The 72,089-nt window shown below is 44.6% G+C and overlaps 2 gene segments (V, D, J or C); both read left to right on the top strand.

Moving 5' to 3' along the window:
• Positions 1–4,810: 4,810 nt before the first annotated feature.
• LOC121165099 lies at positions 4,811–5,481 on the top strand. The segment is given in 2 exon segments: positions 4,811–4,865; positions 4,991–5,481. Coding segments are annotated over 2 exon segments (372 nt in total).
• A 9,126-nt stretch (positions 5,482–14,607) lies between these two features.
• Positions 14,608–63,913, top strand: LOC121165095. The segment is given in 5 exon segments: positions 14,608–14,680; positions 14,806–14,858; positions 31,988–32,127; positions 50,330–50,433; positions 63,480–63,913. Coding segments are annotated over 5 exon segments (387 nt in total).
• Positions 63,914–72,089: the final 8,176 nt, after the last annotated feature.

Genomic DNA, 72,089 nt, shown 5'->3' with positions numbered 1-72,089 from the left:
AGTCTCTCACATCCCTGACCCCTTCCTTATCTGCTCTGTCCCTTCTCATCCCTCAGATAGGCTGTCTTCTTACATTATCTGTAATCTTATTTTCTCCTTCTAATATGGAACCAGAATAGCAAACCAATCAGAACTTCTTCCTCCAATTACTCTGATAGCTGAGACCTAGGCTCTCACACACCTGATTGACAAGAGGTTACCATCATAATCCACAGAAGAGATTTTCCCTCTAAGAGGAATTTGTGTTCCCACCTTATCAGTTATTGTCTAATTCTGCCAAGCTGACACCAAATGAGAACAAAGTGACATGTGATGATCTCAAAGTTAGTCAGATACAGAGGTTGGAGGGAAGAAGAAATTATCTGTATTTGTATTAGCTAAAAAACATTATTTATACATTTCTGTATTGTTGACGATGTCGTAGTGTTACATGCTGTGCTGTCATCCCAGTTGGGGAGGTCAGAGGCCTCCCTGGCCCCATGAGTCCTGCTCTGTGGTTCCTCCCCTCACTCCAACAACCTTCTCTACTGTCACACCTCTTCTCTGACCTAGGCCAACTTTTCTGTTATAAGAAGGATACTCTCACAAAGAGTGTTATATTATAATATATGATATTACTCTCAGCCAAATAATTCATGATTATCTCCACACTGTAATTAAGCTCTTCTGCCAAAATCTTTCTCACATTTAAAGTAACATTTCCAGGACGCAGAGCTGTGTTTCCAGTTAAGAAACAAAAGTCATCAGGTGAAAAATGGAATGTCAGATTGTTTCAGGCAATTCAACGAAAACAGAGCAACCACCTCTTTTCTTTCTTTTTTTTTTTGAGCTTGTGATTAATATTCATTTTTAAATTTTTTTATTGTTTCACTTTATGATACAGTTTCATAGGCTCTGGGAGTCCCCCAACCTCTCCCCAAACATTCCCCCATATTGAATTCCTCTATATTGTTACAGTAGTACAGTTAATAACCAGTCATGATTTCCATATTGCAGGTATGGATCATGTGGAGAGTCCAGCATCTTATTGTCCAGATAAATTCCAACAGTTTCATTGGGAGACTATCCTTGGTCTGAAAGTAGAGCTGGCAGAATATCATCCTCTCCAATGAGCTGTTACTACACAACTTCAACAACAGGAAGAAACATGGAAGTTAGCAACATCATGAACTTAATTAACATGGTATGGAGTGGCCAATATGTTAGAAAATGCAAATTCTTAACTACAGCCTGTAACTACTTCCTTGACATCTCAATCTTAGTGTATACACAACCAGCTGCTATAAACCTAAAAATGGTTGTAGGGTGCTGTTCAGCTGTCTCGTGTCTATTTTCATTATTATATTTAGCAGCTTATAGAATTCAAGCATGATTTTTACTGAACTTTGTGATTTTAGGATAGTCCAAACAGGCTAATAACTCTAACAAGTCATGTTAACTATTGAGGAGCAGAACAGTTTTAGGAGGGGTGTGCAGAGGAATCTTTAATATCTTAGTGAAGAGTATCTGATCTTTGTGTCCTACCTAGTAAGGTATATGGTAGTCCAAGCTGACTTTTTTTGTATGTTCAAAGCTTTCCTTCTTGCTCTCTATCTGTCTATCTGATCTAATTTGGGGGGCTCCAGAGTGATCCTGATGGTCATTGCAAGAGAGGGTAGAGAACCAATGTTGAAACTAAGTAAGTACCAAAGAAAGCTCCTCTCCTGAGTCCTGGAGGAAGCTTACTGTTCTTCTGATTCTGAGGACTGTTCAGGGCTCCTAGCTGTTGTTCCAATGACATTAGAGCCTGTGAGGAAGGATGTGGGCTTCTTCCATCCTGTTTGGGAGATCCAATATGGAATGGTTGACCTCAGAGTTCTTGGCCTACAAGGGCACTCCAATTCCCTGTGATCTTCTTGACAGTTGGGATATATTCCTAGGTGCCCCTAATGATGGTCCTTGATGAGGTACTGGGAGTCTCTGGGGTTAGGATACAAGCCTCCCCCATCCTCTTGTTTCACTCTGGGATCCCCTCCTGCTCTGTGCATATGACCTCCTGTTAAGAGGCTGTCAGGATTGCTCTTGGATCCCACTGTATGTCTTTATAGTTTTTGCTGATGTCTAATGCAGATTTGAGTCTGCTGTCTGTAAGTTACCTGTTACAATCTTGATAGATTATACTTAACGTCTTCCTCACTCACTCTAAGAAGGTGGAAGATATCTCTGCTCTCCCGACACGTTGCGAAATAACATAAGGTATTAAAGACATACCAGGTTTTTCAATTCTTTGATGTAATTCATAAGCAGTCTGTCTCATTGGTTATTGGTTCATTGATTACATCACAATATCTTATTGCATGTGATACAGGCTGTTTGAGAGTGTAATAGTGTTACAATTTGCAAGTACTATTTTTAGTATTGACATCATTTCATCTCAAATTAAGGCAAACATGTGGTATCTAACCTTTTGGGATTGGCTCATTTCCCTTCGCATAATGGTTTCCAATTGGGCCCATTTGGCCACGAAAAAATGCATTTCTTTTTTTTAATAGCTGAGTAGCGTTCCATGGAGTAGATGAACCATAGCTTTCTTATCCAGTCTTCTGTTAATGGGCATTTTGGTTGCTTCCAAGTTTTTGCAATTATTGATTGTGCTGCTATGAACATAGGGGTGCATGTTAGTTTCTCATGTAACAGGTGTTTTGGATGTATTCCTAGAAGTGCTATTGCTGGATCATATAGTTTGCAGATTTTCAGTTGTTTGAGCATTCTCCATATTGATTTCCATAGAGGCTGCACTAACCTGCATTCCTACCAGCAGTGGAATAGGGTTCCCTTCTCGCTATATGCTCACGAGCAAGTGTTGTTGGTTGGTTTTTGTATGTGAGCCATTTTTTACTGGCGTTAGGTGGTACCTCAGTGATGTCTTAATTTGGATTTCCCTTATTGCCAAAGGGCTTGAGCATTTGTTCGTATGTTTGTTTGCCATTTGTATTTGTTCCTTTATAAAGTGTCTGTCCATTTCCTGTGCCCATTTCTTGAATGGTTTGTTTTGTTGTTTTGGTTGTTCTAGAGATCTTTGTATATTCTGGAGATTAGTCCCTTATCTCCTGTGTAGTGTGCAAAGATCTCCCATTTTGTGGTTGGACATCTAAACAACAACCTCTTTTCTCACAGAAAAGGAGAATTTTATGTGGACAACTCTAGTCTACAAAGCAAGATTTATTTAAGAAAGAGGGAGAAGTCTCCTGTCATAGCAACAAGAGGGGCCTCCAAGAGAGGAAAGATGAGTATAACACCCGAGGTAATGGAGGAAATTGTGTCGTTTATGTACCATCTCAGGCAGGGGGTTCACATGAGTCACCCCAAAGGCAGAAAGAAGAGCTTATTTGCAAGGGGCAGTAGTGTCTACCACTTCACTCAAAATAAAAGTGTGAGACTCAGTGCTTTATTCTCCCATTCTGAAGATAAGCTGAAAGCTAAAGTGCCATTCCTTTGACAGTGACCCAGAGTTGAATGTGGGCCATGTCTCCTTGCTTTTGATGTGACATCAGCTCTAAGAGATGGAGATTGATTTTGATTCTGTCCCTTTATGGAAATAGGGGAAAGTCCCATTTTTAATTTTAAAGGATAATTTTACCAGGGAATAGGAGACCCTAACTGCCTACTATTCCTTCTGATTTCTCACACTCCCATCCACCATCTCTTTTCCTTTTGTAATTTTCCTCTCTAAATTTATAATGACATACTTTTATTTACTTTGTATTCCCAGGGTTATCCATCCTTTAAATAAAAATTCAAGTGTAAAGTAGAAAATCAGCCATTTCTCAGGAGGGTAGACCAGGACTGTTGAGTCTCAAGTCCTCCCTAATCCCCCATTCATACTAAATCTAAGGGGTAATGGCTTCCCCTGGAGGTCATAGGGACAGTCATGTCAACCTTCCCTTTGGTAGAGCAGGTCTGTTTGCAAACCAATAAAATGTTCTCACAGAATTGCAGTATTATTGCTCGCTAACAAAGAAATGGCAGGTCTTGTGGGTCTTGTGGATTCTAAATCAGGTACTTACAGATGACCATAAACACTGATGATAGTTCATTCATGACATTTCACATCAGGAATCAGAGCTTCATCCTGCTCAAGTTCAAGAAAAGACAGCAAATGGCAGAAAATTGTATTGCAAAAGCCCTTATGTCAGGAAAGAAGTGCTCCATTTATCCTCTGGTCATAAGAGTCCTCTCCAATATTATGGTGCATCTATGTGCAGTACATTGCTTCTCATTATTCTAATGGTGTCTGAGTGTCATTAAACATTGGCCCTTGAGTATATGTAAATCTTTCTTCTCTTTCTAAATAGACTAAATGAAATGATTTCACTCTTCAGAAATATGTACGTAATAAGTGAAGTATGGGAAGAATTTGAGGGCAGGAATGTATAAAATTATACAATAACATAGTACTGCACATTCTCTAAAAATAACTTGTTCTCTTATACAATGAAACAAAGCCATGAAATACAAGTAGATGACACCATCTTGTGCATCGGTTCATTTAGGATTAGTCAACAGCCCCTCAAATGCCTTATGTCACATAATGTGTCCAGAGAGGATCGTGTTATCTACAGGTAAATGAGTGCAGCAGGGGGGATGACCTGGGTGCCTGCAGACACTCCCCCTGTGCTCAGAGATGAGATGAGCTGGGCTCTTCTGCTTTGCACAAGGATATCACTTCCCTGCTATATTACATGTACCCAGGACACAGCCCACTGACATGCACACTTAAGAGCAGGCTTCTCTCAACCTGTGCAAGGATCAGTGCCAGTCAGGTCACAGCATGGACATGAGGGCACCTACTCAGCTTCAGGACCTCCTGCTGCTCTGGCTCCCAGGTGAGGAAGGACAACACCAGGAACTGAATTCAGCCAGTGTGGTCAGTGCTGACTGAAACTTCCTGTCTCTGCTGTATGAACATGATGATGAGAGTGGATGTTTGTGTTTGTGTTTCTCTTCTCAGGTGCCAGATGTGCCTTTGAGGTGACCCAGACTCCAACCACGATGTCTGCAAAGGTGGGAGGCACAGTCACCATTGATTGCAAGACGGATCAGAGTGTTAGCAGTAGTTTAGCCTGGTTTCAGCAGAAACCAGGGCAACCTCCAAAGCTCCTGATCTATGGTGCATCGTATTTAGCCGATGGGGTCCCTGACAGGTTCAAGGGCAGTGGATCTGGGACATCATTCACTCTCACCATCAGCCCTGTGCAGGCTGCGGATGCCGGAATCTACTACTGTCAAGGGTATTATAGTGCTAGTAGTACTACTGCGGTGATATAAGTCTGAACAAAAACCAACCATGAAAGCAGAAGTGTGAGTCTGCACTGCCCAGTTCCCCATTCTAGATTCTCTATCTGCTAAGAGTCATTGTCAGATGTAGTCAGTCTTGATGGTCCCTGAGATGTAATAAGACATCGCTGAGACTCTTTTGCAGCCTCCCTCATTTCTTCCAACTTGGCACCTGAGGCAGTCATATGTTCATGTTTGAAAAGGTTCACTGTAAAGGTGACTGTATGCCTGGAACCTGGCCCCTCTTAAGACTTGCCTGTATTCTGTTATGAGAACACTCTGCTTCCTGAAATGCCATGAAGCAAATGGAAGCTAGGCAGTTCTTGGGAGTGTTAGATTTACAGGACAATTGCCTTTGAAGCATTCTGTTCACTATTGTTTGCATTGAAGTGGTAAGGTTTAAAGAGCTGGTGATTCAGCCAAGGAATACTCATCAAATATCATTACAGAGTCTTCCTGGTCTGGCCCCTTGTGTGAAGGATCCAGGACAGGCTGTTGCACTCAGTCTTCCCTGAGTACTAGTGCATACTCCATAGTGAAGCAGGAGACGAGGCATGTGTAGAACAGAGCAGGGAGAAGCGGAGCAGGACAGGAAGGAATCAGCTGGGACAGCAGGAGCTAACACCCCTGTGTCCTGGGGAGGAGTTTGTGTTGGAGGCTGAATCCCTGAGAGGACTGCTCTCATGCTTCCCACAGGAGTAACCTCCTACATCCTTGGCCTGGAGGCTGCCGCTGATGAGAGTGAAACCTGCCTTATCCATTTCTGCTCAGTCTATCGGGGACAATGGACACTAGACTGGCTGACTAGTTGATAAATAGTTTAGGCACTTGTCCTGATTTCAGTTGGTACCAGACTAGGTATTTGTGTGGGTAGAGCTGGTTAAAAGACTCAGCTGAATTGCAGTTGATGATGACCTTCTCTTCTGCAGACACAGTCAGGGAGTTTGGAGACACGGACATCATGTTGTCTCCACAGGCACCTGCCATGAGGAATGGACAGCAACCACATGATGTATCACTAAATCTTAGAGAATATGTAACTGTGAAATGTAAGATTTCTTATTCTTTAGAATATATCAGACTGCTCATGTGAAATACCAAAGGTTTTGTGATGCAGTATAACGTGATTGGGATGCTGTTGACTCCTTGGATGCTCTCACCTGAGGCCAAGAGGCCCAGGGGGTTGAGGAGCTGGGCTGTGGCCTCATCCTCTGCTGAATCTCTTTGGGATGCACTCAGGCCCAGGCCCTGGGAGAGCCCATTCCTAGAGCTCTGAGCAGGCAGCCTTGGGTCTGTGGAGCCTCTGGAAATCACCAGGAGAATGAAAGCCCACAGTGCACTTGCAGGGACTCACAGAGACCAACAACGGAAGGAGCAGACAGAGATGTCATCATTCCAGGAAATGTGATAGTATGCCTTCTAAAGGACCAGGGCCCAATCCAAAGATGTAATTTACAGTTCCAGCAAGGTCTCTCTCTTTTTAAAATTTTTTTCTAATTTTATTTATTTTTGATATTTTACATAGCTAATAATGGTAAAAAGGTTCAAGGGCTACAGGAAATTGGATAAGACTGTTATTTCCATATTGTTTTTTTTCATTTATCTGGTGTAAAGGGGGATATTAAGGGAGAAGCCTCGCCCAGTCTCCCACGTACCCCAGGTCCCAGATGTGGGGCATGCTCCGAGATTCTTGCTCAACTGGTTTTGATAGTTTACCAGTTATGAATCCCTGCCAATCTTGCCACTCCAAGCACTAAAAGGTCGTGAAGAATCCGCTGATTGACATAGTCCATCATAGCTGAGGTAGTTGATTGACTTGTTCTGTCTTCTTTCTTTTCATGGTTAGGGTTCTGAGTCCGGCAGTTCGATTGGGGAGATCCCCAAAGAGACTTTGTTGAGGTATTCCAAGAGCAGATTCTTGTACTAGCAAGTACAGGGCCCAGCACAGTCCATTGCCCCGATCAGCTGGTGGTTGCAATTGCTTGGTTGGTTCTGTTTTTAGCCCAGACTTCCACTGGTACCAATGGGTGTTGCAGTCCAGCCTGGTTCTGCTGAGCACGTACTCGGCCCTCACATAAACCAGTGGGAGCTGCAGCCTAGTCAGGGCAATTCCCAATAACCCCCACCAGGACTGCCCCGTACCCTGGTTTGCCAGCATGTGTAGCAGACTAGTCCAGTCTGTCCCACATTCCATTCGGCTCTCATACATATCAAAGGTTATTAAAGCCTAGTTCCATCTAACCAGCTCAACTATCCAGCCCTCATGGATGTTGTCGGGTGCCTCTCTGTCTACCCACCCCATCCCCTGTCCTAGTTTTCCTGCCCTCCCGTGGGAGTGGTAACCCAAGAGGGAGGAGCCCACTATTTCCCTCCCAGGCCTCTCCCACACCCAGATTATGCACTGTCCAGGTAGTTCTGTGGTTTGACTTAAGAGAATTAGCTCGCAGTGTCAGCAACTGCCAGCTGATGCTGCGGCTAAGCCCAAATAACCCTCACCTACTCTAATTTTGTTTGCACCAGTAGCAATAATCGGCCCAGCCTGGCTTTTCCTTGATCTAATCTACATGAAGCGTACAGGTGTTGTAGCCCTGATTAGTTGGGTTTGCCCCCATTCCAGCTCATGCTCTCTAGTTGGAGTAACTGTCCAGCAGGGGAGCCACCCCTCTTATTTCCCCGGCCGGCTCTGCCCCCTCCCTTCCTGGTTCTCATGTGTGCTGTCGGGTGCTGTGGTCACATCCAGTACAGGCAACCTCAACTGCGTATTCTGTATTGTGCACTAGCTTTTGTCGAGACTGAACCTGGCTTGACCCACACTTTGTTCTGATGCTCGGATTCGCCAGTGGATGACGTGAACTGATTCAGCCCGGTCTGCCCCAGACCCATGCCAAATGTATGCCAGTGGGAAACCTTCCATGGCCTGTTCTGGGGTGTTTCCTCTCATGTTTCTTGCGCTTACCTGCTGGGTCCATGTCCTGCCAGAGGAGTTGCCTGGGCTACTCCATCAGAATCTCTCCCCAGTGCCAGCTTTCGTGCATACCAGGGAGTCCATAAGCCAGCCCTACTCTGTCCACCTCCTGTCCTAGCAGGAACAGTGGATTTTACCTGACTGGCCTTTAACCCAAAATGGTTCTCACTGTTGGATGTTTCAGCCCAGCCACGGCTCGTCCATGCCCACATCTGGCTCACACATGGCTCAGTAGGGGTTGAGACCTAACCTAGTCTAGTCCCACATCTACCCTGGTCCTGCAGAACACTAGATGGTGTTGAAGTCTGGCCCAGCTCTGTGCGTCCAGTCACAGTCCACACTTGTGCCAAGGGAGACTACAACTGTACCCTGATCAGAACGCAGCCACCATTCCAGTCCATGTGTCCCTTGCTGGGAACCTCAACCCAGCTAGGGTGTCGCCTTAGCTCCCCAACCGGGCCTATTCCTGGCCATAGATCAGGCGCATGCCAGTGGTTGCTCTGACTCAGAACTAGATTTCAATGCCCTATGATATGTAGGAGAGCTGAATGGGATGTGGGACAGACTTGACTAGTCTGTTGTACATACTGGCAAGCATGGGAACATGGCAGGGGAAGGCCTTATGGGGGTTACTTGGGAATTGCACTGACTAGGTGGCAGCTTCCACTTGTTTGTGTGAGGATAGAGTGTGAGGTGGGCAGCATTTTAATAAACTGATTGGGACGACAGACTGTATCAAACCTTGTGTTGCCATGTGCACAAAACCAGGCCTCGAATCACCTCAGACAAAGTTTCTTTGGGCATCCCTCTAAATGAACTGATGATCTCAGAATCCCAACCATGAAGAGAAGTGCAGGTCCCATGGTCTGACCATGGGTGCAAGTGTCAAAGCTGAGTCTCCTCAGAGGCTTAGACTGAACAGTGGACAGCAAATCCAAGTGCACATGGTCTATTGGAACCTGCAGAGGACACTTGGTACCACAATAAGACAGAGGATGAAAGAATCAACCATCTGTCCTAGCCATTTGTTGGCATTGAGAATCTGGGCAAACGGAGGCTCTAAAGTAGACTGTGTCAACCAGTGGATGCTAGAGAGATTTCATCATTTTGGAATGGCAAGATTGACAGCAATTCAGAACTGCTGAACCATTAAAACCACTTGAGCAGAGCCCTTAGAGCTTGCCCCACTTCAGGAACCCTGGGAGGGGTGGGAGGCTGGGTGTAGCTTCTCCATTTATCTCTTCCCTTTACCCCAGATCTAGAAAAAAAAAATAATGTGGAAACAATGGTCTCACCCACTTTCCTGTAGCTCTTGACCCCTTTCTGCGTTAATCAATTATGTTAAGATGACCCAAATAAAGTAACAAATAACAAAAATATATGCAATGTTTGTCCTTGTGAGATGGCTTTTGCAACTGATGTGAGTTTGGGAGTTAATGTTATTGATAATGTTTTGGTGAATGGGGCATTTAACAACATATGCTAATTAATGCACACAGAAGCATAATGAAGCCCATGTCATATCTGGACACCATATTGTGTGCCTAAATATTGCCCTGGAACCTAGCCCAGACATGTAGCACGCCTTCTGGGAAAGGGCTTAATAAATATCCAAAAGATTCATGTAAGTGATGGGAATGTGGGTGAAACTGCTATAGTGATACATATAGTTATTGTAATCTTTTTGAAATGATTTCTTATTATTGCCAAGTCAGATATTCAGAAAGGAGGAGAGACAGAGAGGAAGATCTTCCATCCAATGATTCACTCTCCAAGTGATCACAACGGTCAGTGCTGTGCTGATCTGAAGGCAGGAGCCAGGAACATTCTCCAGGTCTACCATGCAGATGCAGGGACCCAAGGCTTTGGGCCATCCTCAACTGCCTTCCCAGGTCACAAGCAGGGAGCTAGATGGGAAGCAGGGTTCTCAGGATTAGAACCGGTGTCCTTATGGTATCCCTGCATGTTTAAGGCGAGGACTTTAGTTGCTAGGCTACTATGCTGGGCCCAGGTTGTTGTAATCTTAAGGACTAACCTGTATTGGCAATTTCTTGGAAGTATATAAAATATTTTCATTTTAGATGCTTTTATAACTTTTTAACTAGAGAAATTAATGATGCGTATATTAATATTGCAGAAATTTGCCTTTCCTTATCATTTGATTGTTTATGGAATTATAAAGCCTGTATTTGTAGAGGGAATTAATGTTTAAAACTTCTGCTTTGGATTGTTCTGTTTTTCCCTTAGGGTATATTTCTTTTGTTAAGCGATAGATAAGCTGTAAAAATAGAAATGCAATAGGAATGTGTTACGTATTATTAGGTAACTGCATATACATTGGCTGTGGAGTCCTTTCCAATGCCTACTACAGAAGTATGGAATAATGTTTACAGCATCTTACAGAATTGTCTTTAAGAGCACCTGCTTAATCATGAAGTAACAAATAGAACAATCAAACATCTGTGCATGTGGTGTGGTGGCTATATATGCTGCAGCCTACTACTGCCTTCAGGACTAAAGTGCCCTTTAGACTTTGATACAAGTCTTAACATCAACCCCCCAGGAAAGCAGAAGTCCCCAGCTGGGTCTCCTGGGTCCTCCATCAGCTGAGAGAGATTGTTAGTTGCAGTTAGGTTGTGAAGCTCCTGAAAAGTCTGGAGGATGAGCAGCGACAGCTCCAGTGAAGCTTCTCGTGTTTTCTTCTTAGCACCTGCCACACTGGGTGAAAGTAACGTGTTTGCATTCAACGAGGAAAAAGCGTAAACATTGGCATATTTTCCAAGCTGAAACAGTTTCATACAGTTTATTAGAACCAGACTAAAGCCTTTAATATGACAGTTAGGGGCTGGAAATGGTGATTGTAGAAATTTGGGACCCCTTGCTCTTCAACAAGGCAATGTCCCTTCCCTACGGAAGGAACTGTATGCCAAGTCCTGTGTTCCTCACGCTGAAGCTGATGTCATCAGTTGCCCGCGGCACTAACAGGTGCTTCTCCAGGCCTCATCCTCCTCCCTGGATCTGCCTGCAGGTGCTGATGGATGGTATGAGTTTCTCCTGATGTTCACATCTCTGTGCATAGCGATTGTTAGCCAGACTCATGGTGAGCAATTGTGATTGGGGTTTGAAAGCAGGCCTGTATATCCTTAAGGATCTTCCATCCACACACCCATGCTCATTCCATATTCAGGCTGTAGTCTACAGGAAAGACAGCAGGCAAAACCTGGGTGATGAGAAACCCGGGGTTGTTGCTGCTCCTGTTTCACTCTGTGTTGACCTCGATCTAGTTCTTTAATTTAGACCTCTCTGACTGCAAATTTTCCTGGCACATTCAGGAATTTCAGATTAGCAGGCAGGTGGCACATCTCACATTCTTGATCCTTTCATTATTTTCTCTGTCCCTTTTCATCTCTGGTTTCAGCTTGTACTCTCACATTCTCATCAATCTATTTTTTCCTCCTAATATGGAAGCAGATAAGCAAACAAAATTTTTTACAAGATTTATTTATTTAATGGAAAGTCAGATATACAGAGAGGAGGAGAGACAGAGAGGAAGATCTTCTGTCCGATGGTTCACTCCCCAAGTGACTGCAACCGCTGATGCCATGCCGATCCGAAGCCAGGATCCAGGAACTTCTTCTGGGTATCCCATATGGGTGCAGGGTCCCAAAGCTTTAGGTGGTTCTTGACTGCTTCCCCAGGCTACAAGCAGGGAGCTGGATAGGAAGTGGGGCTGCTGGGATTAGAACCAGCATCCATATGGGATCCTGGGGCGCATTGAAGGTGAGGACTTTAGCCGCTAGGCCACATTGCCGTGCCCCTAGAAGCAAACAAATTAAATCTTCTTCCTCCACTCACAGTCCTTGATAGGTGAGCACCAGGCTCTATCATCTCTTGGTTGTCAAGAGCTCACTAAGATATATCAACCATGAGACTCTCCATTTGAGCGGGATTTGTGCTCTCACATTGCAATCAATTGTTGTCTGTCTCCTGTTAAAACTGACACTAAATGAGAACACAGTGACAGTGTGAAGATCTCAGAGGACAGTGAGTGAATCAGAGTTGTGATAGTAACTTCACATCTATTAACTTAATATTGACCTTATAAATGGGCTATTAGGTTGATTTTAGAAATATTTAATTTCATTGCAAAAGCAGATATACAAAGAGAATGAGAGACTGACAGATAAAGTTCTTCATGTGCTGGTTCACTTTCCAAGTGGCTTCAACACCTGGAGGTAGGGCAATGAGATGCCAGGGGTCCCGAGCTCCTTCTGGATCTTGCATGTGGTTGCTTTGTACTGAGGATTTTTGCCATTTTCTACTGCTTTCCCCGTCCATACCTAGGGAGGTGGAACAGAAGTGGAGTAGCCACTGTAATAGGCTTCCAGTGATTGCAGACACAGTATCAGGCAGTGAGAAATTATTCCAGCACCTTATCATATTGTTCAGGCCTCAGCTCACACAAATATGCTATCATCCCAGTTCAGGAGGTCAGGTCTAGCTGGGATGAAACCGAGGAGGCAGCAGGGCTGTGCTCCTTCTGGCAGCTCTAAAGGGGAGGATCCAAGTCTCTGTTCTTGCAGCTTCAGGATGCCCCATGTGTCCTGATTTGTGGGCCTCCCTCCCCTCACTCTTAACTACCTTTTCCTCTGTCACAGCTGGTCTCCACGCTTGGCTTCCTCCCTCTCTCTGGAGAAATAGAACATTGGTAGCTAATCAATCTGGCATTTACTTTCTGACATTTAGTGTGAAATTCTGATGATCCAGAATTTAGTACTTGGTTATATGCTGGCTTGGAGTAATATTTTTCCCACACCTTTATAACATTGTCTTCCCAGCTACTGTCTTTTTCTACATCAGAATTCAAAACCACAGGGAAGATCTCTGGTGCACAGAGCTGCAGGAAATTTCAGATCCAGTCTCCGACTCTGAGGCTGAAGCTGGGAGAGTTGCATTTGCTGCTTCTAATGAAGTCATCTGTCTCCACTATCAGGCAAGAACCACTTTGGAGTTGTGATGAAGATGGTTTTGTGATAATGATGGAATTCCTGTTTCAGCACACTAACAGATGGGTAAAAAAAAATTCCAGTCATCGCATTCTAGAGTTACAGACTGGATGGCTGGTGCAAATATCGATATGTGAGATACAGTTGTGCAAATAGACTGGTAATCCAAGTGTATTGTAATCCAAGATATTACTATGTAATTGGCACTAGTTTGACAAAGTGCGGACTCCTGTGTATGGAACAGGGGAGTGCTTGCATGCCCAGCTTGATCCTAAAAGATCAGCAGAGGAATGAGGAATGTGCAGTGCATGACCTGACCCTGGACCAAGCAGCAGGTATCCTCTAAGTCAGGTGGGTAATAAATGCACTTTTTCAATGGGCTAACTCCTCACCCGTCTTCCAAGTCCTAGACTGCAGATGTAGTTCACCTGAGTCCCGAGTGCTAGCTACTGCAGCTCACAGAAACTAACCAGGAGACTGTACTTGGGGTTTGTTTGGAATTTGCAGAGAAGGGTACTAGGGTGTGTTCTCCTTTAATGTGTCTTATGTATCCTAACTGAGATACTACCGATAAATGCAAGTGTTGATGGTAGTTGCATCGATCCCATTTCATAACTCAGAGCTTTGTGCTGGTGAAGATCAGGAAATAGCAGCAAATGGCTCAATATTTAATTACCGATGCTCTCATGTCAACAATTTTACAGCCTATATAGTCCCTGGACATATGAACCCTCCCCCGTATGTCATGGTGCATCTATTGGCTGCAAATTGCTTCTCAGTCAGATTCTAATAATATCTGTGTGCCATTGTATCCTGGCTGCTAAATATATATGAATCCCTATTGTCCTTTTTCTCTAAATAATGTAAATGAGATAAGTTTAGGCTGTCAGAAATCTGTGAATAATAAGTAAAGCATGGGAAGAATTTGAGGGCAGGCTGAGGAATTGATAGATTTTACCCTGTCAGAAAGTGTTGCACAATCTCTGAAAATAATTTGTTCTCCTGTAAATTGAGACACTGACATTAAATACAAGTAGATTACACTGACCTGTCTGGAGGGTACGTTAGAGTGCTTCTCAAATGCTTTATGTCTACATAATGTGTGTCAGAGGATCATGTTCTCTGTAGGTAAATTAGTGCAGCCCAAGGGGTGACCTGGGTGCCTGGAGACACTTCCCCTCTGCTCAGTTATGAGATGAGCTGGGCTCTTCAGCATGGCACAAGAATATCACTTCTCTTACTGATTTGCATGTCCCCAGGGAACAGCCTACTGACCTGCACACTTAAGAACAGGCTGCTCATGGCCTGTGCAGGAGTCAGTATCAGTCAGGACACAGCATGGACATGAGAGCCACTGCTCAGCTCCTAGGGCTCCTGCTGCTCTGCCTCCCAGGTGAGGAAGGACAACAGCTGGAACTGAATTTTTGCCTTGTGGTCAGTGCTGACTGAAACTTCCTGTCTCTGCTGTATGAACATGTTGATGAGAGTGGATGTTTGTGTTTGTGTTTCCCTTCTCAGGTGCCACACGTGCCTTGGAGGTGACCCAGACTCCAACCACGGTGTCTGCAAAGGTGGGAGGCACAGTCACCATCGATTGCAAGACGAGTCAGAATGTTTACAGTGTTTTATCCTGGTATCAGCAGAAACCAGGGCAACGTCTAAAGCTCCTGATCTATGGTGCATCCGATTTAGCCCCTGAGGTCGATCCGAGGTTCAAGGGCAGTGGATCTGGGACATCATACACTCTCACCATCAACCCTGTGAAGGCTGAGGATGCTGGAATCTACTACTGTTATGGTGTTTATAGTTATCCTGATGGTACACAGTGATACAAGCCTGAACAAAAACCACCCATGAAAGCAGAAGTGTGAGATCGGGTTGCCCAGCTTTCTGACCTTGAGCCTCTATCTGTTGAAAGTCATTCTTGGATGCAGTCATTCTTTCATGTCTTCAAAGGGTAAGGTCTGCATGTAAACTTTCCTTTGTCTTTGAACATGAAATAAAATTCTTTCACAGTAAAGAAAAGTTAAAAGAATATGCCTCTTTCAAACCTGCCCTACAAATGATACTCAATGATGTTCTTTAGAAAAAGAAGAGGAATAGCACCCAACAAAACTAAAGGCAAATGTGAAGAACATCCCAGTAAATAACAACAGAAAACTAAATCGAAGAACAAGTCATTGCTAAATGACAGGACCAAATTACTTCCTATTCTCACTAACCTTGAATGTAAATGGCTTAAACTAATCCATCAAATGTCATAGATTAGTAGACTGGTGAAGAATCTCAACATTCTTTTTATTTATTTATATCATTTTTGATACAGTTCCAGAAGCTCCTGGGATTTCTCTTATGCCCCTCCCCCACCTAGTTCCTCTATATCATTGCTAAAGCATAGTTCTTCATACACAGTCATATGTCCATCATCGTGGGCATGGACAATGGCAGAGAGTCCAGCATCCTATTGTGAAGACATAGTAAACAGTTTCATTGTAAGTCCATCTTTGTCTGAAAGTAGAGATGTACAATGCCTTGTGTCCTCACATCTGGATATGATAGTCTCCATTTTATAGTTACTGTACATCCCCTTAATTGAAAAGTCACAATATAAAATCAACAGCAGGAAGAAAAATAGAAGTTTAGAATGCCATGAAGTTAAATGACATGTTACTAGATATGACAGTCTCCATTACACAGCTACTACACATCCCCTTAAATGAGAAGCCACAGAACAAAATCAACAACAGGAAGAAAGAAGAAATTAACACCACCATGAAGTTAACTAACATGCTACTGAATGACGAATGTGTTGCTGAAGAAATGAGAAAGAAAATCAAGAATCTTCTTGAGGATGATGCTACTGCATGATCTATGAGTCACTGAAGAATTTAATCGGAATAAAGTGTTTTGAAGAGATGAAACTAACAAAACAAAAACATCAAAATCCATGAGATAGACATTCCGCTGACTTTTGCTGGTGAAATGTGTGTCTTCTAGACAACAAATAGATGGGTTTGTGTTTTAATCCAGTCATCTAATCTATGACATTTGAGTGAGCTTAAGCCATTTATATTCAGGGTTCATAAGTATGGGTAGAAATTTGGTCCTGTCATTTTAGGAATGGGTTGTTCATTGATTTATTCTTCTGTCGTCATTTTACTGGGATGTTTTTCACATTTGCCTTTGGTTTTGTTGGGTGTTATTCCTCTTCTCTGTCAAGAGACCATCTTGAAGTATCATTTGTAGGGCAGGTTTGGAAGAGGCAAACTCTTAACTTTTTTTTTTTTTTTTACTGTGGAAAATTTTTGTTTCATTTTCAAAGACAAAAGAAAGCTTTGCTGGATATGTTTTCTTTTAGAATCTGGAATATGTCACTCCATTCTCTTCTTGCCTGTAGAGTTTCCTGTGAGAGATCTCCTGTGAGTTTAGTTGGCATTCTCCTATATGTCAATTGATTTTTTTTTTCTCGTGCACATTTAAGGATCTTTTCCTAATGTTTGATTGAAGAAAGTTTTTTTTTTTTAAATTATATTTTATTATATGACACAGTTTTATAGGTACTGGGATTCCCACCACCCCTCACAAAACCCTCCCCCCCCATGGTAGATACCTCTACTGTGTTGCGTGACTCAGTTCAAGTTCACTTGAGATTACATCATTGCTAGCATATACCAAGCATTGTGATCCTCATATTATTGGCCAGATAAGTTCAACGGCTTTTTGGAGAGACCTTCTCTGGTCTGAAGGTAGAGTCAACAGAGTAAAGCCAATCAATCAAAGCCCCAACATTGACATTTCTCCATATAAGGTACATAACCGTTATAGGAGGGGTGAGCAGAGAAATCTTCAGCATCTTGGTGAGGAGTGCTTGTTCTGTGTCCTACCTAGCAAAGCATGTTTGAGTCTATACTGACCAAACTTTCCTTGTTGTTCTCTGTCTATTCAAATGTGTATGTGTTTGTGTGTGTTTGTGTGTATGTATGTGTGTGTGTTTGGAGGGGGGGCTCTGGAGCAACCCTGACAGTCATTGCATAGAGGGTGGAGACCCAATGTTGGAACTAAGGACAAGAGAAAGCTTCTTTCCTTAGTCCTGAAGGGAGTTTACTGTTCTTTTGATTCTGAGGACCACTCTGGGTTCCTGGCTGTTGTTCCAACGTCCTTGGATCCCCCGAGGAAGATTTCGGGCTTCTTTCATCCCATGTAGTAGTTCCAGTCCGGGAGGGATGCCCTCTGAGTTCGCAGGCTCCGAAGGCGTTCCAGTTCCCCGTGGTCTCTGGCAGTTGGGATGCAGTCCTTGGTGCCCATATTGATAGTCCTTAGTGGGGTTTATGAAGTCTGCAGGTGTGGGATACAGGCCTCTTCCTGTCCTCGTGCTCCACTCTGGGGTCAGTCCTTGCTCTCTGCATATGTCGTCCTGTTGGTAGGTTGTCAGGATTGCTCTTAGTTCCCCCTGTATGTCTTTGTAGTTTAAATGATGTCTATTGTGGTTTTGAGCCTATTACCAATAAGTTACCTTTCATTTACCTGGTAGGGCAGGTTTGGAAGATGCAAATTCTTTTAAATTTTCAGTACTGTGAAAGAATTTTATTTCATTTTCAAAGACAAAAGAAAGCTTTGTGGGATATGTTATCCTGGGCTGACAATTTTTTTCTTTTAGAATCTGGAATATGTCACTTCATTCTCTTCTTGCCTGTAGAGTTTCCTGTGAGTTTAATTGGCATTCCCCTATATGTCAATTGATTTTTTTTTCTTGTGCATATTTAAGGATCTTTTCCTAATGTTCGATTGAAGAGAGCTTGATGATCATGTGTCTTGGTGAAGATCATTTTTGATCAAGCCTGTTGGGTGTTCTATACCCCTCCTGGATGTTGTTTCCCAATTCTTTCTCTAGATTAGGGAAAATTCCCTTATTACCTTATTAAAAGTATTTATAAAACCAGTTTCTCTTTCTGCAACTTCTGAGACTCCCATATCTCTTAGATTAGTTCTGTTAATAGTGTCTTTCAATTCTTGAATACTTTTTTTTTCGCCTGATCGAGCTCTGCTTCCAGCTTTTTCTTTGTCTCCCCCTGGTGACAGGAAATATCTTCCAATTCTGAGATTCTTTCTTCTGCTTGTTTCATTTTATTTTGGAGACTCTCCACTGTACTATCAATTTGCTCTATTGTGTTCTTAATTTCTGATATATCAGCCTTGATTTGCTTTATTGCTGCTTTTGTGTGTAGGATATTCCTTAAATTCTTTGAACTCTTGTATGTGCTTCTCATTGTTGATCAGAAGCTTTATAATGAATTTTCTGAATTCTGTGCCCCCCATTTTCATGATGTCTTCCTCAGTTAACTCTGAGGTTGGCATAGGGTTTTTTTTTTAAAGATTTATTTTTATTATTTTTTCATTGGAAAGGCGGATGTACAGAGAGGAGAGACAGAGAGGCAGATCTTCCGTCCGATGATTCACTCCCCAAGTGAGCGCAACGGGCCGATACTATGCCAATCCGAAGCCAGGAGCCTCTTCCGGGTCTCCCACGTGGGTGCAGGGTCCCAAAGCTTTGGGCTGTCCTCGACTGCTTTCCCAGGCAACAGGCAGGGAGCTGGAAGGGAAGCGGGGCTGCCGGGATTAGAACCAGCGCCCATATGGGATCCCGGGTGTGCAAGGCGAGGACCTTTAACCACTTGCGCCACCGCGCCGGGCCCGGCATAGGGTTTTTTAAATTTATTTTTTAAATTATTGACTACATTGTATTATGAGACACAGTTCCATAGGTACTGGGATTCCCCCTACAGCTCCCCCATCCCTCCCCACCATGGTGTGTTGTGAGACCATAGATCAAGTTCAGTTGAGACACCTTCATTGTAAACATATAGCAAGCATAGAGTCTAGCATCTATTATCCAGATAAGTTCATCTGCTTCTTGGGGAGACCTTCTCTGGTCTGAAGGTAGGGATCAAGAGAGCAAGAACTCGATCAATTAAAAGCCCCAGCAGCAACAATATATATCGTTCTGGAATTAATTGACATAGTGTTGAGTAAACAATATGTTAAAATTACATGTAAGTTCTTAACAACCTCCTGCGACTATTTCAATGACATTTAAACAATTGAGGTTCATAACAGTTTTAGGGGGGGTTATGCAGAAAATCTTTCATACCTTGGTGAGGAGTACTTGTTCTTTGTGTTCTACCTAGTAGAGTATGTGTGAGTCCAAGATGACCAATCTTTCTTTGTTGTTCTCTGCTTATCTATTCCAATTTGTGTGTATATGTGAGTGTGTGTGTGTGTGTGTGTGTGTGTGTGTGTGTGTGTGTGTGTGTGTGAGTTTGGGGAGGGGTTCTGGAGTGACCCTGTTGGTCATTGTAGAGGGTGGGGGCCAAGAGCTGGAACTAAGTAAGGACTGGAGAAAGCTCCTCTCCCTTGTCCCGAAGGAAGTTTATTATTCTTCTGATTCTGAGGACCACTCGTGGTTCCTGGCTGTTGTTCCGATGACTTTGGATCCTATGAGGAAGGACTTGGGCTTCTTCTATCTCGTGTAGTATGTCCAAAGAGTGGGGAAGGATGTCCTCTGGTTTCTCGGCCTCCGAAGGCATTCCATTTCCTCGAGTTCTCTTTGGCAGTTGTGATGAAGTCCTTGATGCCCATTCTGATAGACGTTGGTGGGGATTCGGGAGTCCTTATGATTGGGATACAAGCCTCCTCCTGTCCTGCTGCTCCGCTCTGGGGCTCTCCCCTATTCTGTGCATATGATCCACTGATAATAGATTATTAGTGTCTTTCCTGATTCCCCCTGTATGTCTTTGTAGTTTTTACTATTGTCTAACGCTGCTCTGAATCTATTGCCTATAAGTTGCATGTCCAGTTCATGTAGTTACACTACAGCCTCATGGCGGCTGCGGGACCATACCCAACCCCTCCCCCACCCCCCCAGCATAGGGTTTTGCTCCTTTGCAGGTCAGTCTTCAGTAATATTTGTTTTGCTATTCAATCTCCTTTTGCTCTTGGTTATTGCAGGTTTCTAAGTTGTATCACCCACAGGTCTACAGTTTGATTTTATTTATTGCTGTTGGTACACAGCTCTTTGCTTGCAGCCAGTTGTGCTACTCCATGCAGCAAATTTCAGGTCTGGTTCTTACATTAGATTTCCATGATGTTCTATGTAACCCCAGCTCTTGGCTCACCAGTCTCCACCTCCTGTGGTGTCATGTTGAGGTTGCACTGTTGTCTCTGCCACCTTTCTCCCACTTCCAGTTGGAGCAGGTCCCAGGATTAGGGAGACACCAGGTGTCCTATACAGCTAGGTTGTTGTTGGTGCTGATCTTTCTGGAACCCATTGGCTGTTAGGTCTTGGTGCCACACAGACCAATTTTGACAGATACGATGCCACAGTCAGTATTATTTTCCTGTGGGACCAGTGCAATACACTGAACTCAGTGAGTTCCTGCAAGCTAGCACATGTGCAGTTCACTGTTGTTCCCTGCAGTCCTAAAACTTTTGGCACACGGTACAAAATTGCACATGACATGTCCCCAAAAGCATTTTTGATCTGCTGGCTGTCATGTCTGAATGCTACCCAGACCTGCCTTGGGTGGAACCTGCAGAATGCCATGTTGTTGCAGTTCACTGAGTTAAGAAATGAGTTCACTCCCAGCTCAGTCCTTTCTCTTGTCTTTGCCTCTTTAAGCAAAATGGCACCCAATTCAGCTCTAGGGAGCTGAGTGGGCTGTGAAATCCACCCTGTGCCTGGACTGACTGTCTGGGATGTGCTGCTTTGTCTCTGCTCTTGGTCCAATCAAACATACCAGCAGGACAGACAGTTCTCTGTCCAGGTTCACCTCCCAAGCTCCAAGTGAAACTCCCTTCCTACCTGGTTTCTAGTGGAGTTCAGATTGCCATTAGCTGAATGGCACAGGAGTATCAGTCACTGCAAGACCACAGCATTGTTTTTGTTGCTTTCCCATGTCTGTCAGTCTACAGGTGCCCCTCTGCTGTTGTTCTTTCTTCACCTATTTCTTGGAATGTGCCGTCTGTGCTTCATCCTGATTAAATATTTCTCCGTCCGTTTAAACATGTCTATACATTATTCTGCCATCTTAAAATAGTTATCGGGTACTATTCAGTTGTCTTGTGTCTATTTTCATTTTTATATTTAGCATCTTAGAGTATTGAAGCTTGATTTTTATTGAACTACACAAATTTTAGGATAGTCCAAACAGGTTTATAACTCAAACATGCCAAATTTTGTCAAATGAGGATCAGAACAGTTTTAGGAGGGGTGTGCAGAGAAATCTTCAATACCTTAGTGAGTAGTAGCTAATCTTTGTGTCCTACCTCGCAGGGTAAATGGGAGTACAAGCTGACTGTTTCCTGTCTGTTCTGAGCTTTTCTTATTGGTCTCTGTCTATTTAAGGTCGTTTCCTTTTCATTTTTATGGTGACATAATTTGAATTTACTTTACATTGCCAAAGTTATACATCCTCTAAATAAAAAAATACAACACTTAGAATGTAGAAAATCCGCTGTTCCTCAGGAGGGTAGACCAGGACAGTTGAGTCTCAAGTTCTCACTGATCTCCCATTCCTACCAGATCTAAGGGGTAATGGCTTCCCCCTGGAGGCCATATGGGGAACATGTCAATCTGCCCCTGCAGGCGAGGTTCAGCTTTCACCTAGAGCAAGGCTGTGTTCTCCAGTCCTCATCTCCATGCCTGGATTGGCCTGCAGGTGCCTACAGATGGTATAGAATTCCCTTCTGGGGACTTTCAGATCTCAGAGCTTATGTGTTTTTGAATGAAGACTCATGGCGAACAAGTGTGGATATTTGAGATTTGAACCCAGGCCAATATATTGTTAAATATGTCCTTCCTCATGGCCATGTTCACTCCATATTTGAAGCTGTTATCTATAGCAAAGGCATAAGACAAATCCAGAATGAAGCGAAACCTGTTGTTGCTGCTGCCTGTGTTTCATCTATGTTGACTCCCATCTTAAAGCCAACCCTCTCTGCACTGTTGCCTGCCATAGAAAACTCTCAAAAGCTGCCCACACCACAGGTGGTTCCAGTGAATGATTGTGGGCACCGGCACATCGCTCATCCCTGACCCTTTCCTCATCTGTTGTGTTCCTTCTCATCCCAAGGACTCAGTCATGTCCTGTCATGTTCTCTGTCGTTGTATTTTTACCCTCCTATGTGGAAACAAATATGCAAATATCACAACCCCTTCTTTTTTATTTTTGATGAAGTTTATGCAGTTGATCAGGTTGGGAAGGATCCCATGATAATAAAAAGTGGGTGTGGGGCCCGGCGCGGTGGCGCAAGTGGTTAAAGGTCCTCGCCTTGCACACCCGGGATCCCATATGGGCGCCGGTTCTAATCCCGGCAGCCCTGCTTCCCTTCCAGCTCCCTGCTTGTGGCCTGGGAAAGCAGTCGAGGACGGCCCAGGGCTTTGGGAACCTGCACCCGCGTGGGAGACCCGGAAGAGGCTCCTGGCTTCGGATTGGCATAGTATCGGCCTGTTGCGCTCACTTGGGGAGTGAATCATCGGATGGAAGATCTTCCTCTCTCTCTCTCCTCTCTGTATATCCGCCTTTCCAATAAAAAAATAATAAAAATAAATCCTTAAAAAAAAAGTGGGTGTGATCACTGTATCAAAATTTTCTTCCAGCTTCTGGGAGAAGGGAGGATATAAGGGGAGAAACCATAACCAGCCTCCCCACCACCTCAGTTCCTGGGATGGGGAATCACCAGCTGATATCAACCCAGGGTCCCAATTTTCTGTGCACTCTGAGGGTTCTGCCCAGGTGAATTTAATTGTTGTGAAGTGCTGTCAAGCTCACTGATCCAAGGACGTTTCAATCCTTCCCTTGTCCATTGGCTGAGATAGTCAACCTTACAGTCTCCATTCAATCGGAATTATGCTGTAACCATTTGACTGGCGGTAGTTGTCCATGGATCTCGAGATCCTGCTTTAAAGGGAAATTAACAACTTCTTGTTCTGTCATGTGGTTCTCTTTTTAGGTTGTGGTCATCCTGCTATCGTCCCCCATAAATGATGTGTATAATTTATCTGACAAGGCAGTTTTCTTCCTTCTGATACTGGTAGGCTCGGTGCTACTAGGTTCCCTTTCAAATGAGACTCCAAAGGGCAGCAGGAGTTTGTGATGTGGCTACACTATAGTTTGGTCACGTGTGCTCATGCCTCAGTAATACCCACCACCTCTCCAGTCCACAGACCCCTGGCACTGAGAGGGTGACTTTGTTGTCATACGGTAGTGATGCAGACTGCACGACTGGAGCAGAGCTCAAGATGTGAGACACAGAGGGTGCAAACCTGGTCCCAAGTCTGTTGCAGTCCAATGGATTGCTCAGGTTACTGTCACTAGCATGACAAAGTGGAAACTCCTGGGCAGGGAGAAGGCGAGTGCCCCCATCCTGTCCTGATCCTGATGAAGAGTAGAAGTGGAAGGAGGCACTTTGAGTTCATGACTTGATCCTGCACCAAACACCAGGTACTGTCATCTAAGTTAGATGTTTTAACAAATTTGTGTTTCACCTGGGCTACCTCCTCACCTGTTCTCCTTGTGCCAGGTGCCTGAGACAGTCGCCTGAGCCCCAGTGGTAGATACTGCAGCTCAGTGAAACTAACCAGGAGACTCCCCTGTGGCTTTGTCTTTTGGAGAGAATTTTTTTCCGAATATGAACTCCTCTAATGTGTCTTGTGGATCCTGATTCAGGTAGAGGCTACAGATGAATGCAAACACTGATGATAGTTGTAATCATTGAATTTCACACCAGTATTCAGCGCTTCATGGTGAAGTTCAGGAAATGACAGCCAATGGCAGAGAACTGTATTGCAGAGGTCCTCATGTCAACAAAGGGACAGCCCATTTAGTTTCGGCATAAAAGCCTCCTGTGTTATGGTGCATCTTTCTGCAGTAAATTGCTTCTCGTTCAGATGGTAACAGTGTCTGAGTGTTAATATTGTGGCACCTGATGATATATAAAGCCCTCTTCTCTTTTCTAAATAAGTTAAACGAAACAATTTCAGACTCCTAGAAATGTGTCAGTAGTAAGTAAAGCATTGAAAGATTTGAGGGCAGGGTGAGGAATTGAAATACTTATCATATAGAATGGTATTGTATATTGCATGATAACAAGTATTTCTGTAAAATGAAATAAAGCTAATTAAACAAGAGTAGATGACTCCCTCATGTCCTTGGGGTCTTTTAGATTTTTTCAAGAGCCCCTCAAATGCCTTATGTCACATAATGTGTCCAGAGAAGGTTGTGTACTCTGTAGGTAATTGAGGGCAGCATGGTGTGCAGCTTGGGTGTTTGTAGATCCTTCCCATGTGTTCAGCTATGAATGAGCTGGGCTCTTCTGCATGGCACAGCAATATCACTTCCTTTGCTATTTAAATGTGCCCAGGACACAGCCCACTGCCCTTGGCACTTATGAGCAGGTGCTCTCAACCTGTGCAGGAGTCAGTGCCAATCAGGACACAGCATGGACATGAGTGTGCCCCTGCTCAGCTCCTGGGGCTCCTGCTGCTCTGGCTCCCAGGTGAGGAAGGACAGCACCAGGAACTGACTCCTCTTGTGGTCAGTGCTGACTGAAACTTCCTGTCTCTGCTGTATGAACATGTTGATGAGAGTGGATGTTTGTGTTTGTGTTTCCCTTCTCAGGTGCCAGATGTGCCTTTGAGGTGACCCAGACTCCAACCACGGTGTCTGCAAAGGTGGGAGACACAGTCACCATCGATTGCACGACGAGTCAGAGTGTTAGCAGCAACAATAGGTTAGCCTGGTTTCAGCAGAAACCAGGGCAACCTCCAAAGCTCCTGATCTATCAGGCATCCAAATTAGCCGATGGGGTCCCTGACAGGTTCAAGAGCAGTAGATCTGGGACATCATACACTCTCACCATCAACGGGGTGCAGGCTGAGGATGCTGGAATCTACTACTGTCAAGGGTATTATAGTGATAGTAATGGTACTCTCACAGTGATACAGTTCTGTACCAAAGCCAGCAGGAAAGCAGAAGTGTGAGTTTGTGCTGCCCCAGCTGCTCTTTCTGGAGCCTGTCTCTGCTTAGAGTCATTTTTAGATGTAGTCATTCGTTGACGGTACCTGGTCTTTTCCTTCTGTTGGTAACTGCATCACTTAAATGCCCATGTTTCTTTTGATTTAAAAGGAAGAACTGATTACACCTGTGCACTCAATGTTACAGTATGCTTTTTGATTTAAACAATAAAAATGTAATTATTTTGGACATTTCAAGCAGAAACATTAAGCAGAGTTTACCAGATTTCAAATTATACTTCAATGTTCTGGGAATGTTGGGATCAGGGATGGTAATCCTAGAGACATGAACTTTTGTGTTCTCTCCTTATTTAAAGCCTCTTCTGCAAGAGAAGGTTCAGTGAACTGACACTGTGGTCCTTATCCCTGGAGCTGATGCTCTCAGCTGCCTGCAGCCTCACAGGTGGTTCCACACTCCTTCATCCCTGTGTCTGCCTGCAAGCGTAGATGTATGGTCCAGAATTTGTCTTCTGACTTTCAAATCTCTGGACACACAGTTTCATTCTCCATGAAAATTCTGAATTGAGAATTGTATTTTAACTCAGGGCCATATATATTCACATATTTTTCTTCCACACAACCATGTTCACTCCATATTAGAGGCTCCAACTATAGACAGGGCACAGGAAGAGCAGTGTGAAATGAAATCCAGGTTCATGCTGACCTGCTTGGTTCTGCGTTGCTCCAGATCTTTAATCCAGCCCTCTTTGCAATTTGTCTTGCGCATACAGCTGTCTCAAAATCTTCCCACACCACAGGTGATTACATTTCAGATTTGTGGGGAAAGTTGTATCTCGCTTCCCTGACCTTTTCCTCATCTGCTCTACCCCTTCTCATCCCTTGGACTCATCTTTGTCCTCTCCAATTGTCTTTGATTTTATTTTCTCCTATTATGGAAGCAAGAAGCAAACAAATCATAACCTCTTCCACACGCATACTCTGATAGCTGAGCCCCAGGCTTTTTCTGTCTTTTTTTTTTTTTTTTTTTTTTTAGATTCATTTTATTGGAAAGTCGGAAATACAGAGAGGATTAGAAATAGAGAGGAAGATCTTCTGTCAGATGATTCACTCCCCAAGTGGCCACAAAGGCTGGAACTGAGTTGATCTGAAGCCAGGGGCCTGGAGCTTCACCAGGTCTCCCATGAGGGTGCAGAATCCCAAGGCTCTGGCCCATCCTTGATTGCTTCTCAGGCCACAAGGGAGCTGAATGGGAAGTGTAGCTGCCAGGGTTAGAATCTGTTAGAATTTTCAAGGCGAGGACCTTAGCTGCTAGACCAACATGTTGGGCCATCTTATGTTTCTTTTTTCTTAAATGTGTCATAATTTTCTTTTTAAAAATTTTTATTTATTTTTATTACAAAGTCAGATATACAGAGATGAGGAGAGACAGAGATGAAGATCTTCCATCTGATGATTTACTGCCCAAATGAGCGCAATGGCCAATACTAAGCCAATCTGAAGCCAGGAGCCAGGTCTCCCATGCGCGTATGGTGCAGGGTCCCAGGCTTAGGGCCATCCTCGACTGCCTTTCCAGGCCACTAGCAGGTTGCTGGATGGGAAGTGGAGCCGCCGGGACTAAAACCTCACCCATATGGGATCCTGGGTATTCAGGGCGAGGACTTTAGCCACTAGGTCATGCCGCCAGGCCCTAATGTTGCATAATTTTCATCACAGACATCTTCCACATCTTTGGTTAGATTAATTCCAAAGTGTTTAAGATTTCTCTCTGCTGTTTTAAGGGAGACTATAGTTAACAATTTCATGCCCAGCCATTGAGTTATTTGTGTGTGTTAGTGCAATTGGTTTATGTTCATTAATTTTGTATCCTGCTACCCTGTCAAAGTCTCTTAGGAGTTCCCATAGTCACTTGATTGAGTCTTTTGACTCACCAAAGTAGAGAATTATGTGATCTGCAAACAGGGATAATTTCAATTCCTCATTTATGATTTGAATTCATATAATTTGTCTTTCTTGCCTAATAGCTCAGGGAAGGACTTCCAATATTGTGTTGAATAGCAGTGGTAAGAGAGGACATCCTTGTCTAGTTCCAGATCTTATCGGAAAATCATCCAGTCTTTCCTGTTTAGATTGATGATGTCATTTTTTAAATGTATTGCATTGATTTTGATATAGAATGTTCTTCTATGCTTATCTTAGTTGCAGTTTTTAAACATGGAGTGATGTTGGATTTTATAAAATGCTTTCTCTGCATCTACTGAGATGACTATATGGTTTTTATTTTCCAATTGGTTGATATGGTGTGTCACTTTTATTGATTTCTCAAAGCTATGCCATCTCTACAAGCCGGGAATAAATGTTCCCTATTTGAGTGAATGAGCTGCTTGATGTACTGTTGGATGCTGTTGGCTAGTATTTTGCTGATGATCTTTGCATCTATGTTCATCACGGCTATCGGTCTGGAGTTTTCTTTCTGTTGTGACTCAATCTGGCTTTGGTATTAAGGTGATATATTTTTCATAGAAAGACTTTGGAAGGATTTCCTCCCTTTCTATTATTTGGAATAGTTTTTGGAGGATTGGGGTAAGTCCTTTTTAAAACATTTAGTAGACTTCTGAAGCCATATGGCCCATGGGCTTTCTGGGTAGGGAGTGATTTAATTGTGGATTCAATCTCAGTCTGTGTTATAGGCCTATTTAGATGATCAATTGCCTCATGATTCACTTTTGTTATGTTTCCAAAAATCTGCCCATTTCTTCTAGGTCTTCTGATTCGTTGTCATATATTTGCTTATAATTTGTTGTCATATATTTGCTTATAATAGTTGCTAATAATTCTGTGTCTGAGGTATCTGATGTTACATTCTCTTTTTGTCTCTGAACCTATTGATTTGTATCTCCCCCTTCCCCGCTCCTTTTTTTGATCAGTTGTGCTAGTGGGAAGTCTATTTTGTTGATTTCCTCGAAGAACCAGCTCTTTGAGTCATTGATCTTATGCATTATCATTTTGGTCTTTATTTGGTCTATTTTCTTCCTTTTTCGGTTATTTGGTTTTTTCTTGCTAATCTTGGGATTGCTTTGCTGTTGTTTTTCTTGCGCCTTCAACTGTAATGTTAGCTCATTTACTCGGTATTTTTCTAACTTCTTAACATAGGCATTGAGATAAAATTTCCTTTGAACACTGCTTCGACAATGCCCCATAAGTTTTGATACGTTGTTTTGATGGCTTCATTTGTTTCAAGCAATTGTTTCATTTTCTCTTTGATTTAGTCTATAACCTATTGTTCATTTAGTAGAAATATGAGTCTGGGCTGCCTCAGCTGCTCCTTCTGGAGCCTCCATTTACTGAGAAGGATTGTGTGATGTAGCCACACCTCAAGGCTCCTGAAGCTTTGTTGAAGTGACCATGGGGCTTCTGTGCAGCACCCCCTCTTTTCTTCTCCTTGAATTTGCAGCACTGGCATGAATATTTCTCTACTGATTTAAAGAAAAAAAATTATTTTTAAGCTCGAGTACTCCATCTCCTATAGATTTTGGATTCATAGAGAAAAGCACAAACATTAGAAATCTTGTAAAGAAATAGGATTTCATACAGTTTATTTGATCCCAATTTTCATGTTGCAGAGTACCTAGGTTATTTGCCCAAAGACACATAGTGAGTAAGTGTGGAGATCTGAAATTTGAACCCAGCTGAATATATCATTAAATATCTTCCTTTCACATGGCCAAGATCTTTCCATATTTGAGGTTATAGTCTACAGGAAAGGCACAAGACAGAAGTAGTGTGATGTGAAATCTCTGGTTCTTGCTGCCCCACTTCTACTCCATGTTGACCCAAATCTTAAATCCAGTCCCTTCTGTAATTTTTTTTATGTCATTCAACTCTCTCAGATCATCTATGAATTTCAGGTGATTTTTCAGATTTGTGGACAGAGGCACATCTCTCATCCCCATCCCTTATCACATCTTGTCTGTCCCTTCTCATTCCTCAGACTCAGAGCTGTCCTCTCATATTTTCTATAATTCTGCCTTTGCTAAAATGTAAAAGCAACCAATTTAGACCCTCTTCCACCCTTCATTACTGTGTTAGCTGAGCCTTCGCATTCCAGAATTGGGAATAGATGATGAAGACACTTCATTAAAGAGATTCTGTTTCTAAGCAGAATTTTGGGCTCCCTCACCTTACAAACAGCTTCGCTTGTCTTCTGTTACAGGTGACACTAATGAGCTCAAGGTGACATTTTTGAGGATCTTAGTCACACACTCACAGTTGTGAAAGATATCATCAGTATTTGCATTTGTTTGATAATACTGACTGTAATAAACTATTTTATAGTTTTGATAAAAAGGACACAAGTGTGCCTTCACCAGAGTTCAGGAGGTCAGAGATATCTTTAGGGCAACACCAAGCAGGTAATAGTGCTATGCACCTTCTGGCAGCAACGGAGGGAGGATGATCCAAGTGCCTGTTCTTCTGTCTTCAGGATGCCCCACATGTCCTGTTCTATGGTCTCTTCCTCCGTCAATCTTAAGAATCATCACCGTCATAACTCTGCTCTGACGCTAGTTGTCTTCCTTATAATGAAGAGAAATGTATTTCATGTTATATAAAATGCTACAATGTCATATCATATCATATCATATCATATCATATCATATCATATCATATCATATCATACTTTAAGTATATCAGTTGTCCTAAGGATTATTGAATGATAACCATATATTTAAAACTGGGAAAGCCTCAGGGTTGAAGATTTGAGAGTGAGGGAGTTGGGGTTCTTGGCACAGAGGGTTCCCTAGGGCTGCTCATACCAGGTCCTGTGGTTTGCATGTGTGCAGGCTGAGCTGCCTCCCCAGCTGAGAGAGCAAAGTGTAGCCCAGGCAGGAGTGGAAGGAGTCAGCAGAGAACAGTGAAGGGGAAGGATGGTGTAGTATTGCTATACTGCCCCAAAAATGATGTGTGTATACCATCTGAAAGGGAAGTTTTCATCTCTCCAGTCATGGAAGGCTCTGTGCTACTAGGTTCTCTTACAGTTCAGATCCCAGGTGGAAGGCTGGAGTTTGTAATGTGGCTGTGCTCATGCTTAGTGTTACCCGACCAATTCCACCCTGTTCCCGGCTCGTTGGTACTAAGATAGTCACCTCCTTGTCATATCTAGTGATGCAGACTGAGTGACTGGAGCAAAGATTGAAATGTGCTATACAGGTGTGAAAATGAAGAACCAAGATATTGCTCATGTTATTGGCACTAGCTTGGCACAATGGAGACTACTGGGCAGGGAGAAGGTGAGTGTTCCCAACCTCCCTTCACTCTAGTAAAGATAGGAAGAGAAATGAGGCACTTTCAGTGCATGAGCTAGTCCTGCACCAAGCAGCAGGTACCCTCATATAAGTTATTTGTGTTTATAAATTAGTCTTGGGCCCGGCGGCATGGCCTGTTGGCTAAAGTCCTCGCCTTGTATGCGCCAGGATCCCATATGAGTACCAGTTATGATTCCGGCAGTTCCACTTCCCATCCAGCTCCCTGCTTGTGGCTTGGCAAAGCAGTCGAGGATGGCCCAACGCTTGGGACCCTGCAACAAACTGGGAGACCTGGAGGAGGTTCCTGGCTGCTGGCTCCAGATTGGCACAGCATCGGCCGTTGCGCTCACTTGGGGAGCGAATCATTGGACGGAAGATCTTCCTCTCTGTCTTTCCTCCTCTCTGTATATCTGACTTTCCAATAAAAATAAATAAATCTTAAATAAATTGGTCTTTTTCCTGGGCTAGCTCCTCACCTGCTCTGTAACTTCCAGGTTCCAGAGATGGTCTACTTGAGCCCCAGTGGTGGTACTGTAGCTCAGCTAAACTAACCAGGAGACTCCCCTGAAGAATCTTTTGTCTTGTACAGAAATTTCTTGGAGTCAACTCATCTAATGGTGTAGTTGTGCAACCTAACCCAGATACTTAGAGAAGAATACAGAAACTGAGGACAGGTGCAGTCATGGCATCTCACAGTAGTAGTCAGAGCTTTTTGCTGGAAAAGTTCATGAAAAGACAGCCAATGGCAGAAAATTGTATTGCAGAGGTCCTCATGTCAAGACAGTATCTGGGCACAAGAGCCCTCTCCTATATTATTGTGTATCCATCTGCAGCAAATTATTTCTAAGTATTTTAAGAGTTTGTCAACAGCCCCTCAAAAGCCTATGTCACATAATGTGTGTCAGAGGATCATGTCTTTTGTAGGTAAATTAGTGCATCTCAGGGGGTGATCTGGGTACCTGGAGACACATTCCCTGTACTCAAGTATGAGATGAGCTGGGCTCTTGTGCTTGGAACAGCAATGCCACTTCCCCTGCTATTTTACAAGTGCCCAGGACACAGCCCACTGCCCTACACACTTATGAGCAGGCTGCTCATGCCCTGTGCAGGAGTCAGTGCCAATCAGGACACAGCATGGACATGAGGGCCACTGCTCAGCTCCTGGGGCTCCTGCTGCTCTGGCTCCCAGGTGAGGAAGGACAGCAGCACAGAAATTGAATTCTTGACTTGTGGTCAGTGCTGACTGAAACTTCCTGTCTCTGCTGTATGAACATGATGATGAGAGTGGATGTTTGTGTTTGTGTTTCCCTTCTCAGGTGCCACACGTGCCTTTGAGGTGACCCAGACTCCAACCACGGTGTCTGCAAAGGTGGGAGGCACAGTCACCATCAATTGCAAGACGAGTGAGAGTGTTTACAGCAATCTATCCTGGTATCAGCAGAAACCAGGGCAACCTCCAAAGCTCCTGATCTATGATGCATCCAATTTAGCCCCTGGGGTCGATTCGAGGTTCAAGGGCAGTGGATCTGGGACATCATACACTCTCACCATCAACCCTGTGAAGGCTGAGGATGCTGGAATCTACTACTGTTTTGGAGCTTATAGTTGGAGTAGTAGTACTAATACAGTGATACAACCTGAAAAAAAATACAAGCACAGGAAAGCTTAAATGTGAGTCTGGGTTCCTCCAGCTTCCTGCTATGTAGCCTCTATCTGCAAAGAGTTTTTTCAGATGCAATCAATTTCCGTAGTCCCTGCAAAATACGTGGAAAGGCCCCTGGGGATCCTTTGTAGCCTCCTGTTTTCTCCTACTTGGTGCCTGCAGCACTGATGTACCCATGTTTCTACCAAACTAAAGGAAAGAAGTGCTATGTCTGAGCACTCAACATTACAACTTTCTTTGGAGTCATACAGTAAAAGATTAAGCATTTTGAATATTTCAAGCAGAAATATTAAACACAGTTTGTTAAAATCCAAGTTATAGATTTGAACATTGTCAAAATATGTGGATAAGAGGCAGTGTTTGTAGAAATATGGGATTCTGTGTTCTTTCAGAATCCAATGCCCCTCTGCCACAGAGGGAACAATCAACTAAACCTGTGGTTCTCAGCCCTGCAGCTGATGCTCTCAGCTGCCTGCAGCCTCCCAGGGGGCTCCCCTGTCCTCAGTGTTGCCTATGGGTTAGCCAGCATGTGCAGGTGAATGATTCAGAATTTGTCTTCTGACATTCAAATCTCATGGCACATGGGTAGTTTTGCCCAAGACACAGAGTGAGTCTTGTGAGTTCTTGTGGGAATCTGGAAGGGCTTGAAAGCGCAGTGCTGAGATTGAAATTTTCTGATGTACCCAGAGGGAGAGAGTCTTTATAACCTGGATTCCTTGTGTAAAAGACCCAGGAGAGGCTGCTCCACTCAGCCTTCTCTGGATGCTAGTTCATGCTCCACAGTGAAGTAGGAGATGGGGTCTGTTCTACAGACAAGGGAGAGACAGGGCAGGGCAGGGAGGAAGCAGCTGGGACAGCAGGAGCTCACTCCCCTGTGGCCCTGGGGAGGAAGTTGGTGTTGGAGGCTGAATCTTATATTGGAGGCTGCTTTCATATTGCCCACCATACTAATGTCCCACGTTCTCAGCCTGGAGGCTGCTGCTGCTGAGATGAAATCTGTCCCGGAGCTGCTTCCCCTGAATCTCTCAGGGACCCCAGTTGCTCAGATGGATGTCAGTAAATGAAGAGGTTAGGAGCCTGTCTTGGTTTCTGCTGCTAGCAGGCTAGTTCGTTCTTCTGGAGTTAACTGGATAAGAGACTCTGGCTGGACTTGCAGTTGATGATGACCTTCTCTCCTGCAGACACCATCTGGCAGTTTGGCGACTGAGTCATGCTGATGTCTCCACGAGCACCAGCCTTAAGGAATGGGCAGTGACCACACAATGCATCACTAATACCTTAGAATGCAAATCCAGGAAATGTAAGTTTTCTTACTCTTTAGAATATATCAGACTGCTCACATGAGTGGTTGAAGGTTGCATGATGCATTTTACATCATTAGAATGTTGTTTACTGCTTGAAAATGCTTACCAAGGACCTGGATCTCCTGGATCCCCTGGAAGATGAGGAGTTTTGCTGCAGCCCCTTCTTTCTACTTAGTCTCCTTTGGGATGCACTCATGCCCCGCCCCCAGGAAAGCCCATTGTCAGAGCTCTGAGCAGGCAGCCTTGGGCCTGTACAGCCTCTGCAAAGTACAAGGAGAATGAGAATCCCAGGGCCCCTGTGAGGAGTCACAGAGACCAACAATGGAAGGAGGAGGCAGAGATGTCATCACTGAAGGAAACATGATATTATGCCTTGCAAAGGAGCAGGGCCCAATTGAAAGGTGCAGTTTAGAGGTAAATCCAGCAAGGTCTCCTGACTCAAACTGCATAACAACAGCACTATCTCAAATCAGTTTGTAAGCCTAAATAACCTGTCACAAAATAGATGTGATTATGAGCATGTACTTTTACAAATTTTAAACTTACTGGAGTTTTCATTAAGTTCATAGCAAAATAAATATAGTGGCTAATCTTGTTTTGCTACTAAAAGAAGTTGGAAATCATGCTTAATTAGTTACAATGTGAATTTCCTGTGTTTTTTTTTAAAGACTCATGTTCATATGGTATCAGTTCACAGAGTGTATGAATATTACTGGTTAGCAAAGACAGTGCCTGAATGTTGGTATCTTTCAGAGTCTTTTGATCTGTTTTGTATATTTGAAGATCCTCTTGGTCCATTGAAGCTGCTGCACTAAATCCATACCACTTCTATTATTTTCCTTAGCTCAAAGCTGCTTTCAAAGTAATACATCACTGTACACTTGTGAATCACTCTGATACTATTCCTTTTGTCAATCACTTTATTATTATTCTTTAAATACTTTTCACGGTACCATAACGGTGGCATATCAGGCTAGTCCTAGCTGGCTTTGTATCCCAGCTGCTCCACTTTTGCTCAGCTGCTTGTTCTTGAACTGGCAATGCAGTGGACGATGGACAGGATCTTGGGCTAGTGCTCCCACACAGGAGAGCCAGAAAAAGCTCCTGGCCTCCAACTTCGGTTCAGCCCATCTCTGGTTTTTGTGATCATTTGGAAATGAATTTGAAGATGAAACATCTTTTGGCTCTCCTTCTCTCTAATTCTGATTCTGAAGTATAATAAATAAATATTTACAAACTTTTATTTTGCTTTAACATATATCTATACAAAGGGAACTCACTGCACGTATTCCAAATAGTTTTAAGAGTATTGTGATTCTTCCCTCTCTATCCACCCTCGCTCCCACCATCTCTCCTTCTTCTTCTGTTATTTTCCTTTTTAATCTTTATAATGACATACTTTGGATTTACTTCATATTCCCAAAGTTATCCATTCTCTAAATAAAATTTTCATGTAGAAAATGGAAAATCCACTGTTCCTTAGGAGGCTAGACCCGGGCTGTTGAGACTCAAGTCCTCCCTAATTCCCCATTCACTACCAGATCTAAGGGGTAATGGCTCCCCCTGGAGTTCATAGAGGAAATCATGTCAGCTTTCCCTCTAGAATACAGAGCAGGTCTGTATTCTAAATGAAACAGAGTACTCTCACACATTTGTACCAATAACAGTATCAATGGCTGCAAACAAATAGCATTATTACAGACTCTGTTGTATGTAGAATGTCTTGAAAAATCAAATGGAACCCTTTATCTCATGCATCTTTCATTTTTGCTGCCAGCACAGATAATAAAGACAACGCATGTGCTGCCTCTGTTCCCATTCTGCTCTGTGTGAGGGACCTCCTCTGCAGCAATGCCATTGCAGGGGCCAGTGGGCAGTGTGTGTCCTCATCCACCTAGTGCATCCTCCTGTGGCAGGATGGACAGGGGAGGGGCAGTGGAAGAAGGAATGGATCAGGGCTGTTCCACTCCTATGCTTCCTGAAAATTGAACCGAGAGGCAGGCTCATTAATGGTGCAACATACAAGTTGTCCTCTCACTGATAGAAGAGCGTTTAAAATGTCTCTAGTTGCTACACATGAAACCAGTTGACCTGCAGGTCAGTAACAGGAATCAGTGCTCTAACCCCAGATACCTGAAAAATGGAGCCCAGTTTTTGCAGGATGTGTTACTGTGTTTCATATTTATTTCAAGTGAAAATTTTCTATCTGGATATTCCTCACCATTTTTCAAAATTTTTATTTATTCACACTAAAGACTGAGCCTTATAGGGAAGAAAATACACATATTGAGAGAGAGTGAGAGACCGAGAGAGAGAGAGAGAAAGAGAGAGAGAGAGAGAGAAACAGAGAGAGAGACTGAGATCAGAAGTTTATTTCCCAGATTAGTATGACATCTGGACCTGGCCAGGACAAACCATTCTGGACCTATCCCACGCACCAAGTATGTGGCAGGAACCCAAGGACCTGGGTACCTGTCTGCTGCTTTCTGGACATATTATTGAAGATCTGTTCTGACCACTGCATCTGAGAGTGTCTTTACTGACTAAGAGAGCAAAAATAAAAAATGCTTTGTAGATATTCCAAGCAGTAATACAGTTTCATACATTTTATTAGAATAAACTACAAACTTCAGTCTTCAAGACCTCTGTGGGTTAGAGATGGTGATAGTGGAAATTTGGGACTCTATGCTCTCTAAGAATCCAGTAATACCCCTCAGACAAAAAAGTTAACAGTCACCTGAATGCTGTGGTCGTCAGCCCTGGAGCAGAATCTCTCAGATGCTTGCCATACTCACGGGAGGTTCTCCGGTCTTCACATTGTGTTTCTGTCTACAGGTGCACATGCCTAGCCCAGAATTCTCTTCTCCCGACTTTCACATCTCAGTGCACTTGTCTTATGCTCCATGGTGTTGGTGTATGAATAGCTAGGATATTAACACTACAAGCTTATATTTAATTGTTTTATTCCCACATGGCTGTGCCATTCCATGTTTGAGGCTGTAGAATACAACAAAGGCACAAGACCAATCCAGAATGAAATGAAACTCATGGTTTCTGCTGTCTTATTTAACTCCATGTTGACTTGTATCTTAAAGTTGTTCTCCGCAATTTTGCCTGTCCCAAACTGTCACAAACCCTAATGACTTTATTTCATATTGCTGGACAGGGGCATGTCACATATCCCTGATCCTGTTATCTCCTCTGTCCCTTCCTTTCCCTTGGACTCAGTCCTGAACTCTCATGTTTTCTGTACTTTTATTTTATCTTCCTAATGTGGAAACAGATATGCAAGCAAATCAAAAGCTCCTTCTACATTTACAGAGTTTGATACCTGAGTACAGGGCTCTCAGATTCCTGGACTACATGAGGTCACAAAGATGTTTCACTCAAGAGATTCTCCTTCTAAGAGGAATTCTGTTCCCTCTCATCACATTCAACTATCTCCTCTTGTTGTCTATCTCCTCTTAGAACCCACATCAAATGAGAACAATGTGTCATGTGATGATCTCACATGTCAGTCAACCACTCAAGGAAGTAATAGAAATTATATGCACTTGCCAGCCAGCTCAACTCATTACCAGTAATACCTTGTTGCATTTGTTTGACATCACATCCCACAGATCTGTTGTCACAGTTCAGGAGATTAAGGCCCTGTTAGAATGATGCAGGTCTGTGCTCCTTCTACCATCTCCAGAGTGGAGGATTCAGCTTCCTGTTCTTGAAGCTTCAGGATGCCCATGTGTCCTGCTCTTTGCCACCCTTCTCACTTTCTGAACCTTCTCCATCACACATCTGACCTTGTATCTTGGCCTGGCTCTCTATCTGGATGGGAATTGTATTGTGTTCTATTTCATGAAGCCTCTCTCAGCCAGATAATTCTGGAGAATCTCCAGATGGTTGTTTAGCTAATCCATCTGCCAAATGCTTTCCTAAATTTGCTGTAGAATTCTAATGATCTAGAAATAAGACCTCATTTTCTTTTGTGTTGGGGTTGCTGTGCACCTCAAAATATCAGGTATCATGCTTATTTGTGCTTTCTTCTGAATCAGAATTCAAAACTACAAAGGAAGATCTGTGGCCATAGAGCTAAAGGCATTGAGACCATATTACCTGAGGACCAGCGACAGGAGATGGGTGAGCCCTGTTACCCTCCTCCTTAAAAGATGCGTGGATTCAGTTTTGAAATGCAGTTCTTTGCCTTCAGAACCTCAAAGGCAATTTATCAGCATTTTCTTTACCCACAAGTCATCCAGATGTGCAACAGGAGGTTTTGGAAGTGGTTCCATCCCATGATCTGGTCACCTGTGCTTGCTTGGTCCTCAGTAATACCTACCACCTCCTTTGTTCCCAGCTCTGTGTCACTGAGGTAGTGACTACCAGATCACCTTTTATTGACCAGACTGGCCAACTAGAGCCAAAGTCAAGATATGAGAAACAGGACTGCCAATCTGGGTTCATGCTGACTGAAATCTAAGCTATTTCTCCATGTGTAATGCTGAGCCTTGCAAGGTGGGTAGGGAGTGGTGAGTGCTGTCCTCTCACTGATGTAGTGTAAAAGTGCATGTTGAGGAGGACAGGCCCCATCAGAGTTGACCGTCACCTAGGAGAGAGGGTCGGTATTTTGGTCTGCTCCTGGACTAGCTGCTCAGCTGGTCTCCAGTACCAGATTCCAGAGACATGCTGGTAGAGAGGCAGCTCAGAGAAAATCACAGGGTACGCCCTGCTGGTTTTCTTCATCTTTGCAGGAAGTTGATGTAGGTGTGCATTCATTCAGAGGAGTTTGTGGATCCTAAATCAGGTTTCCACAGTGAATTCAAACACTGATGATGATTGCATTCATCACCTTTTATCTAACAGTGGGAGGTTTACTCTGATGAACTTCAGGCGATGACCCCACCTGGCAGAAAGTAGTACTGCAGAGGACGCCAAGTCCACAGTAAGAGGGCACCTGTTTAGCTTCTGAACCATAAGTGCCCTCTAGTTTGGATTATGGTGAATCTCTCTTCAATGGATTCCTTCACATTATTAATTTTTATTAGGCTTAGTGTCATTTTAATTTGGCCTCTGAGTGTATTGTATTGGAGATACTCTATAAGCTCTTTTCTAAGTTGAACAAATGGAACAATTTCACTGTCCAAGAAATGCACAGGTGCTAAGTAGATCAGTAGAACAACCATGGGCAATCTGAGAGTTTGATATCTATGCTGTCTAAGGTGTCACTGCACATTCCCAACCAACGAAGTTGTTCTGCAATTAGTCACCCATGACCTGGAAATAAAAATAGAGATTAGTATGATGTCTTATCCTTCATTTAATAGCAAGTGTCTCTTAACCTCCTTTTGTGATATAAGTGCCCTGGTAAAACCCTGTTCTCTGGTTGCGCTGGTTTGGTCTGAGACACCAGAGACACTCCTTTGAACTGTGCTGGGGAGGGGCAGGGTTATTATCTTTGTGCATCACTTTATACATCAGTGCCCCATGCAGTGCAGAAGTTAGTACCTATTAGGACACAGCATGGACATGAGGACTCAGCTCCTAGGCCTCAGTTCCTGGGGCTCCCTCTGCTCTGGTTCCCAGGTGAGGAAGGGCTACACCAGAAACTGAATTATTACACAGTCACCATCAATTGCAAGATGGATCAGAGCATTAACAATTGGTTATCCTGGTAGCAGCAGAAGCCAAGGCATCCTCCAAAGTGCCTGATCTATGGTGCATCCACTTTGGCTTCTGGGGTCCCTTCGAGGTTCAGCGGCAGTGGATCTGGGACATCATTCACTCTCACCATCAGCAATGTGCAGCCTGAGAATATCAAATCTTATTACTGTTTTGGGCGTTATAGTGGTAGTAGTGCTAACACCGTGATACATGCTTGAACAGAACCACCCAGGAAAGCCGAAGTGCGAGTTTGTGCTGCCCCACCTTCTGTGTTATGGCCTCATTTATTCTCAGATGCAGTCAGTTTGATGGTTCCTGGAATGCAGTTAGAAAGGCACCTGGGGCTCCCTTGTTGTCTTATTTCTTTCCCCCTACCTGACACCTGCAGCATTGATATGTCCATGTTTCTACTGATTAAAGAAGTCTTAATGCCTGAGTTTTCAATGTCACAGCATTCTTTTGGATACATACATTGAAAAGGTAAACATTATGGATATTTCAAGAGGAAGCATTAAGCAGAATTTATTAGAACCGGTGCCCATATGAGACCCCAGTCTTTAGCTGCTTGGCCATTGTGCTGGGCCTGATAGTGACCTTCTTTGCTGCAGACATAGCCAGGGAGCTTAAAGACTGGCATAACACGATGTCCCAACATGCACCAGCAATGAGTAGTGGACAGCAATCACACACTGCATCACTAAGAATTCAGAGTGCATCTCTGGAAACTGAAGTTTTCTTATTCTTGTGAACAAATAGTATTGCTCAGGTGAAATATTTAAGGTTTCATAATGCATTTTATCATTGTTATAAAGCTGTTTACTGATAAACCGGATAGCAGAAAAGGGTAAGTATTATTGTTTTCAGGCAAACAACAGTATCACAGTTTCTCTTAGTTTCAGTAATGTCTAGGTTTCTCCTATACTTTTTATGACCCCCCAGATAGGCATTTCTCCAAGAGTTGTCCTTTAAATGAAGAATGACAGAATTGTGTGGAGACAACAAGATTCGGATGCTAGGGTGCTATTTGCAACTGGGGGTGTGGTGGGTCAGTAGGCTGGAGGGGCAGTGATCTACCGAGGTACCCATCTACATACACAGCCAAACATTCATATCTTTACCCCAAAGCAGGAGTTTGAACTTACACCTTTAAGTCTGTTCCCCCAAATCACAATTTATTGAAACAGTCTTCTTTTATTCTCTGCAATGTCTTTCTCTGTATGTGGATATTCTATTTCTCATTATCATTAATGAATGTATTTACTTGATGAATCTCCTGTTTGAACCAGTTTGTGGTTGTCATGATCTCAAACATCTCCCTAGAAGACAATTCCTTGTGCATCCTGCACCCACAGCCTGCCCTGCATCCTTCGCCAGCTGGGTCCTCTAGGTGAGTGTCCTACTTACTCTGCCTGGGCTTTGACTCCTGCTCAGAAGGATCCTGACACCGTGTCTTCACTCCTTATTCCACCCCTCAGGGACATGACCAGTGAGCCAACAGCCTCAGCATTCCCATATGAGAACACCAACTTCACCCCAGTGCATCTCATAGGCTATGTGAAGCGCGTCTGGTACCACATTCCTTCCATTCTTTTTGTCTTCACCTTGACTGGGCCCTCTGTGTCCAAAAAGAAGCCACTGGTACCAGAGGATGTGAAAGAGATTTTCTGATAGCACAATAGGCAGGCTCAGAAAGCACAGTGGATTCAAGGATATGAACAAGCACCCAGTATATACAGAACTGTTCTTAAGGCATGGCTGGGGCTAAGAGCGGACAGAAAGCATCAGTAATAAGTTGAAGCTCCAGGGATCTCCAGGAACGGAATAGGTGCTAAGAAGTAGAGCGGGGGTGATGGAGGGGGGAGATGAACGCTTCTCCTATAGGGTGGGAGAAAATCCTTGATTGCGCCTGGCCTTGAAGGTAGGGGCAGAGCAGTCAAATTGGAAAGACAAATCACTTAACCAAGAACACAGGTTAGTGCTGACTGATAGAGCTCCTCATAAAACTCATTATTCCATCTCAGGTTTCCTATTTATGTCCTTTTACTTCACACCAAGAGCATTAGGGAATCAGAGCCAGAGGAAGCCTTGGCCACCGGGACTACACTGAGGAGCCTGCCAGCTTTCTTGCAGTTTTCTTTTTCTTCTTTTTTTGCTTTTGTTTTAAGATTTATCCATAACAGCTGGAACTGATTCAATCCAAAGCCAAGAGCTAGGCACTTCCCCTGGACCTTCCCATGGGTGCAAGGTCCCGAACACTTGGTGCATCCTCCACCGCTTTCCCAAGCTGCAGCAGGAGGCTGGATGGGACGTGGAACTGCTGGGACACCAACTGATGTCCATATGCTCTCATCCTGTGCAGGAGTCAGTGCCAGCCAGGACACAGCATGGACAAGAGCCCCACTCAGCTTCTGGGTCTCCTGCTACTCTGGCCCCCAGAAGAGGAAGGACAGCACCAGGAACTGCCTCATCCAGTGTGGTAGTGCTACTGGAGATTTTTGTTTCTCCTGCAGTAACTTTATAATCAGAGTTGGTGTTTGTGCTTTTGTTTCCCTTCTCAGGTGCCTTTCAGCTGACCCAATTTCCATCCCTGGTATGTGCATCTGTGGAAAACACAGTCACCATCAATTACCAGGTGAGTCAGAGCATCAGCAATGTTTTAGCTTGGTATCAGCAGAAACCAGAGCAATCTCCTAGGCTCCTGATGCATGGTGCATCCACTTTACAACCTGGAGTCTCATCAAGGTTCAGAGGCAGTGGATTTGGGGCAGAGTTCTCTCTCACCATCAGTGGAGTACAGCCTGAAGATGCTGTAACTTATGATTGTTACTAGTGGCACAGTTCACCTCCCACACATAACTTGCCTTAACAAACACCCTGCCGCTATCCCCCAGGAAAGCAGAAGTGTGAGTCTGGGCTGCTCCAGCTTTCCCTCCTGGGGCTTCCATCTGCTGAGGTTGATTCTCAGATGCAGCCAGGTACCTTAGTGGTAGTTTGAAGGGCTGTTGTGTTCCTTTGCAACTTCCTAATTGGCATCCGGAGCACAGACATGTCTTTGGGCCCACTGATTTAAAGGAAAAAAATAACTATGCTTGAACGCTTCATGTGGCAGCATCCTTTTGGATCCCTACAGCGAAGTTAGCATTCCATATATTTCAATCAAAAATAGTTTAATACAGTTTCTTAGAATCTAAACTATACGTTTTAATATCCTAGGAATGTGGCAGTCAGACATGGCGATTGTGTCATGATTGTGCCAGAAATGTCAGACTCTGTGCTCTCCCAGAATCCAGTGCCCTTTTGTCACAGAAGGAACAGGTTGCTAAGCATGTGGTCCTCAGCCCTAGAGCTGATGTCCTCAGTTGCCCACAACACTCACACGTAGTTCACCAGTCCTCAACTTAATCCGTGGTCTGCCCATCAGTATGGCATCCTCTTCTGCTGACACTCACATCTCAGAACATGTGGGTTGTTTGCCTCAAGACACATGGTGAGCAATTGTGGAGTTCTGAGATTTTTAAGCCATGGAAATATATCCTTAAATATCTTCCTTCTACATGACCATGTTCAGTCCATATTTGATATCATTTTTTGCAGAAGATGTCATCCAAAAAAAAAAAACCAGGATGAATTGAAAGGCACAGATTCTGCTAGCATTGTGCCTTTATGTTGATCCAGATCTTCAATCCAGTCCCTTCTGATTTTCTGATTTTAATAACATGATAATCAAAGTTGATGTTTGTGTTTCCCTTCTCAGATGCTAGATGTACCTTGCAGCTAACCCAGACTCCATCCATGGAGTCTGCAAATGAGGGAGGCACAGTCAGCATCAACTGTGAGACAGATCAGAGTGTTGGCAGTGCTCTAGCCTGGTATCAGCAGAAACCAGGGCAACCTCCAAAGCTCCTGATCTATAAGGCATCCACTTTAGCCCCTGGGGTCCCTGACAGGTTCAAGGGCAGTGGATCTGGGACATCATTCACTCTCACCATCAGCCCTGTGCAGGCTGCGGATGCAGGAATCTACTACTGTTATGGTTATTATAGATATGCTAATAGTACTAACAAGCCTGAACAAGAACCACCCAGGAAAGCAGAAGTGTGAGCTTGTGCTGCCCCAGCTGTCTGTCCGCGGGCCTCTGTCTGCTAAGAATCATTGTCAGATGTAGTTAGTCTTGATGGTCCCTAGAAATAGTTAGAAAGGCCCCTAAACTCCTTTGTAGCCTCCAATTTTCTCTTATTTGATACCTGCAGCACAGATATGACTATGTTTCCACTGATTTAAAGTAGTGTTTATGCCTGAGTTCTCATTGTTACAACATTCCATTAGATTCATACACTAAAATGGTAAGCATTATGGATATTTCAAGCAGAAACATTAAGCACAGTTTATTAGAATCCAAGATACAGACTTCAATGTTCTAGGAATATGGGGATTATAATTGATGATAGTGGAAATATAGGACTCCATGCTCTCTCCAAATCCAATGCTTCTCTGCCACAGAAGGAACAGGCAGCTAAACCTGTGTCATCAGCTCTGAATCCTATCCTTTCAGATGCACGCAGCCTCACAGCTGGCTACCTGTCTTCAATGTTGTCCATGGGTTAGCCGGCAGGTACGGATGGATGTTTTAGAATCTGTCTTCTGACATTCAAATCTCAGGGCACTTGGCATGTCTGCCCCAAAACTATGGTGAACTCTTAGGTAGATCTGGAGTTTTAACATAGGCTGATATACAATTAAGTAATTATTTTCACATTTCCATGTTTACTCCATATTTCAGTCTGTAAGTAGAGACAGGGCACTTGGAAACCAGGGTGATGTGAAATCCAAGGTTCATGCTGGCCTGCTTGATTCCGTGTTACTCCAGTTATTTAATCCTGCCGTCTGTGCAATTATTCCTGCCACACACAACTATCTCAAAACCCTCATGGAAAACAGATGATAACATTTCAGATTTTTGGAGAAAGAAGTATCTCACATCCCTGACCCTTCCCTCATCTGCTCTGTCCCTTCTCTTCCCTCAGACTTAATCCTGTCCTTTCACATTCTTTGTAATCACATTTTCTGCTTTTAATAGAAAGCAGAAAAGCAAACAAACTAGAACCTGTTCCTCCATTCATACCCTTTGATAGCTGAGCCCTAGGCTTTCACACACCTGGTTGACTAGAGGTCGCTAAGATAATTCACAGAAGAGATCTTTCTCTAAGAGGAAATTTGTGCTTCCACTTATAATCAACTATTGTGTAACACTTCAAAACCAACACCAAATGAGAACAAAGTGACACTTGAGGATCTCAGATGCCAGTCAATTAATGAAACACGCAAAGGAAATTATCTGTGTTTACACAGCTGAACAATATTATGCATAAATTAGTGTACTGTTAGGATTTCAAGCTATACTCTGTGCCTGTCATCCCAGTTCAGGAAGTCAGAGGCCTCACTGGAATGAAACCAAGCAGGCAGCAGGGCTGTGCTCCTTCTGGCAGCTCCAGAGGGGAGGATCCAAGTTCCTGTTCTTGCAGTTTCAGGATACCCTACGTGTCCTGCTTTGTGGTCCCTCCCTCCCTTCCCTCCAACAACTTTCTTCACTATGCATCTGATCTTGGATTGTGGCCTTCCTCCTTGTTGTGCGGTAATTGTATTGTATTATATTCAATTAAGTCTCTCTCATCTAGACTGTTATGATCCCCAGATTGCTACAGTTTTGCAAATCCAATCGCCAGATGCCTTTTGAATTTTTTTGTAGAATTCTAATGATCCAGAAAAAGCATGTGATAATCTTTTCGGTTGGGATCACTGTGTACCTTGCCTCATCTCTTATGTCCACATCTGCTCTCTTATTAATCAGAATTCAAAATCACAAGTAAGATCTATGGAGCAGAGCTGGAGGACATTTGAGGTCATGTCAGCATTGGAACAGTGAAGAGGGCAGATGGGGTGGCCCTACTACCCTTCTCCTTAAAGGATGTGTAGATTCAGTCTTGAAATGCAGTTTTCTGCCTTCAGACACTTGAAGGCTCTTTGTCAGCATTTGCCTTATGCATCGGACTCCAGGATGTTCACTAGGAGGTTTTTGGAAGTGGCTGCACCCCCATGGTCTGGTCATCTGTGCTTGGTCCTATAGTAATGCCCACCACCTCCCTGGTCCCCACCTCTATATCACTGAGTTACTGACTTCTAGGTTGCCTTTTACTGACTAGACCCCCAGCTGGAGCCAAGGTCTAAATGTGAGAAACAGGGCTGCCAATCTGGGTCCATGCTTACTGAAATCCAAGCTATTTCTCCACATACAAGGCCCAACCTTACAAGGTGGAGATTTCTGTATAGGGATTGGTGAGTGCTGTTCTCTCACAGCTCTACTGTAAAAGTGCATGCATGATAAGAACTGACAACCATTAGGGGTGACCCTCACCTAGTCACCTGATAATTTGGCCTGCCCCTGGGTTAGCTGCTCACCTGGTCTCCAGGCAGCTCAGAGAAAATTCACAGGTACATTCATCTTTACAGTTGATCTAGGTGTGTACTCACAGGAGCTTGTGGATCCTAAATAAGGCTTCCACAATGAATAAAAACAGTAATGATTGTTGCATTCATTACCTTTTATGTAAGTGAGAGGTTTACCCTGAGGAGTTTCAGGCAATGACCCCACCTGACAAAAAGTGGTATTGCAAGAACTTCAAGTCTTCAGTATGGGGCAGCCCATTTACCTTCTGCCCTCTAGTTTGGTTAGGGTGATTCTCTCTGCAGTGAATTCCTTCACATTATTCAGATTATTACACACTTTAGAGTCATTTCAAATTGGCCTCTTAATATAGTTGAGGTCCCCTATAAGCTCTTTTCTTAATTGAATAAAAATTTTTCTCCCAGCGAAATGCACATGTGCTAGGTAGATCAGTAGAACAATGATAGGTGGAGTGAGGAATTGATAGCTATACTCTCTAAGATACCACTGCAGGCTCTCCACCAACAAGGTTGTTCTATAAATCACCCAGGGGCTGGAAATAAAAGTAGATTTAGAGTGTTGTCCTTTGGTTCATTTAAATTGTGGCAAATTTCCCTCAAATGCCTTTGTGACATATGTAACCTGGAAAAACTGTATGCTGTGCGGGTAGATTAGTGTTGCCCTAGTCTGACCTGGGATGCCTGGGACACTGTCTTGTACTGTGCTATGAGATGGGCTGGGATTATCATCTCTGCACAGCACCATCCCAATCTCTGCTCATTTGAATGCTCCTTGATTAAAGTTCACTGCCCTGCAGTCCTAAGAGCAGGCTGCTCACACCCTGTGTAGGAGTCAGTGGGGTTTCTTCTTGTTTTGCAGAGATTATTTTCTGGGTGTGATCTCATCTAATTGAGGTACCTACAGATGAATGCAAACATTGATGATAGTTACATTCATCCAATTTCATATTGGTAGTCAGAAGTTGATGCTAATGAAGTTCAGCAAATGACAGTAAACGGCAGAAAGTTCTATTACAGAGCCTCTCATGTCAACAATGTTGCAGTCCATTTAGTCTTTGGGCATAAGAATCTTCTACTATGTAATGGTGCTTCTATTTGCAGTAAATTGCTTCTCATTATTCAGATTCTAACAGTGTCTGAGAGTCATTACATCCTGATTCCTAAATATATATGAATGCCTCTTTTTTTCTAAATAGTGCAAATGAAATAATATCAGAGGCCCAGAGATGTATAAGTAAAGTGTGGGAAGAATTTAAGGGTAGCTTGAGGAATTGATAGACTTACTAAATAGAAAGTGCTGCACATTTTCTAACAGTAAGTTGCTCTCCTATAAATTGTGACACTGCCATGAACTGCAAGTAGATTATTCTTGAGCTCATCGTGTTCTTGAGCTCATTTAGAGTTTGTCAAGTAGCTCTCAATTGCTTTATGTCATATAATGTGTGTCAGAGAAGATCATGTCTCTGCAGTTAAATTAGTGCAGGTCCAGGGCGTGACATGGATGCCTGGAGACACTTCCCTGTGTTCAGTTATGAGAAAGCTGGGTCCTTCTGCTTTGCACAATGGTACCACTTCCCCTGATGATTTGCGTGTCCCCAGCACACAGCTCACTGCCTTCAGACTTATGAGCAAGTTGCTTACACCTAGTACAGGATCAGTGCCAGTAAGGATACAGCATGGACAGGAGGGCCCCTGTTCTGCTCCTGGGGCTCCTCCTACTCTGGGTCCCAGGTGAGGAAGGACAACACCAGGAATTGAATTCTTCCAGTGTGATCATGTGTAAGAACATGATGATGAGAGTGGATGTTTGTGTTTTCCTTCTCAGGTGCCAGATATGTCTTTGTGGTGACCTAGACTTCATCCACGGTGTCTACAAATGAGAGAGGCACAGTCACCAACAATTGCGAGACGGATCAGAGTGTTGGCAGTGCTCTAGCCTGGTATCAGCAGAAACCAGGGCAACCTCCAAAGCTCCTGATCCGTAGTGCATCCACTTTAGCCCCTGGGGTCCCTGACAGGTTCAAGGGCAGTGGATCTGGGACATCATTCACTCTCACCATCAGCCCTGTGCAGGCTGCGGATGCCGGAATCTACTACTGTTATGGTTATTATAGTTATGCTAATAATACTAACAAGCCTGAACAAAAACCACCTAGGAAAGCAGAAGTGTGAGTCTGCGCTGCCCCAGCTGAAGTTGAAGTGTGGGAGTTTTATTTGCTGCTTCTAGTGGTCTACACTGTAGGTCTAGAACCACATTACTGGTGTCATAAAGATGGGAGTCCTGCTTTATCACACTAACAGATAGGCAAAAGAAATTCAAGCTTTTTTTTTTCATTTTCTTAATCTTTCTATCCCTTACAGAGGAGAACTGACATGAATTGAGATGAGACACACATGTAACAACTAGAATTTTTCTCCAATGTGAAGGATTCTAGAATTCACAGCAAATTTGTATTGGAGTGGAGAAGCACTGGAAGCAGAGACGTGAGACTGAGAAGAGAAGTGGTAAGGGCTCTTAAGTCAATTTATCATACCTCAGGATGACTGCATGTTAAGCACACATGGAAAACAGGGATTGTCTAATGATTGACTCAAAGATGTGTGGGTGCTGGGGTCCTTAGCATCTCCTTCTGTATCATACATAGAGCGTTCCCTAAGGGCTGCTCATCCCATGTCCTGTGGTAAGCATTTTGCAGTTTAAGCTGCCTCCCCAGCTCAGAAAGCTCAGTGTAGCCCAGGCAGGAGTGGAGGGAGTCAGCAGAAGGACAGGGAAGGGTAAGCATGGGGTGGTGCTGATGCTCTCTTCCTTCAAAGACGTGTGTATTCCAACTTTAAGGAAGTTTGCTTCTCTTTGATTTGCATAAGCTCTTTAACAGCAGGTTCCTTTGGAAGTCTAAGGTGGGCAGCAGATTTTTTTTTTGTGGCTGAACCCTTGTGGTCTTGTCACTTGTGATCATGCCTCAGTAATGCCCACCACTTCTCTGGTTTGCAGGCTTCATGGCATTGAGGTGTGAGTTCCTTGCCATATTCTGGTGATGCAGACTGAGTAACTGGCACAAAAGTCGAGATGTGAGATACAGGGGCACAAACATGAGTCTAAGTCTATTGGAATCCACACACTGCTCTATGTTATTGGTACTAGATTGACAGACTCCTGGGCAGGGAGAAGGCAAGTGCTCCCATCCTCCTCTGACCCTAGCAAAGAGTAACAGAGAAATGAGGTACTTTCAGTGCATGACCTGGTCCTGCACCAAGCATCAGCAACCCTCATCTAAGTTAGGCGGGTTAATAATTGATCTTTCCCCTGGGCTATCTCACCTGTTCTGTACCAATCAGTTTCCAGACATGGTCCACATGAGCCCCAGTGTTAGATACTGCAACTCAGAGAAACCAGAAGAATCTACAAAAGGTTTATTTTCAATAGAATTGTACTGAATGTGAACTCATATAATGGGTCTTGTGGATCCCAATCCAGATACCTACAGATGACTGTAAACACTGATGATAGTTCATTCATGACATTTCACATCAGTGATCAGAGCTTCATCCTGCTAAAGTTCAGAAAAAGACAGCAAATGGCAGAAAATTGTATTGCAAAGGCCCTTATGTCAAGAAAGGGGTGCCTATTTAGTCCCTGGGCATAAGTGTCCTCTCCTATATTACGGCGCACCTATCTGCAGTAAATTGCTTCTCATTATTCTGATTCTAATGGCATCTGAGTGTTATTATATTGTGGCTCCTAAATATATATGAATCAGTCTCATCCTCTCTTCTAAATAAGTTAAATGAAATAATTTCAGACTCCCAGAAATGTATAAGCAATGAGTAAAGCATTGGAAGAATTTGAGGGTAGGCTAAGGAATATATAGAATTATTCTATAGAATGGTACTGCATATTCTGTGAAAATAAATTTTCTGTAAAACGAAAAAGCTAATGAAAAAGAGTAGATGACACAATCTTGTCCATCGGCCCATTTAGAGTTTGTCCACAGCCCCTCTAAATGCCTTATGTACATAATATGTCCAGAGAAGGTCATGTACTCTGTAGGTAAATTAGTGCAGGAGAGGGGATGACCTGGGTGCCTGCAGACACTCCCCCTGTGCTCAGAGATGAGATGAGCTGGGCTGTTCTGCTTTGCACAAGGATATCATTTCCCTGCTATTTTACATGTGCACAGGACACAGCCCATTGCCCTGCACACTTATGAGCAGGTTGCTTATGCGCTGTGCAGGAATCAGTGCCAATCAGGATACAGCATGAACATGAGGGCCCCTGCTCAGCTCCTGGGACTCTTGCTGCTCTGGCTTCCAGGTGAGAAAGGATAATACCAGGAATTGAATTCATCCAATGAGGTCAGTGCTGACTGAAACTTCCTGTCTCTGCTGTATGAACCTGATGATGAGAGTGGATGTTTGTGTTTCCCTTCTCAGGTGCCAGATGTGCCTTGGTGGTTACCTAGATTCCAACCACGGTGTCTGCAAAGGTGGGAGACACAGTCACCATCACATGCACGACGAGTCCGAGTGTTAACAGCAATTATCTATCCTGGTTTCAGCAGAAACCAGGGCAGCGTCCAAAGCAACTGATCTACTTTGCATCCACTTTAGCCCCTGGGGTCCCTGACAGGTTCAAGGGCAGTGGATCTGGGACATCATTCACTCTCACCATCAGCCCTGTGCAGGCTGCGGATGCCGGAATCTACTACTGTCAAGGGTATTATAGTGCTAGTAGTACTACTGCGGTGATATAAGTCTGAACAAAAACCACCCATGAAAGCAGAAGTGTGAGTCTGCACTGCCCAGTTCCCCATTCTAGATTCTCTATCTGCTAAGAGTCTTTGTCAGATGTAGTCAGTCTTGATGGTCCCTGAGATGTAATAAGACATCGCTGAGACTCTTTTGCAGCCTCCCTCATTTCTTCCTACTTGGCACCTGAAGTACTGATATGTTCATGTTTGAAAAGGTTCATTGTAAAGGTGACTGTATGCCTGGAACCTGGGCCATCCAGATATTTCCCTTCATTCTGTTAGAACACTCTGCTTCCTGAAACGCCATGAAGCAAATGGAATATAGGCAGTTCTTGGGAGTGTTAGATATATGGGACAGTTGCCTTTGAAGCATTCTGTTCACTATTGTTTGCATTGAAGTGGTAAGGTTGAAACCTGTGGTTATACATTGCTAATCTTCACTGCCTGCTTTCTGCTTTGTGCCAATGTAGATACTGTAACGTAAATACTTACTATAAAAACCGCTCACAAATTTGGGGGGGGAGCTTCTTTGTTCTTGAAAAGAAGTAGCCATCCGATAGAAGTGTAAAGACATTTCACTCACCTTGAAGTTTTGTGTGATTTTTTTGAACCCCAACACATGTTTCTACTGATTTAAAGGAAATAAATGATTATGTCTGGGTTCTCAATGTTACAACAAACTTTTCGGATTCATGTTTTAAAAAGGTAAGCTTATCGATATTTCAAGCTGAAACACTTAGCACAGTTTATTAGTATCTAAGTTATATTCTAATGTTTTAGAAATGTGGGGATCAGAGATGGTAATTGTAGAAATATGGGACTCTGCGCTCTCTCAGAATCCGAAGCCCCCTTGCTACAGGAGGAACAGGCTGCTGACTGTGCTCCTCCTGCAACTGATGTTGTCAGCTGCCTGCGACCTCACAGGTGGTTCTTCTGTCCTCAGTGTTGTCTACTGGTCAGACTGCAGTTGTAGAAGGATCGTGCAGATTTTGTCTTCTGACATTCACACATGGGTTGTTTCCCCAAGGTACAGAGTGAGTTCTTGTGGAGATCTGAATTTTAGCCCAGGCCAATGTATGCTTAAACATTTTCTTCTGCATGGCCATGTTTCATGCCATAAGTAGAGATAGAGAACAAGAAAACAAGGGTGATGCGAAATTCAGGCTTCATGCTGACCTGTTTGACTCTATGTTGCTCCAGGTCTTTAATCCAGCCTTCTCTGCACATACAACTATCTCAACACCTTCACAGTCCACAGGGGATTCCATTTCAGATTTTTGGGGAAAGAGGTATCTTGCATCCTGACCCTTTCCTCATCTGCTCTATTCCTTTTCATCCCTTGGTCTCAGCTCTGTCCTCTCATATTCTGTAATCTTAGTTTCTCCACCTAATACTGAGGCAGAAAAGCAAACCAATCAGAACCTCTTCCTCCACTCACTCTTTGATAGCTGAGTCCTAGACTCTCACATACCTGATTGATAAGAGTTCAGTAAGATGTTTCACTCAAGAGATTATCCCTCTAGGAGAAATTTTCACTACCACCTTACAAACATCTATTGCCTAATTTTGCCAAACTTACACCAAATGAGAACAACGTGACTTTTGAGGATCTCAGATCAGCCATGCAATAGTTGAGGTAACAGAAATGATCTGGGGCTCGGCGTGATAGCGTAGTGGTTAAAGTCCTCACCTTGCATGTCCAGGATCCCATATGGGCTCCGGTTTTAATCCTGGCGGTCCCACTTCCCATCCAGCTCCCTGCTTGTAGCCTGGAAAAGCAGTCAAGGACGGCCCAAAGCCTTGGGACCCTGCACCCGTGTGGGAGACAGAAAAGCTCCTGGCTTCGGCTGGCTTTGGATTGGCTCAGCTCTGGCCATTGCGGCCACTTGGGGAGTGAACCATCAGACGGAAGATCTTCCTTTCTGTCTCTCCTCCTCTCTGTATATCCGCCTTTCCAATAACTAACTGACTAACTAACTAACTAAATAATTTAAAAGAAAGATCTGGGGCCCGGCGCAGTGGCGCAGTGGTTAAGGTCCTCGCCTTGAACTCCCGGGATCCCATATGGGCGCCGGTTCTATCCCAGCGGCCCCGCTTCCCTTCCAGCTCCCTGCCTGTGGCCCGGGAATGCAGTCGAGGACGGCCCAAAGCTTTGGGACCCTGTACCTGCGTGGGAGGCCCGGAAGAGGCTCCTGGCTTCGGATTGGCATAGTATCAGCTGTTGCGCTCACTTGGGGAGTGAATCATCGGACGGAAGATCTTCCTCTCTGTCTCTCCTCTCTGTATATCCGCCTTTCCAATAAAAAAAAAAAATAAAAATAAATCTTAAAAAAAAGAAATGATCTGAATTTGTGTTAGCTGGATAAAAGTTATTATTTATTATTATTGGTTCACTATTTATATGAAACTACATACTTGTGTCATCATTTCAATTCAGGAGGTCAGAGGCCTCACTGGGATGAAACCGAGGAGGCAGCAGGGCTGTGCTCCTTCTGGCAGCTCCAGAGGGGAGGATCCAAGTCTCTGTTCTTGCAGCTTCAGGATGCCCCACGTGTCCTGTTTCTGTTATACCTCCCTCACCTCACTACAACTACCTTCTCCACTGTCATACTAGCTGTTCAGTATTGGCCTTCCTGCTTATTATGAAGGGAATCATATTTTATTACATTGCTCTCAGCCAAATAATTCATGATAATCTCCAGATTACAGTCATCAGCTAATTAATCTACCAAATCTTTCTCACAATTTTTAATACTCCCAGGACCCAGAGCTTTGGTTTCAGCTTTGAAACCAAGAGCACCAGGTTAAGAAAAAAATTCAGTCTATCAGAAGACACATGAGGCTAATTGGAGAGCAGAGGAGTTGTGGAAGTAGAAGTGCTTGAAAACTCAGGGCTGAGGACTAAATCAGGTGGTGTCCCTAGGGAAAGAGATACGAGTTTCCTCAACCAAGGAAGGAAATGGCTCATCAAGGATCTTTACAGAGTCTTCACGGTCTGGTCCCTCGTGTGAAGGACCCAATGCAGAAAGTTCCACTGTCTTCCCTTGTTATTACCATATGCTCCACAGGGAAGCAGGAGACAGTGCCTGCTCTACAGACAACGGAGACAGATCAGGGCAGGAAGGAAGCAGCTGGGACAGCAGGAGCTCATTCCCCCGTGGCCCTGGGAAGAGGCTTGTGTTGGAGGTCAGGTCCCTGTGAGAGGACTGCTCTCATGCTGCACACAGGAGTAATCTCCCATGTCCTTGGCCTTGAGGATGCTGCTGCTGATAAGAGTGAAATCTGTCTCTGACCCAGTTCCACTAAATGTTAGGGAATTCAGATGTTTGAGTGGCTGTCTAGTTGCTGAGTAGTTTAGGCACCTATTCTGGTTTCAGCTGGTACCAGACTAGGTAGTTGTGGATAGAGCTGGTTATAAGACTCAGCTGGACTTGCAGTTGATGGCAACCTTCCCTTCTGCAAATACAGTCAGGGAGTTTGGAGAATGTGTCATCCTGATGTCTCCACAGGCACCTGCCATGAGGAATCAACAGCAACCACACAATGTATCACTAAATCTTAGAGAATACATAACTGGGAAATGTAAGATTTCTTACTCCTTAGAATAAATTAGACTGCTCAGATGAAATACTGAAAGTTTTGTGATACAATGTGACATGATTGGAATGCTGGTCACTCCTTAAATCTAATCTGAGACCCAGAGGTCCAGGGGGATGAGAAGTTGAGCTGTGGCCCCATCTTTCTGCTGCATCTCCTGTGGGATGCACTCAGGCCCTGGAAAAGCCCTGGGGAAGCCCATTCCTAGAGCTCTGACAGCCTTGGGTCTGTGGAGCCTCTGCAAAGCACCAGGAGGATAACAGCCACAAGGCACCTGTGAGGAGTCACAGAGACCAACAATGGAAGCAGGAGACAGAGATGTCATCACCCCAGGAAATGTGATTCTCTTCCTCCCAAAGGACCAGGGCCAATCCAAAGATGTAATTTATTGTTAAATTCAGCAGTCTCCTGATGCAAATTGTATAACAATAGCACAATTTCAAATCAATTTGTAAGCCTCAATAACCTGTCATAGAATGCATTGATTGTGAGGATGCGATTTAAAAACTTTCAACACACCAGATTTCTTCAGAAAGTTAATGGCAATTTGATTTCTTTCAGAAAGAAGTTGGAAATTATGCTTAAGTTTCTGCATAACGTGGATTTCCTACACATTTTTGACAATGTCATGTTAATATACACTTCCTGTGGTGTGTGAGTGAATGTTCCTGGGCAGAATAAGGATAATGTGTGCTTGTTGATATCTGTCAGAGTCTTTTTTATCTTTATATGTGTATTTGAAGCTCCTCTTGAACCAGTGAAGCTGCTTCAGTAAATCCATATCAGACTTCTGCTATTTTCCTCAGCCCAAAAACCATTTCAAAAGAAGTCAAAACCAGGAATTCTCCTTTGTTTATGGAGAAACTTCTTTGACGTGAACTTTTAAAAGACAGAATCCCCACCATTAATTTGGGTCTTTTTTTTCTTCCTGCCACTATTGCAGGGGTGAGGGTTCTTTTCTCTCTTGAAGCCCCTCCTGGCACTAGGACGGGAGTCTCCTCATCATTTCTAATAAATCTTGTTTTAAAACTAAACTGCATTCACATGAAAATTCTTTTCTGTGAGACAAAAATTGAGGTTGATGCTGTATTCTGGGTCAAAAATCCTACAACAGTGATGCATCTTCTCTAACAGTAATTTGTTCTGTAAATTGCAAGATATCCATGAAATACAAGTTGATGACACCATCCTTTCCTTGACTCACGTAGATGCTGTCAGTTACACATCAAAGGCCCCTTCGTCCCATAATGTGTGTGCGAGGATATTGTTCTCTGCAGGTAAATTAGTGCAGCCCAGTGGGTGACCTGGGTGCCTGGAGACACATTCCCTGTGCTCAGTTATGAGATGATCTGAGCTCTTCTGCTTTGCACAAGGATATCACTTCCCCTGTTGATTTGCATGTGCCCAGGACACAGCCCATTGCCCTGCACACTTATGAGCAGGCTGCTCACACCCTGTGCAGGAGTCGGTGCCAGTCAGGACACAGCATGGACATGAGTGTGCCTGCTCAGCTCCTGGGGCTCCTGCTGCTCTGGCTCCCAGGTGAGGAAGGATAACACCAGGAACTGAATTCAGCCAGTGTGGTCAGTGCTGACTGAAGCTACCTGTCTTTTCTTTAATTACATGATAATCAAAGTGGATGTATGTGTTTGTGTTTCCCTTTTCAGGTGCCAGATGTGATGTTCAGATGACCCAGAGTCCATCCATGGTGTCTGCAAAGGTGGGAGACACAGTCACCATCAATTGCCAGGCCAGTGAGAGTGTTTACAGCAATCTAGCCTGGTATCAGCAGAAACCAGGGCAACCTCCAAAGCAACTGATCTACCTTGCATCCACTTTAGCCCCTGGGGTCCCTGAGAGGTTCAAGGGCAGTGGATCTGGGACATCATTCACTCTCACCATCAGCGGGGTGCAGGCTCTGGATGTAGGAACCTACTACTGTCAACCAAATGTTTATAGTAAAGGATTCCCACAGTGATACAAGCCTGAACAAAAACCACCCAGGAAAGCAGAAGTGTGAGCTTGGGCTGTTCCAGCCTTCTGTCCTGGGGCCTCTATTTCCTGAGACTCATTGTCAAATGCAGTCAGTCTTTTATGATCCAGGGAAGGTAGTTAGATAAGCCCCTAGAGCTGCTTTATACTGTTACAGGGTGTGAGAGAGATCACACCAGACATGTGTAAACTTTATTAAGGAGTCTTTATTTTATTAACCATGCTTGGTGATAACAGTGCACTGAAAATAGCAAATCACAAGTCCATACAACAATCAAATCAATCATAATCCAACCAACCATAACCGCAAGAGGATCAAATGGTCATTATTCTTAAGTCCATCTGTTAAGCTGAAGACTTATGTTCCAGCTTCCCCAGCAATATAAGTTATCTTAAGAGAGATGCATCAAATAACTTGGACATCTGACAAAGCTGCATACATTCACCTTTCCCTAGCTTCTGTGCCCATATTCCACTGCTGCTAGGCATCATCTCCCCTGGAACTCCAGACAGCACACTGATCATGGAACAACATACCCAAGAAGTAAACAGAGGAAGAGAAATAGAGACACACAGAGGCCATGCTCAGGGGATACCTGTCCTGGGTAGGGCCAGAGCAACGGAAGCACCCGACCAGACGCTGGATCAAGAGAGAAAGCCCCTGCTTTCATGAGCCTTTAAAGAGGCTTGTGAAGGGAGGGAGTGTTTCCATAACAACAAAATGCTGTCCCCTCTCCTCTCAGAAGATAGGTGAGAGTCACAGGTGGGCAGGAGTGAGCATGTAGGTGGAGGGGGGTAGTGGCTGAGGGCTTCCCATGGATGGAATTAACATTCTATTGCTGTTCGGTCCCACCTTCAGGACAGAGGGTAGGGTCACAGCCACATTCCATTTGTCCACTATCAATGGGTGCTGGTTATCACTGGCTGCACCCCATAACATTCCCCACTTCTCCTAACACCTGAGTCAAATCATTGACTCAGTCACGTATTACATTCTGATAGACTTACGGAAAGACCATAACACGGACGGGGCCCAGAGGCTGAATGAGTCTGGGTTCTCCTGTGGCTTTGTCCCGCGGATTGTGCGGTTTTAACTATGACTCTCAGTTTGTGCTGAGGGACCTCCAAGACTTCTCTTCCTCCCACAAAGAAAGTTTCACTTTCGGATTTCCCCTGCTATGCTGCTTCTTGACTTTCGGCAGAAATAATCTCAGGGATCAGTGGCAAAAGGGAATCCCCATTGAGGTCATCCCCATGGCCTATGTCCCAGTGAGCCGCAGTGACCTGGAAGTTTGGGGGCGAGGTTCAACTTCGAATGGCCGTCCACAAGGCAGTAAGTGGCCAGCGAGGTTCCGGAGGGCGCTCCAGTCCCAGTGTTGCCTTCCTCTCCGCTCCAGTTAGGTCCTCTGTGCCTAGAGCAGGCGGCTGGCTTTCTGCTTACTTCAACCCAGTTAATGTGTTTATTTTTAGGGAGTTGACTTTATGTATTTCTGTATGTAATCACAAATAGATAATAGATAATCACATACCCGATATGGTGTACTCTCCTGTATTAAATGGGAACATGAGTGTTTCTATCCCTTGGGATCTTATATTGATTTATTTAGACTGGCAGAGTGACGTGAGGTAGGGAGACAAGATCTCCATCCACTGGTCATTCCTCAAATGACCGCCCGGATAGAGCTGGTCTAGGCCAAAGCCAGCAGCCTGGAAGTCCATCTGGTTTTCCCATGTGGATGTTGGGGGCTCAAGAAGGTGGACCATCCTTTACCGCTTGCACAGACACATTAGCAGGGAGCTGGATTGGAAGCAGAGCAGCCGGGGCTTGAACCAGCACTTGTGTGTGGGACACTGGCATTACAAGGCTTGCCCAGCTGAGTCACAGCACTGACCTCATGCATGATTTTTCCTCCTCTTTCTCTCATTCTGTGCATAAGTGTGACAAGATATGGAATTTTTGGAGGAGCACATGGACTACTCCATAGGAGCTTACTCCAGACACTTTCATCCAAATATTTGTCTTTAGTTTCTAAAGTGGGCTAATTGCAAAAATGCTTTTTCTTCCTTACACATAAACAAGCCAAAGAAATTAATTCAACCTAACTATAGTTATATTCTCTGCATAGTATATTTATTTGCTAAATAAAATGTTTACAGACTATGAAGACAGAAAGGTGGTCTGTGACCCTGGTACCTTCGTAGCTTAGTGTGTTTGCTTCTCTGTGCTTTTGTGATTTGAGAGTGGTCCTAGCCGAGGTGGGCTACACAGGCTCGATGGGTGTTTGTGGCCTCTTCATAGCAGAAGGGCCAGGGGCAGGTGGTGGGGTTGCCTCTTGTAGATGGGTTACTTCAGGCAAGAGCTGCAGCTCCCTGCCTTCATGGAGTTCTCCCTCTCTCTCTGTAAAGTTAACTGATTTCAAAGGCAAAGAGACTAGAGTTTTCTCCTGTCTACTGGATTACTCCCCAAGTGCCCACAACAGCTAGGGATGGGCCGGACTGAAGCCAGGAGCCAGGAACTCAGTCTGAATCTGATACCTGGGTTCCTGGGCACCCAAGGACTGGGGCCTTTACTTCTAGTGCCTTCCCTGGGTGTGCGTTAATAAGAATCTCCAATGGGGCAGAATTGGAACCTGCATCCAGATGCCCTGCTGTGGGATTTGGGTGTCCCAAGCAGTGTCCTAACCACCACCACCACCCTGAGTTCCTGCTGGTCTGCAGAGAATTCTCTAGAATCCTCATCTTTGTGTTGTCTGTCAGCGTTTGTCTTCCTGCATTCTGCCTCTGCTGTTCCAGTATGCAGAGGTACTGAGGAACTTGAGATCAGTGAACTGAACCTGCCCCTGCCTGTCTGAGCTCAGAGCTGCTGCTCCTGCCATGTAATGTCAGCGATCTGTTCTGTGGTAATTTTTCAGCATAATAGCAGCCAAGGGTTGTTGAGCCCTTGGTCATCCCAGGCAATGTTTATGTATTTGCCCTGATGACGTATCATGTATTCGAGTCTTGTAGTACAGAAGCTTTGACGCTCACGGGAGTTAATGGCTCCTCTCCAGTTTTTACCTGTGTGGCATTAAAACGCACACCCCGAGTCCCACTCACGCCAAAGCTCCTGCTCAGTACTCCTTCCCAGCATGCCTTCCAGAAGGTGTAAGGGGCAAGTGCCAGCCAGAGTGCGTTAACTAAGATTCTTGCCTTTGGTTATCATTTCTGTTTTTTTGTATTTCTTCCTGTCTGTATTTATATCTTTTGTCAATGTGGAAAATTATCTTTTAGGGTCCTGTGGTGACGGATAATGGGAATTTTATCCTGGACTGGAAGTTTGATCGAGTCCATCAATGGAGTGAAGTGAACAAGGCCATCAAAATGATCCCAGGTAGCGTGAGTAGCATCTCCTGGGCGTGTGGTCCCGTGCCCTTCACCTGTCCGTTGAGCCTGGCTGCGGGAGACGTAGGGGACACGGGCTTTGAACAACTTGGTTGGAAGGAAGAACTCGACTTTCTTCTTACTGTATTCGGGGTTTCTGGCTTGGCTTCCTGCATCTTTGCTCCCCAGGAATCATTGGTGCCTACGCAGCATCTTTGGGAGGAAGCAGTGGATCTCTGCTCCCGGATGAGATAGAATGGGCTGAATTCTGCGAGGCGGATTCTGGGAGTCTGTAGTACAGAGTTGCTTCTTTCGGAGAGGGTGAGGGAGTTCCAAGATGTTGAGGTTTCCGAAATAGATTTAAGCCTATGTCTTAGCATAACATAATCAAACAGTGCTGAGTGCCTGTAGTGTAATATAATCTAGACAGTGCTGAGTGCCTGAAACGATGTATGTCCACACTGATGAGGAAGCAGTGGAAGAAGACGCAGGCTGAGGAAGATTACTCAGTAACCAGGGTTGCAGCCCCAGGGTGGCAGTCCTGTGTTGGCTGCCATACCTTGAACTTTAATCCCCACATGGTGTCAAGAGCTGGGCTTGGGAGAGGTAGTGTGACCATGTGTGGGCCATGGGAGAGCCCCCATGCAGCTCGTGCCTGGGAGGGTGCAGGAGCACGGGTGGCCGGGGGCAGCGCAGGGATGGGCCTCAGTGACTGCAGTGGGAGTCCAATGCTCTCCTGGAGGGTTAAAGGGAGATGAGAAATGGGAGGTAGCAGTCTAGCCAGGAGCTTCCCATGTTATGGATTATTCTTGGGCCAGAACTGCCTACCTAACAAGACAGCCAAGGCCAGCCCAGCATGAAAAGCCGAGCTGGTGGCTGAGGGTGGGGTCTGCAGCAGGCTGCTCACAGAAGGAGCCTGGCTGTTCATGCTGTGCCACCGTGCACAAGTTGTATGCTTCACATTGTTCCTTGGTGAAAGGGGCTGATGCTTGAGCCTATCTCAGGGTTGTGGAGAGGATTGGTGTGTTTATGGATGAATAATTCCCTGGAAAGGACACCATGCCTTCACTGTTTGCTAGATACGTGGGTTCTCAGTTATCCATGATAGCTGGGAATGGAAACGGTGTGTGACTGCGTGTCCTGAAATAAAGAATTGATTCTTCCAACTCTAATTTAGTCATTTCAATGTTCTGTAATCTTTTATAAGATTTATGGAGACAGAGATAGTTCAACTCATGAACTGTATTCATCATCTTGCCTAATGCTGCTTTCCTAATGGAAGAGTAAGGAGCCGTGACGATGGGAGGGAGAGAACACGTAGACGCTGCTCTTAGTGAAGTAGGGGAGCTGCCTGTGATGGTAATGCAGGCAGTCATAGGGGACTGGGTAGGAAATGGTGGCTCTGTGTCATGGTTCTCCTGTGAGGTAATTTCTTGCTGTGTCCACCAGGGGGCACCCCTGCACCACTCTGACTTATTTTGGGTTGGTGAGGGGATGAGCAGTCCCTTTGAGAGGGAGTTTTCCTTCTGTTTGCTTTGCATCTCAGCCTGGAGAAGCTGCATCCAGAGAAGCTCAGGGTTTTATTAGGAACCCAGAGTTAGGAATACGAAACCAGAGACTCACTGTTAAGCAGATAATAGGGCAAGCAAGCCCAGCGTGGCTTTGGGTTCTTCCCTCCCTACTTATCTTAACATCCTGTGCCCTTCCACAGAATGCCCACTAGTCTGTGCTCGTTTGCCAGTCTGTCCTTCCTTCCTCTTTCTCCCTTTAAAGATTTATTTATTTCTTTGAAGGGCAGAGTTACAGAGGGGAAGATAGATACGGAGACCTTCCCTCTGCTGGTTTACTCCTCATAAGGCCGTGATGGCCGTAGCTGGGCTGTTCTGAAGCTGGAAGTCTTGAGCATCTTCCAGGTCTCCCACGTGGGTGCAGGGAATCAAGCCTTGGGCCATCTTCTGCTGCCTTCCCAGGTGCATTAGCAGGGAGCTGGATGGGAAGTGGAGCAGTCAGGACACAAACTGGCATGCGTGTGGAGTGCTGGCACCGTGGGCAGCAGCTTTACGCACCCCACCACAGCACCACCTTCGCTGCTCATTCTTTAAGGCCTGACTGGACCGATCCGCCTTTCTTGGATCATGATGTTTGAGGAGGAGGGTCTTCTGGGGCCGCTCTGCTCGTCCCTGGGAGACCCTGGTTGGGGAGGCACAGTTTGGTATCAGAACTTCTGTGTTTTGTTGGTGGCTTACTATTCTATTTTGTTTTGGAAATGATGTAGTTCATGTGAGTAAACCATGACAAGTCCCTTCCCCTATTGCCTAGCCAACTAGGAGACAGCCATTGTTAGCAGAACATTCTATCGCCTTCTAAAAAATACTCTCTGCCTATCTATGTATGTATCTATCTACCTATCTATCTATGTTTGTTTGTATTTTCATTTTATTTGAAAGAGAATGTAAGGGCTGGGGTAGGGGGAAGATAGACAGAAATCTCACATCTGCTGGTGGAAGATTTTTCTGCCCACATATTCACTTGGCTGGGACTGGGCTTGGTAACCCAGGGAGCTAAAAAGTTAATCGAATCTCCCATCATAAGTGACCAGTTCAGGTGCTTGAGCCATCACCTCTGCTGCCCGGCTCTGCGTTTGGACTAAGGCTTCCGACTCTGCGTGTGAAGGACCCTGTGTTAGAAGGGGCCAGGCCCTGCAGTGTAGCTGCTGCCTCGGGTGCTCTGCCGTGGCCCCTGCCCTGCTCCTTTTTTGCAAGTGACAGTGTACTTGAATACGTGTCTGTTCTGGCTTTTTCTGGCTTGGAGATGATGACATACTGACTCACCAAAGAGCTTCCTTAATCTTTCCTTTTTTTTTTTCTGTAAGAAATAGCTGTATTATTCATTTAATGATAGTGTAGTTGAGCATCTCACTGGATGCCCACAGTGGACATTTCTGGTCAGTGCTTCGCTGGAAGGGAGTGCCTGGCTCTGAGGATAAGCAGGTGTCTCTGATTTCACTCGGTGCTGTTGGCTTCTGAGCGCTCTGCTTGTCATACACCGTCAGTGTGCGCAAGTGTCTGCTCCCAGCTCGTAGTGTGTGTGTGTGAATATATAATGGTTGGTAAAGGTCACACGGGGTGGTCCGGCTGTCCCTGGCATCCCTGGGCATTGGTTCCAGGCCTCCCTGTGGGTACCAGCATCAGAGGGTGTGCTAGTTCCTTACATGACTCAGGGCACATTGCCTGTGCGTGTCTTCCATGTATGTGAACTCATCATGAGTTACTTAGAATACCTGATGTGATTTAAATGCTGTGTAAGTCATTGTGCACCAGTGCTTAGGAAGCAGTGGCAGAGGGTCTGTGTGTTCAGTATGGAGACGGTTTCACTTTGCTGGAATAGCTCAGACCAGTGCTTGGGTGACTGAGTGTGAGATGCAAAGGGAACGGGATCAGGCCGTGGCCTCACGGTGGGACAGAGCTTGGCCTGTTGGGTACAGAGAGAAAGCCAGGACAGGAGAGGAGAAGGAGGCAGCCATGGCTGTGCCTGGTGCGGTGGCCTCCGGCGCCCCATGATCTGCCGGCCCCCTTGCTTTGGGAACTGGAACCTAACGCTGCTTTCCGTGCTTTGTACCTCAGGCATGGTGGACACGGGCCTGTTCATCAACATGGCTGAGCGAGTGTACTTCGGGATGCAGGACGGCTCTGTGAACGTGAGGGAGAAGCCCAGCTGTTGATGTGTCCACCTTGATCTCCAGCCCCAGCCAGGGGGATGTGGCTGTCCCGGAGCCTTTGCCTTAATGTGTCTGTGGGGGCGAGAGGGGGAGCGCTCAATCCAGTCTTCTGCAGTATTGTTATTAATGTCTTTTTAAACAGAAATTTAAAGATTATATATATATTTTTACTATTAAGATATTCAATTTTTTTTTTATAAAATAGAACTTGATTTCAGGCTTTATATGAAACATTTACCAAAAAAAGAAAAAATAAAAAGGGCAAGATGGGGAGATGATCTTTAAAATCTTCGACTAGAACCTGCTGAGTCGGCTTCTGAATATTGGGTTTGCTGAGGAAGGGAATGAGGCTTTCCTTGAAGCTGATGAAGGCCGGCAGCGGCTCCCGATGCCTTAGGGAAGCCTGTCTCCTTTCCTGCCACTCTCTGTTGTATTTTCACTTTGTTCTCATCAGAATCACGCACAATTTAGTTACCTCTGATCGAGTTTACAAAAGTCTGCTGAACGGAGTGGTGTGACCTACAGCGCCTTGGAGTGTGACCTGTCAGGGGGCAAGTGTGGCACTTTTGCTAAGATCAGGGGCTTGTTCAGATCCTTGTTGGAGGAGGCAGTCGGCCGGAAGTACTTGCCAACGCTGCCAGAACACTTCTGTGAAATGTGAAATAGCTGTTTGTGTAATCATTTTCTTTTTGTTGTCATTGATTTGTTCTGTTCCTGTATTATGTGCATGGTTTGGCATCAGAAGTCATCACTTCTCTGCGTTGTTTGGAGGTTGGAATAAAGCAATGTGGTGCCATTTTGAGTCTGTGTCTTCTCTGTAGGATTGGAAGGAAAATGGGGATCAATTTTGCTCTCCTGGTTGACATCTGAGAACGGGTGAGATACACTGCAGAGACCTGGAGCCAAAGAATGCTTGCTTTATTCCTGGGAGTGATGTTTGTACCATAGACCTGTAAAGTCAAGGCTGCTTCGGTTGTGGAAGCTGATAAGCAGTGAAATAGGGCACCTGAGGTTCCTGTATGGCCCCTGCCCTGTGATGGCCCTGCCCTGTGCTGGCCCCTGTCCTGTGATGGCCTCTGCCCTGTGATGGCCCCTGCCCTGTGCTGGCCCCTGCCCTGTGATGGCCCCTGCCCTGTGATGGCCCCTGCCCTGTGCTGGCCCCTGCCCTGTGATGGCCCCTGCCCTGTGATGGCCCTGCCCTGTGCTGGCCCCTGCCCTGTGATGGCCCCTGCCCTGTGATGGCCCCTGCCCTGTGATGTCAGGCCATCTGGGAACTTCCCAGCAAACAGCTTCAGAAGGAGAGCCAAGGCCAGGACCAGCTCAGTGAATGTTCCCAGTGGGCTTCCAAGGACCAGCTCAGCATTCCCAAAGGGTTTCCAAGGAACCCTGGCTTTCCCTGTGCCAGCCTTGCCCAATGCTAGGATATTCATTCCCTCTGTCTTGAAGCTTGGACTATTACTACATTCCTATTAGTAAATTCATTCACGTTGCAGACTTAAAGCCAAGCGGACTGCCTGAGCCTTCAAGAGGCTGTTTGTGTTCCCAAGGTGCTCTTCACTGGCAGCTGCCTCATCCTCTGCCAGGAAGCCTGCCAGGAGCACGCGATGCTTCGCCCGGACTGCCTTGGTGACAGTGATCACTTTGGCCCCAAATGGGTGTTAGATCTTCGCTGGGAAACACTTGGTAGAAAGGTTTTTGAAATAATCCTTCAAAGCTTTGTGGCATGGATTTAATTCAGGGATGAAGATAAAGTGGGTTTCTGAAAAACACTTGCATGCTTCATGGCACATGCAAATTTTCTGCTGATTTTGTAGCATTCACACCTGTGACTCAGCAGTGCTTGACTCTAAATGTGAGGTTTTTCTTCCCCTAAAGAAAACAAACATGGGTGATATTCTAGGCACACACAAATAGCTTGCTCTGGAGGTGAAGTTTGCTTAAAGATTCTTCAATAAAATGGTTTTATTAAGTGTGATCTTGCTGACAAACAATTAAATGGAAACAATAATTTGCTCATATCTGTAATCGATTATGAGTGACACAGGACAGATGCCAGGTTTGATTTATGGGTGAAGCTTTGTAAGCCAGAGAGATGTCACACATTTGGGAATTGGGGCAGCAGGGAGAAAAGCCATTGGATTGGAATAAAATATATTCAATTTTGGCTTTGGCTATTACTTCTTGTGACACCAAATTGACACCAAATTTAATAGCTTCCACCCTGGGCACTTGCAGGGCAGAAAGTGTAGCACACATAGGAATAAGATAACTGCGCATTATCCACCTGTTTCCAGCCTGGTGGGCAAGTGGACAGGTGTGCCATGGTAGAGGAATGTCTAGTGTTGCAAGAGTTATCAGCAATGTCTGGCTAAGATGGGTCCATCAGTGAGGAAAGTGGTTGTGAGTGACCCTGGTGGCAGCCTGTGGTCCACCACTGCTGACTGTGGCTGCCAGAGCACTTCTAATGAAGCTAATGAGCCAGTGTATGGTGGAGGAACCAGGCTGGTTAGTCACAGACACAGTCAGTCAGTGAACAGGTGAGCCAGCCGTGGACCCCTGGTTTGCTGCTGGAGGGTTTTATAGTTTGGGAGGATTCTCATGTCAGCCACAAGAGGTGTCATGGATGTCATGCTATGACTTTTTTGGGGCAAATTCCAATGGATTTAGGCAAATTTCAAAGAAAAGCTAATTTTGGGATGATCTTTTCAAGAGGCTGACGTCTATGAGAAGGGCTTTGCTGTAATGTGTTATTTTTAATATCCTGTTTCATGAGCTTCCACCTTTTGAGATATGAAGTGATCTTATTTGAGTGCTGTGTACCAGGCACAGTTCTGGGCCTGTGTTCTGGCATCCCACACAACTTTATGTCCTCTCGGTGTGCAGGGTTCAGAGAAGCAGATCCAGTTTAAGTAACTTACTCAAGTCCACGCTGGACAGGACTTCTGGGGCCCCAGGCCTCCCGTCTATGTGGAGATCGGTGTTGGACTTTGAATGGTTTGTGTTCATTCCTTAGTCGTGCCCATCAGTTGAAGAGCTGGAATCTGATGTGTATTTGTGCTGGTGTAGGTCATGGTTAATGCTGTTAGTTTTTATATTCTGAAGGCCTTGAGAAGAAGTGGAAGCTGGTACATAACCCCAGGGGGGCATGGGAAGTCACCCTCCTCTGCCATACTGGGGTGAAGCCTGATAGTCATAGGTTTTGTTTTTCCTATCCCATGTGCTTCTTTGTTTTTCTGCCTGTGTCACACGCACAGTGACAACCATGGGCGTCATTGACCTGGACAGGGGTGCTTATGGATAAGGATCGTTCGTTCCATTGAGGAGCACTGTTGGGTGTCTTGACCCAGTGAATGAGGGAATTCCCTTGACTCGGTAGCTGCCAGGTGTCACCTCCCTTGGGCTCCAGGAACTGGAAGCTGTCAGGAATCCAGGTCCTTCTGGGACTGATTGTCTTAGAAGGTAAGAAAATCCAGGGAGTTTGGAGTTGATCATGGGAAAGCAGCCTTAGTTGCTCCCTAGCCAGGCTGCTTGGTCACTTCCGCCATTGGACAATGTTCAGGTTTTGTCTGCGTTGAGATATAATTAGGAGGTAACCTTGTTTTCATCTTCATCCACACTGACCACAGAATGGTCTGGTCTGATGTTAATGTGGAATTATGTTTAAGAAGAGGACACAAGGCCTAATCTGGCTGCCAGACCAGCCAGCCAGAGCCAGCTCTGGCTGTCAGAGACCACATCTCAGGATTTGGAAGACCTGAGTATTTCCTAATCAACTCTCAAACTGCCCTTGTTTAATGTCGTTGAGCACTCCCTGTGTCTGGGCACTGGGGTGGAGGAGTTGGGCTGTGTATGCCCTGTGACATGGCTGCTGCCCTGACTACATTAGCACCATGACAGTCATTTCTCATGACTTCTCAAATGCCTGACCTTGCTCAGTTCCTGTCACACTGAGTAGCTGATGCAGCCAGATGCAGGATTGCATCAGCCTTCACTCTCCACTAACCCAGTAATCAGATGATGTTTTCAACATAGGTGCTGTGCCTTTCCTTTTTAGAAACTGGGTGGTTTTGTAGGGCAGCAAAACATTCTGATATAGCCTAGCATTCAAATGTTAACCTCACAAGATAAACATCTCATAGAGCTTTGAGAAAGATGGAAGTTTAATAGTTAATGAGGACAGTGTGATGGAGGCAGCGCCTAGAGCGGGAAGGGAAAGTGTTTACCTGGCAAGGCAACTCCAGTGTTCTGTGATGATGTGCAGACTCATAGAATCACCCAGAATTCGAGGGGACCCCATTCTGCTGTCACTGAGGCCCATCTGCTCAGCAGCAACGGGAGAGGGGAAGCTCTGTGTCAGAGAACCGAAGTCTCAGCGCAGTGGCACTAAGATCCCTGAGTGTCCTGCTGATGACAGCACTCCGTTCTGAGGGGTTCCAGAGTTTCTGATAGGCTGTGCTCATCCTCACTTCATTAGCTGTTCTCAGTGGAAGTCAGCATCAGTATGGCTTTGAAAGCTTCCCATGTTCCTCTGTGCCAAGGCTGCTGTCTCCTCTTTCTGTGTGAGAAACATTGACACAGTGAGAGCCCATGGGTCCTGGTACCAGGGCAGCTTAGATGCGGTGAAGAGCAGCACTGCAAACAGAGATGTGAGCCATACATGGATTTTAAATGTTCTAGTCATCCCACTAAGAAGGCAAAAAGAAACTGATAACCTTGATTTTAATAGAAAATTGTATTTTACTCCAAATAGCTAGAATGCTGAGTTCATAATACAGTGTCTATTTTACTCAAGGACATCTCATTTTGGACTAGCCACATTCCAAGGGCTCATCAGCAACTTGGTGACTGTAGTATTTGCAGGGGTGACACAGATCTAGAATTTGAGGGAAATTGTGGCTTCTCTGGTTTCTTGGAGTAAGTGTGGGGTTCTCCTGTGAACTTCTAGTGGTTCCTAAGACCACAGGAAGTCAAGCCAAATGGAGAACTGCTCCAGGTGGTCCACACAGTGACCCCAGCTTGCACTGAGACCTTCATCTGGCCTTCAGGCAGCTGGCCTTGATCTTGGCTCCAGGGAAGAGAACCGTCCTTTTAGCTCCTAAGTTAAATGACTGGTGTAGTTGACATAGGCTAATTTTCCCCTGAGAGATAAGTGTGTTTGAATATATATATTTTCCATAATAAAGTTACCATCAAAATGACTTGTCAAGTTTTGGAATTTACTGTATTTTATGTCTGTCTGTCTGTCCATTTGTCTTCTACTTGGAGATATTAGAGAAGACTCCAGAAGTAGGTGGTTATTCAGCTGTGTCCTTTTGAAAAGTGGGTCATCCTCTACTGCTGCTTTCCCAACCATAAGCAGGGAGCTGAATGGGAAGTGGAGCAGCCGGAACACCAACAGGCACTCATGTGGGAGGCTGGCGCTTGCAGGTGGAGGATTAGTCAACTGAACCATTCTGTTGGCCCCAACTTTGTACTTTTTTTATTTTAGAATCTTCTATTACATGGGTATGCCATTTGATTAATCCATCAGCTGTTGCATATTTGGCTTTTTCCACTGTTATGGATAATGCTGCTATGCAAATGTGTGTATAAGATTTTAGGTGGACTTAGATTTTCGTTGTCTGGTCTTTATTGTTAGTGTTGTGTGCCTTATCCTTTCTTTGCCTAAATGAACATATACTGTATCTTCAGACTGAACGTACTTCCTTTTTGATCTTTAAGTCCCAGGAATATGGAAAAGGCAGAAGCAATATTATTATAGGCAATTTAATTTCTGAGATTGAGGACCACATTTTTTTAATTTGGAAGGCGCAAGTGAGGATTGGGGGTGCAGGGAAGGAGAGAGAGAAGAAGAGAGAGAGAGAATCTTCCATCCACCGGTTCACTCGCCAAATGGTTGCAATGGTCAGGGCTTTGCCAGGCTGAAGGCAGGAGCTTCTAGAACAAGGAGTATGGGATGAAAGAGGCAGAGTCTGGACCAGGAAGACAGTTACGGGTCTAGGATGGGCTCCAGTGGGCTTCCTGGGGTATTGTAAGACAGCCTTTAAAGTGAATGAAATGTTTCCTTTCCATTCCAGGGTGCAGCCAGTCTGGATTGTGAGCCCTGCTTCCACTGCCAGGATATTAAACTTCAGAAGTGCTTCATGAAAATGATCCATTGTTCAGGGAGGCCCACAAACACGGTATGACACAGAATAGAATTCTTCTGTTTTAATTGAAAGGCAGAGAGGCACACTCACACACACACACACACACACACACACACACACGATCCTTGAGACAGAGTTATCAACGCTCACAGTGTAAGATTAACATGAAAAGGCAGATACATGAATCCAGATAAAAGGAGGTGAGAGTGACAGATGTTTTGGGTTTTCCCCAGTATCTGAACATCTTCCTTCCATGTGGGAGGAATGTGCAGCCCCCTGTGCTCCCTGCTGGCGGGGTACAGCCCTAGGCCTGGTCAATTGGCTGTTCCTGCCCGGAGTTTGAACCTTCAGGGAGGGTTTCGGTTACCTGCTGCTACGTGGGAAATTGCTCAGTAACTCAGCACCTTGAGAGACCTGTGCCGTTGGTCTCCTCCCTGAGCAGCTGGTTGGCAGGCCTGGTGGGTAAGGCTCATCCTGTGGCTCGTGTCCTTTGCTAGAGCAGTCTGACTGAGGCTGGGATATGTATGGGGTGCTGCCTGGGTCTCTCCCTCCAGAGGGCACCCTGGCCTTCCCCACAGCCTGGCAGGTAGCTGGATTCTAAGGAGTGGCACCTAGAATTCAGTGGTGATTGGCAGCAATGCCAGGACTAGCATTTGGGATAGCAACATCAACAGGAGTGCCTTATTCACATGGCTGCAGAGGGAAACCTTGGCCTGGTACCTTGGTTCCTCCTGTTACATGAACCGAATTTTCCAGTCTTGCCATTCACTTTGGAGTTGCATGATGACCTTGGAATGGATCCCATATTTATGCAATTCAGTTCATTCTGCTTAATTTAGCCAGATCAATTCCTGTTTGAATCTGGGGACCCTGAGTGATGTCCTGGTTAATAAAGGAATCATTCAGGACAGAGAGGAAAGCAGATGAGACAGTGGACCACAGAGGAAGTGCCGATGGATAATAAACATCTGAGGACAAGCGTTCCACCTGGCTGACAACAAAAACAAAGGCACCTAGAGTAAACAGGAGCAAGCAGAGGCCTCTTTTGCCTGTAAAGTGACCTGAATAGTTACTGTAATCAGAGGGCGTGATGAGACCTGCTTTCTTAGATGGCAGGTGGGGACTGTACACTTGCCTAACTCTTCCTCCCTGGGGATGTTTTTTTGGACAACATGTATACAAATATATACATATTTAAATTTATTTAAAATATCACAATACAGATTTTGGAGCTCAGTAATACTCCGCTCCACCCCTCCCTCCTGCCCTAATCCCCCATCCTCCTTTGTTCTTCTTTTTTTCCTCTAGTTCCCCAAATCATAAAATAGGTCATCCTTTTAAGTGACCCCCAGGAGTTTGGCCTACACAAATTATTAGAGACCAGGATAGAAATTTATGCACAAGGAAGTTTATACTATATTATTTTTAGCAAAAATTGGAAATCTGGATTAGGCATATCAATGAAGATGTGCTTTAACATGGTGTGCGCTCACTCAGAAAAGCTTATAAAGAACTAAGATATAGAAATCTTTGATGGAACCATGTTGACTGAGACATTGTTTTAAAAAGATGTGTTTTTCAAAGATTAGTTACACCTCACTGGGGTATTGGGGATTTCTCTGCACACGCCTCCAAAAAATAAAAAAGTTCTGTACCTAAACTGATGATACATGTCTTGCTAGAGTTATAAGCCAGTTCAGACCATCTGAAAAACAACCAAGTTCAGCAAAATCATGAAATGAAAATACACACGAGACAGCTGAATAGTAATCTATAGCCATTTTGAGGTGTATAGAACCCGGTTGAATATAAACCAAAATTGAAATGTCTATGAAGAAGTCACAGGATGTAGTTAAGAACCTGCATTTTCCTATTAACATATTGGTTAATTAATACCATGTCAATTAATGCCATAATGTTGTAAATTGTTATTGATGTTATTTTGGGGCTTTTAATTGGTTGTAATGATACTTTGCTGGTTTTATCTTCAGACCAGAGATGGTCTCACCAAGAAATCGTTAAACTCACTAGGATAATAAGATGCTGGACTTTATGCTTGGTAAATACTTCCAATGAAAGAACCTCAACTGAATTTGAACTGTGGTAACGCAGCAAGGTGGAGAAGTCCACCATGGGGAGAGGGTTCGGGGAGGGTGGGGGGAATCCCAGTGCCCATAACAGTGTGTCACATAATGCAATGCAATTAATAATAATAAAAAAGATATGTTTTTATTTATATGAAAAAGGGAGAGTTAGAAGAAGAGAGGGAGAAATAGAAAACTTAAAAAAAATATTTGCTCAAAAGTCAGAGTTAAAGAGAGAAAATGAGAGACAGAGGGGTCTTCCATCCACTGGTTTACTCCCCAAATGTTCACAACAGCCAGAACTGCACTCATCTGAAACCAGGAGCCAGGAGCTTCCCCTGTGGTCTCCCATGTGGGGGCAGGAGCTCAGGGGCTTGGACCATCCTCTATTGCTTTCCCAGGACATAAACATGGAGCTAGGTTGGAAGTGGAGCAGCCGGGATTCAAACTGACACTCATGCGATGCTGACTCCGCAGGTAGATGACTAATCTGAATAGCACTGTGCCATTCCCCAGAAAGCAGAACCCGCTGGTTCACTTCCCCAGTGGCCTCGATAGCTGTAGCTGGGCCAGATGGAGGAGACAAGAGCTTCTTCCTGGTTTCCCGTTCCAGATGTATTAACAGGGAGCTGGATTGGAAGTGGACCGACTAGGACTTGAACCAGTGTCCATATGGAATGCTGGCATTGCAGGCGGCAGTTTAACCTGTTATGCCACAACAACTAGTCCCTGACACATT

The sequence above is a fragment of the Ochotona curzoniae genome, unplaced genomic scaffold (genome assembly GCF_017591425.1).
Source record: "Ochotona curzoniae isolate NIBS_2020 unplaced genomic scaffold, NIBS_Ocur_1.0 contig_883, whole genome shotgun sequence".
In the NCBI taxonomy this organism is placed as follows: Eukaryota; Metazoa; Chordata; class Mammalia; order Lagomorpha; family Ochotonidae; genus Ochotona; species Ochotona curzoniae.
Note: the sequence above shows the minus strand (reverse complement) of the source record. Positions and strands in the feature narration are given on the sequence as shown.